This window comes from Parasteatoda tepidariorum, chromosome 7, assembly GCF_982258835.1.
Source record: "Parasteatoda tepidariorum strain Cologne lab strain chromosome 7, Ptep-v5.0, whole genome shotgun sequence".
In the NCBI taxonomy this organism is placed as follows: Eukaryota; Metazoa; Arthropoda; class Arachnida; order Araneae; family Theridiidae; genus Parasteatoda; species Parasteatoda tepidariorum.
The window spans coordinates 37,390,638-37,462,726 of record NC_141761.1 but is presented as its reverse complement, the minus strand read 5'-3'; positions in this window follow the sequence as shown (position 1 = coordinate 37,462,726).

Here is a 72,089-nt window from a genome sequence, read left to right as displayed (position 1 = left end):
AGCTTTGAGCTTTAGTTTTTTTCGCTGCGCTCTTTTTATTCAGTTTTTTAGTTTTTATCGTAAACAATATTAGAGATGTTTTAAAAATGATCCTCGGCGATTTTCTCACATATATTTGTTTGCTTCTAAAAAATATAAAGAAATTTTGGATGCTTTAATAATCTGCTAAGCCCGCAGCTGTAATGAATGGTTTTTGTTAACAAGATTTAAATTATTGATATAAAAATATCACTTGTGAAAATTTTAGTATATTTTAATAAAGATTTGAAAAAAAAAGTAAAGATATGTTGTTTTTATTTTTAAAAGTGGAGTGTCTTTAATAATATGATTATAATATGATGATAATACATAAAAAATACGACAGCAATATTTTACGTGTTGAATTATTAAACGATATTTTCTTATAAACTTTGTCTGTACCAGAAATAAGTTATTTTAATTTTATTTATTTTACAATTCTAGTTTGAATGAGCATCAACATTTTTTTAAAAAAACAGGCTCCTCACTGTTAAAGACGTAATTAACAATACGTAATAAGAAACTGCTATAGTAAAGACTTAATAACTATCTTTAATTCGTTATTTGCCAGCCGAGTGCATGTAGTTATACTATAACTATCATTGACGAGTGGCAATCTATAAAGATAAAATCTAAGTTTAACTTTCGTATTTTATCAAAAATTTTAACTTTTTAATTTTATAATAAGTTTGTTTTGTGTTGTTGTTTCCAATGCCACTTGCCAATACCAACAAGCCTGCTTAGTGAATCCAAGCGAATTTAAAGCTAAAGGTGCGTTCTTGTTTTTCGGCGGCACCATATATGGTCAAGAATATGATTTCAGCTACACACATGTCACAGCCCGTTTATAAGGCGGATGCATTCATATATCCATTCATACATCCACAGATACTAATTTTGACCTAAACCAGACAACTATCAATCTCCAATTCAGTACCCCCAGAGGTATGATTTAAAAGACATGGAGGACCATATGACCCAACTGATTTAATGTGTACCTGCTATCATTTACTACACGGGGAGTCTTTGAACTCACGACCTCTTGACAATGGGTCCAACGCCCTACCAACCAGGCTATCCCAGCCATAAGTTTTTTTTTAAATAAATATTATGTTATCGTCATGAGAGAAAATCATATTCATCGAAAATAGTTAGATTATAATAAGCATCTTGTTACCACTTGATCTGTTTTATTGACACAAACAGCAGGGAAGGTGTTAATCACGCAGTATCGTGTGATCAGCGATGAGCATGTTAACAAATATGTAATTATGCAAATACCCAATTAAATTAAAACAAGTAGTCTTTTTTTCCGTAATGGTAGGATTTTTATGCACATTAAATTTTAATATTCGTATTTAAACAGATTTAATATGGTGTATAAGATATATTAAATTTTGCTTTTTAACTCTGCTGCACTAAGAAGAGAATTCACGTTGTTTAATTTTTACTCTTTCACGGCAAAACATGGAACATGGATTAATGCTGATTTAGGACATAAATAAAATTTATCTGATAATACTGCATGAGCAATTAAGAATGGTATTTTAGATAAAATAAAAAATAATTTTATATTTTAAGAGAAACATAGATTATTCATAGAGATTTGAACCACTATTTACAAAAATATTTTTTTTACTTACTTTTCTCTGTATTTATAAAAGAGAAATGTCAGGATGTATGTAATAAGAGCAGGGATATAAGAGCTGGAGCACCTATTTGTATCATTTTTTTTATTGACAAAAAGAAGACCATAATATCCTGAAATTACCTCTTTCCGGTGCTATTGTGATTCTGGCACGGTATCGACAAAACGAAATTTCATTGGTGTAAAAAGTGAAGTCATAAAAAATTCATTGAAGAAAAAAATTACAACTAAAACATAGATGAAAACGTGTAATTTCATGATAATAGCAATTTTACAAAATATTTAAAAAAAGAAGGTGAAGCTACTAGAAAAAAAATTAAATATCCCTAAACTTATAGTTCAAATGCAGAATTAAAACGAATTAGAAACAAATATGCAGGCTAATATAAGCTATCGAAAATTGGCAAAATATTTTACTTCACCATCAATGGTTGGTAGGAAGGTGCTTTATTTGCATCGCACTAGAGCTGCACAGTGGGCTATTGGCGACAGTCTGGGAAACATCCCTGAGGATAATCCGATGACATGCCATCGCAATTTTGATCAACTGCAGTGGGGATGGCTCCTAGTCTCTTGTAGCCCGAAGACATGGGCGTGAAGTCGCGCAGTTTGCGGTTGAACAGCTTAATGAGGACAGATACCGTGCACCCTCTGTCCCTACGCAGACTGATCAATGTGGTCACCCATCCACTTACTTGACTTCGATATTCTACTGGGAACCGTGTCTTTACGATCAGTTCACTGCGGGACCAATGGTAATGTTAAACTATCACGACGCATTTCTTTTAAAGTTTCTCTTGGCCCAACTGCCTACAGCGCTCTTTAACAATGAAAACAGTTGATTCAGTAGATGTGCATAGTTGACGCTCTAAGGTATATTATATAGTGTCTTGGACATATTTTTTTTTTTACTTCTGGAAGATTATATTCATCCCGAGAACTGATAATTAATTGTGGTTTATTGCTTAAAAATTGATCTTTTATACTTTTTTTAATCAAAATTATTGAAATTAGATTGGGTGAATTTATGTTTTTTTTTTTAAATATTTTCGCATTGTGCATTTTTGTAGAAATGAAAAAATTTCTAATCAACTCCAAATTTTTTATTTTACATATTGGACTGATAACACGCAAAAATTATTTAATTTATATTTTTATTTACTGTCTATTTCCATTCTTTCATATCATAAATTCTACTATAAACAGAGAAAAAAAGAAAAAAAAGATTATTAACGCTTTACCGTATCTATTATTCCATTAATTTAAAGGGATTAACGCTGCATTTTATTGATACACTTTTAAGAAATCGCGTCTCAAAAACAACGTTGTCATTAAAATTTTTAATGATGATTATTGTAAAGCGTAAAATACTTTTTTAATGGCAATAGCAATGTGATTTTTGACAATTATAGCCATTACTGTGTTTTAAATTAAAATAAAATTTATGTTTCCAGAATTCGGCATTTTATATCGCTATGTCAACACAAAAGCTTATCAAATAACGCAAATGTGTTATTATGCACATTTAGCAATTTTTTACTTTTATTGCGAGTTCAGAGCACAGATTAAAGTATTTATTGTTAAAAAAATATTAGTATTCATTGTTAAAAAAATATTAATATTCATTGTTAAAAAAATATTGGTATTCATTGTTAAAAAAATATTAGTATTCATTGTTAAAAAAATATTAGTATTCATTGTTAAAAAAATGCTTTATTTCTTATATTTTGCTATGTTAGTGCTCAACATAAGCAAGCATAAAAATGTAATTATTTTATATTTAAATTTTCAACAACTTTAAATATTTAACTATATTTCACTAAAAAAGTTAATTATTTATTATCCATTGTTATATTTTATTCTTATCGCATAGAGTTATTTATTATCTATAGAATCTAAGTTGATGGTAAGAGCTTGTTGCGATTTTAATAATTAGAGTCAACACTAAAACAATGAGACACTCACTGTTGTCGCAAAAACCAAAAAGTTGCTTTATGTCTTCTGCAAAAAATAATAGTATTCAAAACAAAAGCGAGTATTCTGACAAGGAAAATAATTTTTAATCGTGTGTAAAGTATTATTATTTAAATGACAACAAGCTTTATTGTTATTATAGTATTTGATTACAAATTATTTGTATTACAATTATTTGAATTCAACCCTACTGGAAGTAAAATGACCAATAATAGAAAAAGTGAGCTTTTTCGCCTCAAATGTTCCAAAATATGTCCTGCGCCATCAACCAAAGCGTTCCTATCAGTTAAAACGAGTTATGAGCCATGTTGGTAAACTTTTTGCATTCAAATCCCTTGATGATCCGAATCCGAACTAAGATCCTTTAATTTTTCACATCAGTGAGTGTTTTGTTAATGAAATTAATAAAATTGATAAAATTGACATGTAATTAAAATGACTTTAAAATATTTCTTTTACATTTTTTGGCGCTATATATAAGCCTTAATATCACTTTATTTCCTTTAATAAAAAAATCAAAATAAGAACAATTATAATTTTTTTTCTCCTTTTCCTTTCTATTTAAAGGTTGATCTAAAATTATCTTTTCAATTTTGGCACGAATAAGGGTCAAAAAAATAAGATTTACTTGAGTTACAAAAATTAAGATTAGACTCTAATCGTTGCGTACACCATCACCCTGAATTACTTTTGTAGTTCTTTTCAAATTCCTTCCTTCGCGGTTCCGCTAGTTTATTTAATGCAAACATATTTAACAATAGTTTTGTATGAATAGTGGTTCATTTTTAAAAACCAAGTTGTTTTAAAAATATAAATCTTGTACATCCTGTGAAACCTTTGATTCATATGCATTTCGGTTAGCCGAAAAAAAGATCTATTGCCTAAATAAGTATATTACTTTTCTATGACCTTAATTAGTTAAACATCCCTAGCCTCAATAATAGTTTTTTAGCTTACAATAGAAAAGAATTTAGCACTTTGAATCACGGTGACTAAAGGAACAGAGCACTGGCCTCCTAATGAGGTGTCCCAAGTTCGAATCCTAGCTTTGGCTAGTCGATGCAAATTCTGCGCCCAAATAGCACCGACAACATAGCTGAAATAAAATATGCTCAGTGGTGGGCTAGAATCCCCTTGTGTCAGGCAGTAAAGATGTTTACGTGGTTTTCCTTTCCATCTAACGCAAGTGCAGGTAGTTTGTCCCAGGTACTTGATCCAGGAGTTAACTTGTCTTCTAAATTTGGTTCAAAATTACAAGGACTTGAACATTGATAGACCTAAACTCAGCATTGGGTCGGCTGCTCAACGCTAGTTATAAAATGATTGAAAATTTAAACAGCTTAGTAGTTAGAGCATTCACTTCCCAATGAAATGACCCAAAGAGATTTTCGTCGTTTTCTTCGCCATGCAATGCAAATGCCCATAACCATACTGCCATAATAATGCCATTAGTCGCCAAAATGTTGAAAAATATCCTTCATGATCATCACTGAACAGAATCAGGGGATTTAAATCACTATTCGTATCAAGTGATTCTTTTCAGTGATTCTAATCAAGCAATTCAGATCATTCGATTCGAATCACTATTCGAATCAAGCCATTCTGCTCTCTGATTTGAATCACGTGATTCAGATCATTGTATAAAATCTTTGGATTCGTATCATAGGTGCGATTGAAGTGATTCAAATCACTATTTGAATCAACTAATTCAGATCAGTTGTCCAAATCAAGCAATTCAGATCAGTTATTGGAATCAAGAGATTTGAATCACTTATTTGAGATTTAAATCACTTATAATAACGCGCGATTCAAAACATTATACGAATCAAGGGAATTGGGCTTGTGATTTGAATGAAGTTATTCAGATTCCAGATCGAAATCATTATTTGAATCAACTGATACGAATCAAATTATTTAGATCACAGATTCAATGCACGGGATTCGGATCAGTGATTCAAATCACTTCGAATCAGGCGCTTCGAATCAAGTTCAAGTTGGTGATTCGAATCACGGAATCAGTTCCCAACTCTGGTTATGTTATCCACTTAGCTTTAGTTCTTATTTCTCGTCAACTAGGATTCAACCTTTATTATCATCTGAATTTGTAGAAAATTTATTGTAAAATTATGAAAAAAACAGTCAGGTATAGACAAAAAAAATTGTGTATTTGAAATAAAGTTCGTCGATTTACAATAATGGTAAAAAGGAAAAATAATAAAAAGTTCAACTGAAACAAATTTGAAGTTTCTATGTTAAATATAATTTACTTTCACTGTAGAAATAAGTCTTTATATGCTGAAAATCCTTTTTCAAAATTTATATTTATTGTGATCTAAACTACAATCACACTTTTAAAGATTTTATTAACTATATGATATATAGTTATGATTTTATTTGATTTCATCATTTTTATCTCATTTCATCAAACTATGCATAACTTATTTAAAGATTTTACATTTTTTTTTTCAATCGAAAAATTCATCGAACATGGGCGATTGCCTGAATTATTAAATTGTGTTTTTTTTCCTGCACTTTTGGTATGGAAATGTATTTTTTTATAAAGTTGTGAGTTTACATACATAAAAGGTAGTCAAAAAAATCTTGTGCTTCTTCTTTTTCGTTGACTGATATGATGTGCACATACTCTAGTCTAGACGTACCAAAATAGATGTCATTCGCATCTTTTTAAGAGATTGTAATAGTTAGCCTAATTTCAAAGAATCAATTTAACGATTACCATTTTTTCGTCACAGTAATTTCTATATGGCAGCAATGCATTGTATACGTTTTATTAAAAGAGATAGTTTGTAGCATTAGTTTTAGTTTAGTTTAGTTTGTAGCACTCTAGACTAAAATTGACTCTAGGATTTTGAGTCTGTGTTATCAGAAAAGTCTACCCGAATTCTATTAAGAGTTTTATGCTATTGTTAGGCTTTTTGGCATAATTTAAAAAACTCAGCGAAATTTGTAAGTCTGAAAAATAGATATAATTTAGAAAAATTTACTTGTAATTTAAGGATTTTATATAACACTAGCTGAATACCCGTTTTTCGCGTGGGGTGAACAGAAAACAATAAGACCTTGATGGTAGAACCAGGTAAGTGAAATTTTAGCATGATGCTACTGCTCGTGGTGAACTCATAATAGTCAAAATTTACCACTATCAAGTAAGAACTGAAAAGCATATATCGACGCAATTAAAGAGCTTGATGGAAGAACCAGGTAAGTGAAATTTTGGCGTGATGCTACTGATCGTGGCGAACTCATAATAGTCAAAATTTACCACTATCAAGTAAGAACTGAAAAGCATATATCGACGCAATTAAAGAGCTTGATGGAAGAACCAGGTAAGTGAAATTTTGGCGTGATGCTACTGATCGTGGCGAACTCATAATAGTCAAAATTTACCACTATCAAGTACGAACTGAAAAGCATATATCGACGCAATTAAAGAGCTTGATGGAAGAACCAGATAAGTGAAATTTTGGCGTGATGCTACTGATCGTGGCGAACTCATAATAGTCAAAATTTACCACTATCAAGTACGAACTGAAAAGCATATATCGATGCAATTAAAGAGCTTGATGGATGAACCAGGTAAGTGAAATTTTGGCGTGATGCTACTGATCGTGGCGAACTCATAATAGTCAAAATTTACCACTATCAAGTACGAACTGAAAAGCATATATCGATGCAATTAAAGAGCTTGATGGAAGAACCAGGTAAGTGAAATTTTGGCGTGATGCTACTGCTCGTGGCGAACTCATAATAGTCAAAATTTACCACTATCAAGTAAGAACTGAAAAGCATATATCGAAGCAATTAAAGAGCTTGTTGGAAGAATCAGGTAAGTGCAATTTTGGCGTGATGCTACTGATCGTGGCGAACTCATAATAGTCAAAATTTACCACTATCAAGTAAGAACTGAAAAGCATATATCGACGCAATTAAAGAGCTTGATTTTAGAACCAGGTAAGTGAAAGTTTAGCATGATGCTACTGCTCGTGGCGAACTCATAATAGTCAAAATTTACCACTATCAAGTAAGAACTGAAAAGCATATATCGACGCAATTAAAGAGCTTGATGGAAGAATCAGGTAAGTGAAATTTTGGCGTGATGCTACTGATCGTGGTGAACTCATAATAGTTAAAATTTACCACTATCAAGTAAGAACTGAAAAGCATATATCGACGCAATTAAAGAGCTTGATGGAAGAACCAGGTAAGTGAAATTTTTGCGTGATGCTACTGATCGTGGTGAACTCATAATAGTTAAAATTTACCACTATCAAGTAAGAACTGAAAAGCATATATCGACGCAATTAAAGAGCTTGATGGAAGAATCAGGTAAGTGAAATTTTGGCGTGATGCTACTGATCGTGGTGAACTCATAATAGTTAAAATTTACCACTATCAAGTAAGAACTGAAAAGCATATATCGACGCAATTAAAGAGCTTGATGGAAGAACCAGGTAAGTGAAATTTTTGCGTGATGCTACTGATCGTGGTGAACTCATAATAGTTAAAATTTACCACTATCAAGTAAGAACTGAAAAGCATATATCGACGCAATTAAAGAGCTTGATGGAAGAATCAGGTAAGTGAAATTTTTGCGTGATGCTACTGATCGTGGTGAACTCATAATAGTTAAAATTTACCACTATCAAGTAAGAACTGAAAAGCATATATCGACGCAATTAAAGAGCTTGATGGAAGAACCAGGTAAGTGAAATTTTGGCGTGATGCTACTGATCGTGGTGAACTCATAATAGTTAAAATTTACCACTATCAAGTAAGAACTGAAAAGCATATATCGACGCAATTAAAGAGCTTGATGGAAGAATCAGGTAAGTGAAATTTTGGCGTGATGCTACTGATCGTGGTGAACTCATAATAGTTAAAATTTACCACTATCAAGTAAGAACTGAAAAGCATATATCGACGCAATTAAAGAGCTTGATGGAAGAACCAGGTAAGTGAAATTTTTGCGTGATGCTACTGATCGTGGCGAACTCATAATAGTCAAAATTTACCACTATCAAGTAAGAACTGAAAAGCATATATCGACGCAATTAAAGAGCTTGATGGAAGAACCAGGTAAGTGAAATTTTGGCGTGATGCTACTGATCGTGGTGAACTCATAATAGTTAAAATTTACCACTATCAAGTAAGAACTGAAAAGCATATATCGACGCAATTAAAGAGCTTGATGGAAGAATCAGGTAAGTGAAATGTTGGCGTGATGCTACTGATCGTGGTGAACTCATAATAGTTAAAATTTACCACTATCAAGTAAGAACTGAAAAGCATATATCGACGCAATTAAAGAGCTTGATGGAAGAATCAGGTAAGTGAAATTTTGGCGTGATGCTACTGATCGTGGTGAACTCATAATAGTTAAAATTTACCACTATCAAGTAAGAACTGAAAAGCATATATCGACGCAATTAAAGAGCTTGATGGAAGAACCAGGTAAGTGAAATTTTTGCGTGATGCTACTGATCGTGGCGAACTCATAATAGTCAAAATTTAATAGTATCAAGTAGTTTTCTCCGGTACATATCCCTTTCGAGGGCAGTAATATACTTATTTCCGAAGTATCGGTATTAAAACTTAGTATTGAATAATACTTAGTCTTAATATCCAATATACTAATATACAAAATTTACCAATACTAAGTTTTAATAATTCAATATACTAATATACAAAATTTACCAATACTAAGTTTTAATAATTCAATATACTAATATCGGTATATTGCATACCTATATTTTATACAAATATTCTGATACAAGTATATTTTATACTTATATTAGAATATTTGTACATATTACATTTACCCTTCAGCATTCGAGTTTTGTGAATAATAAATTTGTGTGTAACATCTAACTAAACCGACATTTTTTTGAAAAAATATAATTCTTATTAGTACTTGATAAGGATTTTGATCATTATTCTATCTGACCTATGTGAGTTATCCGATCACTCAAAAATGTCAGATATTTAGAATTCGATTTGTCTGGAACTATTCAGCCTATTTTGCTCAAATTTTGTATTTTGTCATGTAAAATTATATTCTTTAAAATTATGCCAGAAATTGTTGACCTAACAATTCAAAATTGTTTGACTATTATTGAATAAAATAATTAATATTCAACAAAAGTTATTATTTGCATAGCATTATTTTTGGACAAACGAATTTTATAATTGCCTACAAAAGGTTTCTAATTCGCTTAAAAAGTTCTCGAGATATAGCGAAATACGCAAAAAGTAAAATTAACATTAAGGGTTCCAAATTTTGGGGCACTCTCCTGACCAAACTATAGGGACCATATTTCCCAGATTACGTCTACCCCCTATATTTTGGGGGTCAGAAATCTGAATCCGTCAAAAAAAGGTAGACTTATTCAAAGAATATACGTTTTTGCGTCTGATTTTGTAACTTCAAAAAATATCGTCTGCACTTATTAATTAGCATATTTGAAGTCACCCCCTCGAGCCATTAAAATGTCCTAGAACGTGAAGATCCGATCATTAGATAAAAAGTAATTCGGAGAGATTCTTATTTTTTTGACTCACGACTGTAGGGGAGAGTGGGGTCAATTGTAACAGGGTACGATTGTAACAGAGCAAAAATTTCGAGTGTCGGATTCCAGATTTGGTTCCTAGGAGGCGCACAAGGTGTATTTAATAAATCTACATGTACACCCCTGCTGGCAACCATTTTTATGTACTTTTGAAAGAGTTACATCACAAAAGACATCAGAGAAAAAGAGTTACATCACGCTACGTAAGTACTTTTTTTGGTATTAGAATATTATATTGTAACAAATTAATTTTGTTTAACCAAATAAAAATTATTAACCGAATGTGTAAGTGGACACTTTAATTAACATTTCAAAAAAAAGATTAGTTTTGTTAATTAACTAGCATTGTTTTTAATAAATGAGGCTGAAATGGCGTCTTGAGGACGATTGTAAGAATAAGTAAAGGGACGAATGTAACAGCTGAAAATAAATAATCTTATGTTTACAAACCATTACTTAACTCTTTAAGAACCACCAATAGTTTCCTATACCATTTATATTATGTTGCATGTGCATTATTTTATTTGTTACCTTTCACAGCATAAATTAAAATTTTTAACCCCTTTAAGTTAAAAGTTTAACCCTTTAGGTCTCTGCTCATTATTATTTTTACGCCTAAAATATCACTACTATTTTGATTAATAAAAAAGTATATCACAACTATGATAATATGTATAATTAACTATGTTTCAGTTGAATTTATGAACTGTTACAACTGACCCCGTAAGTGGGGACAATTGTAACAAGTGCACGACTGTCAAAAATTGTTAATAATTAATATAATAACATTTAAAATAAGGTAGTTATTTTTTTTTCTAGTAGAGGATAGTCTACTTTACTCGTCTGTCAATTAATACTAATAATATATTTTATTTTTTGTTAGTTAAAAATTGTTAAGCAAAAATTGTTGCAATTGACCCCACTCTCCCCTACATATTATCGTCAGTAGCAGTAGTACACCAATAATTAAGCGTAATCTGTGAATGGCGATTTTCTACAGCTTCCCTAAACGAAATTCCTTTTTACCTTTTCTCCTTTGACCTCTCTTTTTAGCACATAGCTTATTTTATTTTATTTCAATTTATACGTATTATCAATATTAATAAAGCATTCGTGTCAATATGGTGATTTTTATATATGGTGATTAGTTATACTATGTTGATTTTCACGGCTCTCTTAAATGAAAATGTATCTTCTTTCCATTATTTTTGCTTTTCAGTACATAAGTTTTAACGAAATAGTACAACATTCACATTAATTTTGCCTTGAAATTTATATTTTTTTTCTATTCAATTCGCGAGAGCAACGACCTATAGGTGGCGTTGTTTTTTGAGACGAATAACTGCTAGCAGAACAACAGGGTCATCAGTTGCACTGGAGATTTCTTCAGTGTGGCATGGTAATGTTCCTTCTTTAATGTTGCTTATTAAGTTTTTTAAAAAAAATATATGATATTCTTTCATATGCAAGTGAAAGTAAAATGAAATATCTTTCTTTTTTATAGAAGGAACATCCAAAACACATCAGAAATATTTGTAAAAAATCTTGTAATTAAAGCTAAAACCTAGTGCCTGAGAAATCGTTCTACTAAATTGATAAATGATGTAGAGTGAAAGGTTTACTTAAGTTTGACATTCCGTACTTTTATGCATCACTTCAAACTTTAAAATCATGCAAAAAGTATACAGAAACACATAATAATATACCATTTAATTTTGCAAAAAAAGTTTTTTGACAACAATTTTTTATCAAAAAATTAAAAGTTTCAATAAAAAAGTATTATTTATGAACTTAAAAACGCAAAATAAAGACTGCTTACTATAAAAAATATGATTCTAAATATTCCTCAAAAATTTTCTTTTTTCTAATCTTAAAGTTCTTAGTCAGACGTAGAAAACCATTCTGCAGATCTTCAAATTAGAAGAAAAAAAAAATTATTTACAAGTAAATTTTTCATGATAAAAATCATAACACTTACTTGCTTTATAAATCCAGAGAGTTCCAAATGAAATATTCTTCGTTTGAAAATTTCATTTTCAAATAATATATACATAGATTATCCCTTCATTACTTTCAGATAACTTACCACAGAACATAATTTTATAATTGTGAGATCTCGTTATAAACTTCAATATGTAACTTCAAAACAGAATAGCTGAATTACTTCTAGTTGAAATTATTCATTCAAAATTAAAAAAAATACTTACCAAGAAAACGATAAAAAAAATTATGAACAATCAACACAAATTATACTATTTCAAGTAATTTGGGTGTCTAAAATTAATATTGTTGTTTTCCGAATTAGGGTAAACCAACCAGTGAAGGAACATTTCATATATATTGATTAAAAATAAGAATTTGAAAGTTTTTCGTTAGATTGATTGGTAACAATAGCTTCCTCCCAAACAATAAGAAGTCATCTAACAATGTTTTGGATTTCCTGGTCAAATAGACTTCTCTGAAAAAGCGTTTGAATTTGTTATTATCTCTGCAACACCTTGTTTCTTTGAAAAAATTATAAAGTGAGTTTTTGTATTTATATGTTTGAAGTGGAATTAAATGCATGTAATAGTTTCATTTTTCTCACTGTTAAAAGGATAATTCAAAATATAGTTATTGAAGTTACGTTTTATTTTTTTAAGCATCATAAAGTACTGAGAGAAGGGGGTGTTTATTCACTGGATCACCAAGCGATGAAAAACCAGTGAAGGAACAAGTGTTCCTTTGCATGGTTTTTTTCTAAGTTAATGAAAATAAAAGATGAACTTTATTTTTCTTGTACCTTTAGTGATGTTCCGCCTCAAAAGTATGCTAAAAATACGAAAAACAACTTCTAACCAGTGACGAAACAGGCATATTCCTTTACTGGGCATAGATTTCCCAGTGAATGAACAGAATGTGTTAATATATTGACACTTTAATTTTAATTCATGATTACAAAAAAAAGTTAACATTATCCAAGTATTTATATGTTATAATTTCAGGAATAAGCTAGTTTTTAAATATTTGTATGGCTTAAAAATTCATAAAGAGCATTAAAAAATAACCAAAATTAAGTGTTCCTTTACTGGGTGTTCATTCACTGGTAAGAGCTGTTCCTTCACTTGGTCTTCTTACTACTTGTTATTTGAACCTACAAAACTTTAAAACAATATTATGTAAGTTCTCTACAATTTTTTTACATAATTTGCAATTAGTAACAAATATGTTGACACTGTCATTTAACTAAAATTACGAATTTTGAAATTGATATGATTTTTTAAAAGGCAAGCGAAGCTTAAATGTTCCTTCACTGGTTAGTTTACCCTATATAGATTCAGAAATATATACTGTTCTATAAAGAAGAATATTCTATAACTAGTACAGTTTTGCGAAAACTCCGTCGTAATATTAAATTATGCTTTTTTGAGAATAATATGCTACTTTTATAACTCCTGTGAGTTTACTGTTACACGTGACTGTTTGGTCAAGTTTAACCTATCTAAAGCCAACGCTGTCTAGACTTATTTTGAAAATGGCGCAAAACATCAATATGGATAAAAGTCATAGTTTTATGAAATTAAAAAGGGTTTGTGGTCCGGTTTTTTAATATTTGAAAACTTATTCCAATTCTGCATTACTTGGGCTTATAAATATTTGCAAAAACTGAAAATAAGGCACTGATTTTGATAATTTTCATAAAGGTGAAAAAATGTCGTTTTTTGTTTGCTTTAAAGAAACTACTGGAGGAATAGAAAAATATTTAATCATTGCAGACGATTTTTCGTCTACAATGAAATAATAATAAAAAGAAAAACTCATCGCGACAAATGTTTTGTTTAGATGGATCGACGAAAAACGCGCCAGTTTAACTGGTCCAATTAGATGCCTCAGAACGTTGACGTTATATTTTTGTTTCTTCTCTAAGGACAGGAAGTTGTTAGAGATGTGCCATTAAATAAAGATTCCAGAAAAATGAAAATTAATTACCACAATGTTTGACATAGTTTACTTTTAATAACTTAAGTTTTGCATAGAATGCTTAGTTTTTTTTTTTAGTTTTCTAGTGAAATAAAATAGAAGTAAATGAAGTCACTAACAATGGAATCCTACATCGCAACGGCCTTTTCTCAACTTGCAATAGAGCATAATAAATTTCCGTTTAAGCTAAATACTTCTTCTTTTTTTTAATGTTCATGTGTTTTTTATGGAAGTAAACTTGTTATTCGGCTGATTACTAACTATTTAACTTCGGTGGAATATCTGATGTCTGTCTAATTAATAAATTGAAAACAATTAATAGAAAATCAACTTAACTTATGGCTCGTTCTAGCTGAAGTACAGAAGCGTGTTTGATTTGTTAGTTACTATGGATTGGTCCAAATTTGGATGACCACTATATAATTTTATTATACTGGATAATTCAAAGTTTATAATTAATATGGTTGAATTTTTATTATAAATTTTAATATTAATAAGAAGTTTTAAATATAAAATTTCAGTATTAATAAGGTTGAATTTTATTTATACAACTTTTATATTGATCATTATGAGGAATTATTAACATTAATTGAAAAAGAAAATATTTTAAAAATATTTGTATTAAATAATAGAAGATTTTTATCCACTGATTTGCCTAAATTGGATTTGCACATGGTAAAAATATATATTTAGTTAACAAAGAAGTTTTTAATTATAACATACAATTAAATCAATGATTTTATAAAGATTTTAACTACATTAGTTGGACATTCATTGCTTTTTATCAAATTTGAAAGAGTTCGTGAATTTATTTTTTCGATAAATAAATATTACTTCAAATTCTTTTAATTTTATTCATTTTATTGAAAATGGTATTTAAATAAATGCTTTCAGGAACACAGGAATTCCAAGTAATTAGTTTATTTGTTATTCAATTTAAAATCATTTCTTTCATCTTACAAATCAACAATGCAGATATTTTCGTTTTTTCTAATACTTAAATCCAAAAAATCAAAATTAATACTATCGTCATGATTACGAACCAAGGTAATGTATTGTATTACGGCAAATTAAACATGTACTTATTATGTAATGGATGCATTGATTGATTGATTGAGGAATTGCATTGATTGATAAAAATAATGGTTTCCGAATTGTATTAGATGACACACCACAGTAATAATATTACACGTATTGTGATGGAACGAAATTGTACTTGGATATTGGATATTGTCATTGAATGGAAAACAAACAATAATTGATTTCAAAGTGCATAACAAATTAAAACCTAAAATTGAATAAAAAGGATATAAAAAATTAAGGGAACGTGATCGTTTACGAATAGTGGTAGTACAAAGCCATCAAGGAATAGAAATTACCCCAGGGGCCCCCATCAGGTCGGAAGGTAGGCGCACGATGCGCCCACTTAAAGCTTGGGGGGGGGGGATTTTTACACTAAATAAAACGAATAGTTTGGGGAGGGGGAATTTAGACGAGAGAATTTTTTTTAAGTACATAAATAAAAGAAGCAACAAAGCACTATTTCGAACAAGCTAACATGGAAAAGGGAAGTTAACAAATTTTTTTTTGGGGGGGATGAATGCGCCCAAGAGCTTGGGGGGGATGGGGGTCACTGAATTACCCAATTAGTTCAATAGTCACACAACACGAGGTTAACATTGAACAGACTGTTTTTGCCACATTTGGAATAAGGTGAGCGCTAAAAATAATTAAAAATGAATATTTAAGATAAGAAGACAGTGACTTGTCATACCCAAATATAAGCAAAGCGTTTGCCATAGTGAGTTAATGTTTAAAATCAAACATAAATCTAAGTACCAAAACAAAAAAATTTATTCACCGCATACAGGAGGAATCAACATATCAGAACAAAATTGCTAACAGTCAGAATATCGTTCAGAATTCCTTTAATCCTACTTTTAATTATGTAAATGAAACTGACAATTTCTAAAGCAAACATTTTTTCAGACATTAACGCGGAAAAGGTACATGAAGTTTGAAAGAATTTTACAAATGCTTACAATCTTTCAAGAAATAAATGACAAGAAGACTAGTTTCTTTCTTTCTTTTTTTTAATTTTATAAAGATTTTGCAATTTAAAGTAATACATTAAAAAAGAGATAGAGGAGAAAGATAAATTTAAATGGTAATAAGAAGATAAATATGAAAGAAACATTTAAATTGAAAAAATCTTCTAATCTTTTATTTTTTTTAAACATCACTTTAAAATTTCGGATAGAATAAACTCAAATTGTGATAAGATAAAAAGTTAATAAATATTTAAAAAAAATTAAAGGAAAATGTTTAAATAAAAGTGTAATTGACAACGGATAACTGTGACACTTCGAGGTAAATATTATTTAACAAAATTTTATAATTTTGAAAATGAAAGAAAATTATATCATCAATAAATCAAAAGACAAATTATAAGAAATATCAAGAGTATATTTTTTTCTTCATGAAAGTTTAAAAATAATCTAGCTAAGAGTGATGAATAATCATATCCTCGTGGTATTCCATCAATTTGAACAAAAATATGTTTTCCATTGTAAGGATAATTATTTAAAAGAAAAATAATAATTAGAATTTTCCAGTAATCAAAATCGCAATTAACGATAATTTTATAATCTTAGTAATAAGTCAAAAGAGCATCTTTTAGTTCAGAAAGGGGTATGCTATTAAAGAGATCTTGGAAATCAATAGTCGCAATTGAATTAATTTTATTTTGTTTATTAAATTCTAAAATAGGTTTATTGTTAGTGATTATGCACGAAAACTTTCTTTAATGCTAATATCATTATTTAGGTTAAAAAACTTAAAAATTTCACTATTATTTAACTCTTTTTTTTTAATTTCTACATCGATTTTTTTACAGAAGATTGCATAGATATTGTTAACTTTTCCTATCGGGAAATTACAAAATTCTTTTGAAGTTGCTTAATTTCTTGATCAATGTTAGAAAAATTTGCTGAATTGTTAAAATTATTTACATTTTTTTTATTAGAAAGGAAGTTTTTAAAGTAATAATAAACAGCCTATTTCCATTCTGTTAAAATGCCTAAAGGTAAAGAGAATCTATTTGATATCTTTAAACAAAATTTATTAAGATCATTAAGAAAGAATTTAAGAGATTTATTAATTGATATATGGTGAATTGATCTAAATTCTGCGCATTTAGCACTAATTTTAAATTCCCTACGTTTTCTGTAACATTTCAATTACCAGTAATAAAATTTTTATGATGTTTATCAAGAAACTCAAGATATTTATCATCTTCACATTGAGATTCATAATCGGATATATTAATTTCCCTTAAATCTTTGCTGATATCATTATAATTAAAAATAGTTCTACCAAGAGTTATTTTTACATTTATAGCGAAAGTATTCAAGTTTTAATTTAAGCAGTTGCCGGTAGATGGCAGTAACATGTACCACTGAAGCCAGTTGTAGTACAGAAAAATGGCGTTTACAGGCGGAGGGAATTATGAATAACCCTGTATATTATATATATATATATATATATATATATATAAATATATATATATATATATATATATATATATAAATATATATATAAATATATATATATATATATATATATATATATATATATATATATATATATATATATATATATATATATATATATATATATATATATATATATATATATATATATATATACAGAGAGAGAGAGAGAGAGAGAGATTTAAGGAACCTTTAAATTATTACTTGGCTTACTTTATTAAAATTATTACTTATTACTACAAAAAAAAGCACTTTGCTACTTACCAATGCATTTTACTACAGTAATTTCAATGCAGATGCAAAAATGAAGTATCTTATATTTCATTAATGTTTTCTTTAGCTTTATTTCATTATTCATGTAATGATTACTTTTTAAACTGTTGAAGTTTTCAGATTCCAAAAGGAAATAAACGTACAATTTAAACGGAAACAATTTCTTAAACCGAAAGGATGAAAATTCTTTCCTTGTGGTTTTCGTTCTATAGAAATGTATTGCAGCAGCATAGAAAATTTTTATTTCATTTAATATAACTATTTATTAATCACTGTTGATATACTAACGTTGCAATTTATACTCTTATTTATATGGAAACTACTCTTATTAAGAAATACTGAAATAGTAGTAATAAAAAATATCCTCGTCTTCAGGATTTGGTTTTAAAATTTTATGTTAAATTTCTTTATATTTATTATTTTAATTTTAGGACAAATTAATGCAGAAAGCAACACTCTATAAAATATTCGCAGAATCCAGTAAATTTAAACTTGTTAAAAAAAAATAAAGTATCCTACATCTCGCAGATTTAAAATCGATTTTAAATCATTACTTTTTTATTTATTAGTTGTCAAACTTGTCGGTTTTTTCCCTTTTTTATTATCCGCGAAGCTGTTTGTCATAGTCTTGGAAACCATTTATAATTCAGAAATGTTATGAGTAATGCCCGGATTTTGATGACATTTGCATTTTTTTGCATTTTTTGCATTTTTGGACATTTTTTGTCCTTTGGAGCATTTTTGAAGATTTATAGGGCATTTTTCTTTAAATTGTTTGGCGTAATTTGCATTTTAAAGCATTTTTTAAAATTTTTTGTTAATTTTTTCCAATTTTTATTATTTTTTTATCATTTTTTATTGTTACACTTGCTTCCAAAATATAAAAAAAATCTCTAGGATATTAGCAGGTGAAGCAACATCTTTTCAAATTGAAGAAGAATTGTCAGTGTGAGACCGTCTTTTTCAAGTAAGCACCAATAACATCAGTAGACGTTGAAAGAAGCTTTTCCAGGTATGAAAATTTAGTTTCAGACAAGAGACGCTCGTTTACATTTCAAAATATCAACAACAAAAATTTAATAATCCAATGTAATTCTGATATTTAGTAATATTATGAGATGGAAGTTGTTATATTCATTAAAGTTTCTTTACAAAATGAAAATGTTTTGGAGTCAATATATTTTCCTTTTTTTTTTGTTATTTTAGGATGTAAAACATATTTTTCAAGCTTTAATGAACGAAGAACCAGTATTGCATTGCTTTATATTTTTTGAAATGACTCATAATAATTTCAAAGAGTAAAACATTGTTTTAGTTTAATATTTTTATTTAATTCACGTCATAAGGCATTTTTAGCGCAATTTTCGCATTTTAAAGGGCATTTTTCGCCCTTTTTAAGGGCATTGCATTTTTTAAGGGCATTAATTGAGATTTTTTAGGTCATCAAAATCCGGGCTCTAGTTATGAGTAATAATTAACAAAACGGCTAAATGTCTTGCCACCTACCATTCCTTTTTTGCTTATTTTCCTTCAAGTGTAATTTTAGAAATCATTCACTAATATGTTTAAAATAATCGCCTCTGTTATTCAAGTTTAAGAATACTTAAACTTATTGGTTTTGTTTTATGATGCTATTAACGAATGCTATTATGAGTTTAAACGAGACCAGATAGTGTCCGCGCTAAAAGATTGGCTTGAAAGTATCTAATATTTCAAAACAACTTAAAATAACAATTAGAAGAGTGATAAAAATATAAGGAGCATTTTTAACGCAAAATCTTCCACATGGGACATGACCAAGAAAATAACAAAACGAGATGAGAGAAAATTGAAATGGTTTGTGAAGAAAAATATAAAAATCAAACTAATGACAATTCTACAATGGGTTCGTGTGGTTGGGTTCGTGTTAAATTTAATTTTTCTCCCAGAACAATTCAAGAAGAACCTAAATTTCTTGAATTTTTGAAAGAGAACGAAGCACCAAATGTTAAAATAAGTGACAATTCATTTCGTCAGTATGTTTATCATATTATAAGCAGTATCATAAACATTATAACAGTTTCAATGTCAGTCGCAATTTTTCAAGTCCATGAACGTTCATGAATGTTGTTCATGAACGGTCATGAATGTTGTTCATGAAGGTTGCTTCACGAATGCTTATGAATATATTCATGAATGCTTGATATATTTATCTGTATTACAATCAAAGTTGTTTAATTCGTAGTTTCAGAATAAAGTCATCAATGTTATTGGATTGCCTATCTAACGTAGCATAATAAGTCAAACATACCACATATTTTTGGTATTTTAGTTTAATTATTCATTTAAAATAAACTTGATAGGAACGCATTGCTCACACTTTATTTTACACTTAGACAATGAGCATATGATACATTACAATTAATGTGAAAAAAGCTTTGCGATTACAGTGGCTTTCATCATACTATTTGCAAACAGATAATTTAATAGCAAATCTTGATTGTTGAAAATTGAAGGTAAGCTGTTCAATTTGAGAAGCTTTGAAATTATTTTAATTGTAAAAACGATACCTAACTCAATGAAAAACGGTATATATGTTAAAAACACACAAAAAAAACTTTATTTTCCACCTACTTTACAATGAGACAAAATAAAATGTGAATCACCATTTCATTTAGTCTCACATTTCCAAATTTTAACTTTTGATCTAATGATCTGATTTTTACTTATGATAAGTCACTCCAAATAGTTAATACCTGCCCTTAAAAATGCTAATTAACTAGGGTAGACTCCATTTTTATATACGATATTAGACAGAAAAATAACTTTTCTGTGTAAACATAACATTTTTGAACGGATTCCAGTTTTTAACCCAGAAATAGGGGGGGGGGTATAGCAGCAATTAACAAAACAGGGCTTCAATAGTTCAGGTACAAAATCAGTGGAAAGTTTTGATCGCCGTTTTATTGGTAAATCATGGTCAAAATAAAACGAGTTAAAGAAGGATAATGAATTAAAATGAAAATGGATCAAGCAGTGAAAAATAATTTTAATTTGTAAGACAAAATCCAATTTTCGGGTGCATCAATTTCACAATATATTTCTATCAACACGAAAGATTTCCTCCACATTTATCAAAGTGTTGCGTCCCACGTTTTTCGTTCTATTTTGAAAAAAATTTATCGTTTTCCTTTTAATTATTTCTTTGTCTAACTGAGAAAAGTACTAACTCATAAAATAAGTTAAAAAATATAGAGAAAACATGGAAAATATCAAAAATTAATGAAAAGAGAAGGAGAAAAATAATTAAAATAAAATATGCAAGAAAATTAAACACATACATGTTAAAACCCCGAAAACAAAAAAAAATGAAATGATCTTAAGCTCAGACGATCATACCGGCAAAAAGGAGTAGTTTTTAACATTGTATCAATATAGCCAAAAGCATAATATTTCAATGCAACAGTTTGAGCAATCATAAAAAGTTTTTAAAAAAATAGAATAAAAATATATCACGTTGAAAAACAAAAAATAAAATGTAACGAAAAAAACAGAAAAAAACACAAAACGAAATCTATAAAGCGAGTTGCGAATTCAAATGTACTTACATGTACATACCACAAGACCCCACTGTATTGAGCTTTGTATCAGATAATGGAGCTGGCCAAATTTCTTCCAGTCTTATTTCTTTATTTTCTACTACTCTATAAATCTTTCGCAGAACGTGGAGCTTTGGTTAGCTGGAATTCATACGTGATCAGATATTCCATATTTTTAAATTTTTATGTCCTTAAAAAAATAAATACAACCGTTTCTTATACTGTGCCGGCAGACACTATTTTTCGCTAATAGTTTCCCAATAATCCATTCCTTTCCATATCAGCTTGATGGTAGAAGGAAAATTCAATCCGACCTATACCTTTTTTTTTTTTTTTCTTTTTTGGAAAAAAAACTCTTTCCTTTGCTGAGGCTCTTTCTTTTTCCTTTTTGTAATTCATTTCATCCAGAGTGAATGTATTAAATAAGTAAAAAAAGCTTTATACCCTTTTCTTCATATTCTCTCAGAAATTTCAATGAAATTCAAAATTTTATACCACCATCTCCCTTCTTTAGGCAAAAGAGCAAAAATATCCGTTATTGCATTGAACAACAATTCGTTATCGTATTGTAACGTTATTGTATTGAATTTCTACAAATTTAGCTGAGTATAATCGTTAAATTATGCAACAATCTCTCTTCTTTGTGAAAAATACACCTGCGGTCGTAATTGCAAAGAACTTAAACAAAATTATTGGACCTTTAAAAAAAGTTGTACTAGCTTCCTAACTTACTTAAGAGTCCCGCAGTGAACTGATCGTTAAGACACGGTGCCCAGCACATCACCGAAGTCAAGCATCACTGACTGCGGTCATTGTGCAGGTGGGTGACCACTTGGATTAGTCTGCGTAGGGACCGAGGTTGTGCAGTATTGGTCCTCGTTAAGCTGTTCTACCGTAAAATGCTCGAATTCGCGTGCAGATCGTCGGGCTGCCAAAGCAGGGGTGCCATCCCCTCTACAGAAGATCAAAATTGTGATGGCATGTCTTCGGATCATCTTCAGGGATGTTTCCTAGACCGTCGCCAATAGCCCGTTGTGCAGCTCTAGTGCGACGTAAATTAACTACAGCAACAACTTACTTAGAAAATATGCGTTCTTTCCTCCATGATGTATACAGCATCAGTCTGCGGATTCAAAGGTCATGGGTTCGGTCTCAACTGTTGGTAAATAACATCTCTCTCTACTTTTGTTGACATGCCTGGGCAGATGGCAGGACTAAGCTATTTCTCCTTGTTCTACGATTTGCCTTGATTTGACAAACAAATCTCGTAACACTCGAACATCGTCAATGTCTGAACTAAAGGATAACTTTTGCGAACACAGCGTTAATATGAGTCAGTAATAATATTTTTTTTCCAATGCCCACCTGTGTTAACATTTTTTCGTCAATTCAGGCATTAACATGGCAATTTTTTGGGCCTCTCTCTCAGAGACACCATATTAGGTGGGCCAACGTTGCTCCCACAGTACGGACAGACAGTACAGAGGAGAAAAGAACATCCATGCCTTGCCCGGGATTCGAACCCAGAACCTTTCTGATGCAATTGCAGTTCCCTCACCACTACACAAGCCGGTCGGTGTCAGTAGTAATATAATTTGATAGAAAAATTTAAGAGCAGACCCATATTTTTTTTCTTTTTATCTTCCGGGCATAAATTTATTTTTACTTTCAGTGGGTGAAACATGCTTTGCCGGTCACTTGTCTTACTTTAGCGGTGAAATTTTTTAATATATACTGCAACTGTAATTTGCTAATTGCTAGGCCCTCGGTTTTACTACTTGAGCCATCATATCTATACCAAAAGATTTTATAGGAAAAATTGTGCGACAGTCTCTCTTCGAACACAGTTAAACATTTTTTTTACCATAAGTTATCTACATAAAAGTTTTGAGTTTTAGAAAATCTTAAGGTCGAAATGCTTCCCGCTGGTGGCTGTTATAGTATATTACAAGAAAAAGTAAAAAATAAACAGGTTTTTCAGGTCCGCCACTATGTTCATATAACATAGGAAACTCGAACAGGGTGTCTCTAGTGCTAACAGAAAACGCCATTATATTAAATATATATCGAATGTACTGATGGCAAAGTGACAAATTATGTAACTTTTAACGAGACTAGCAGTAACAATAATATACACCAAAATGAAATGAGGCAACAATATTTTAATTTAAGTTAACAAAAACCTGATACTTATATGATACTTTAACTTGGTTGATATTCAATTTGAAATGTTCGTTTTTAATTCAATAAGAAAAAAAACATTTAACGTAACGAATACGTTTAACGTGAACACCTTAAGAATAAAATTTTTGCCCCTTTCACTTCCTGATAAAAAATATTCTCTTAAAATAGTATATTAAAGGAAAAAAACCGCGGATTAAGTAAATGATTCGAAACTAATGAGTTTCTGCATAAATTGGGTACACTTGTTTTTGTTATATTTTGGTAAGCTTATTTTAATGACAAAGAAAAGTTATAAAAATTCATAGTTACAAAAATCGATTTCCAGGAATGTTTGTTTCAAAACATCTAGGATCATTTTTTTTTCTTTTAATGAAAATTTTCTGCTTCAGTTGAAAAATGTAGTTTTTTTCTTTCTTTTTTAATGAAAGTTCTTCGCGTTACTTATCTATTTTCTTTTTAAATATTTCATAAAAGGTTTTCTTTACGAAACTCTGAAGTTAATCAGTTGTTAAATTTTAGAGGCGAATCTAGTTTAATATCTTTTTTGTTTTTAGGGCTTGAAGGCATGCTTAAAAAATGAATTCAAGCAAAATATTTATCTGGAAATTTCAATGAATGAACAAATAATTCTACAGGACCAATCATCATTTTTTCCGTTTAATCTAATTCCTTAATAATCTCTATGTTTCTTGTAGAATAATGTCCATAAAACCATGCAAAATCTTCTATAATAATATTGTTAGTAATTTTGTTCAAGTCGAAAAATAAAATAGTGCCAGATTTAGTTAAGTATGTATTAGACCCACAGTTGATAGTTCTAATTTTGATAGATAAAGGCTGGCACTATTTTTTCTAACGACTTAAATTAAAATTATTAATAATATCAGAAGGTATTTCATGGATTATAAATAGATTTTCATCAATAATTAACATATTTTGGATTTTATTAAACACAACAAAGCTATATTTATTGCGACCACTCTTTTCCGAATCTTTCTCGACAAAAGCATTCCACTTTCTTCACAAAAAGTTGTTCTTTTGAGTTATTAGTAATAACTTATTATTATGATTATCCTATCCCTTTCCACCTACCCTGAGTTTTATAATTTAAATATAGGACACTTTGTGTATGGAATTAACATTTCACCTGTACTTACTTTCGCATTTAAACTTGTTTGATACATGGATTGGATCAGCTTTCCATCTGTTAAAATTAACAACTTTGTACACCGAGTTAACTTTTCATCTGTTCAAATATCTGCTTTTTACATATCTTGCATTTTTACATTCTTCGTTACTGTGTTGATGGAGTCATCTTTTCATCTGTTTTGCTATCTATATTTTGAATTCAAGTCACCCCTTCTATTCCTCATAGTAAATACTCATCTTCCCTTTGTTTTTCAAACTGGGAATTGTTTTTGTATTTTTAGTTGATTAATAACCCGGATGCCCCCGGAACTCCCCGGATGCCCCCGACAGGGGGCGGGACGGGGTTAAGCGTTTCTGATTACTATGATTATAAAAATGTCTCAGATTGTGAATTTTATTACTGGGAAATTCTAATTAACTTGCGCCTTTTAAATAATTATCTTTTTAATGGAATACATTTTTTATTCAAATAGATGGAATATCACAACGATCTCATCAACTCCATGCTAACTAATTTTTGAATAGGGCAAACCAACCAGTGAAGGAACATTTCATATATATTGATTAAAAATAAGAATTCGAAAGTTTTTCTTTAGATTGATTGGTAGCAATAGCTTACTGCCAAACAATAGGAAATCTAGCAATGTTTTGGATTGCCCGGTCAAATAGACTTCTCTGGAAAAAATTTTGAATTTGTTATTATCTCTGCAAGACCTTGTGTCTTTGAAAAAATTATAAGGTGAGTGTTTGTATTTATATGTTTGAAGTGGAATTAATTGCATGTAATGGTTTTATTTTTCAGAATTCAAATTATAGTTATATAGTTTTAAAATTACGTTTTTTTTTTTTTTTTTTTTTGCGTATCAAAGCATAATAAAGTGCTGAGATAAGGCTGTGTTTATTCACTAAATCACCAAACGATGAAAAATCAGTGAAGGAACAAGTGTTCCTTTACTGGGTTTTTTTTCTAAGTTAATGAAAATAAAAGATAAACTTTAATTTTCTTGGACTTTTAGCGATGTTCCGCATCAAAAGTATGTTAAAAATACGAAAAACAACTTCTAACCAGTGAGGGAACAGGCATGTTCCTTTACTGGGCATTTATTTCCCAGTGAATGAACAGTATGTGTTGATATATTGACACTTTAATTTTAATTCATGATTATAAAAAAAAAGTTAACATTATCCAAGTATTTATATGTTATAATTTCAGGAATAAGCTTGTTTTTAAATATTTGTATGGCTTATAAATTCATAAAGAGCATTAAAAAATTACCAAAATTAAGTGTTCCTTTACTGGGTGTTCATTCACTGGTAAGAGCTGTTCCTTCACTTGGTCTTCTTACTACTTGTTATTTGAACCTACAAAACTTTAAAACAATATTATGTAAGTTCTCTACAATTTTTTTACATAATTTGCAATTAGTAACAAATATGTTGACACTTTCATTTAATTAAAATTACGAATTTTGAAATTAATATGATTTTTTAAAAGCAAGCGAAGCTTAAGTGTTCCTTTACTGGTTTGTTTACCCCAATTATGAAAAAAATTAGCCTTAATCCTAATGTACATTACACCGTTGATTTGGTGATATTGTCGATGTTTGAGAGGGCAAATAAAGTTTGCAATCTGTTTTTCTAGATTTATAAGCATTAATTTTTTTAATAGTATCAAGGCGGTGTAAATGGAATTAAAGGAGAATTGTATGAAATGAATGACGTAGGGCTAGACTGTATTGGAGGGGAATATTTGACATTATGGTGATGTATAAGACAATTTAGTATTTACGAATAAGAAGATTATTTTGGAGTTAGATATTTGACGCTGCGATGATTTTATTTGAGCAGATGGGAGGGAGAAGAGTATTGACGTAATGATTTTTTTATTGGAGTTTCGTTTTTCTACACAACATTTTCTGCGGAAGATTAATTGTGAAATTTTGGTTTCAGAATATAATTTTGCAGAACATTTTTTTTTCTGTGTTATGAATATTATGGTAGAAGTTATTTTGAATAGAATGTTAAATGTGCTTTAAGAAGTAGTTTTGTTGTGCATATTAAGAGTTAATATGATCGTGGAGTTGATTTTTTTTATTACTCTGCGTTTGCTAAAACGATGATAAGTTCTAGATATTTAAAGAAAAAGGAATAGGACACGCGTTTTAAAGGTAACTTCAAAGTGTGTATTATTGTATCTTTTTTATATGTCTGTTTAGGGTCATTAAATAATATTTTTTATGCTTACATGTTACTAAATGTCGAATTTTTTAAGTTTTGCATTTTTTTTGCAAACTGCATGGTTTACATTTGCCCAGTATACCCTACACTGCTTTTTTAAGGTTAAGTGCCATTGCCCGGTATGTATTTGCCCTTTTCAGATTACAATCTTCTATGTATTCTTGCGTATTCTTCTAAAAACGTTATTTTGACGTTGGCAAGAGTTTGGCGATTATCGTCAGCGTTTCATTCAGTGATGGCTACATTTCTCAAAATCGCGCCAAGCGCTTAACGTATACTACGATTTTACCAAAAATTATGCACTAAATATCACATTTGTTTGTTTTTATGATTTATTGATGATTTTATTTTTTATTTTTAATTTTCAAAATTATACAATTTTGCTAAATAATATTTACCCCAAGGAATGAATCATGATGATAATATTAATTTCAATTTTTCGAATTTAAGTTTTTTTTATTTTTTTTAAATATCTGCAGTATTAACATATACAATAAAAGGAATTATTTTCGGCTTAATGTAATGGAACTAACTACATGGAATTCTAATGTTTCTAAAATCATTCATTTAAATACTATTCTTAGTCAAATAAATATAATTAAAATTGTTTGTAGTAAGATTTATTTATCCGAAAAACATACCGAATAGGCAGCAAATTTGATTAAAAACAACTGTTATCGAACAAATGCATTTAAATTCTATACAAAATCATTGAGTTAATTGGTTATTGAATTTATTAATGGAATTAGCCGGGGGAGAACAAATAGTGGAAACTATTCTATACTAATACATGTTTTCATAATTCTCGAACTATTGGAGGTTTGAGGGACTGAGAGTAAATTGCACAACGAAAATAGTTTTTTTAACCCTATGCCAAAAAATGTAGCAATAAATTTTTAACTTGTAGCAATTATTTCAGTCATCATATGCAATAATTGATTGCAAAAAATTTAGTAAGTCTAGCTTAAAAACTTACGGAGATATTGGACAGTTTTATAACAAACTAATTTTTTGTCTAATTTTTTTTCGCTTAAAACTGCGCAAGATCTGAGTAATTAAAGTAGTTCTTTTATACTGTTAAAATGTAGAAAAAAATTTTCTTAATTTTGTAGAGAATCGTCTTTGGCAACTAATAAAAAAGTCCGATTTTAATATTTTAAAAGTTTCTGACGATTTTCTAGGTAGTTTTGACATTTTTTAAAAGAAACTCAAAATAATAAGAATTTTAAACAAATATCATTTTGCACCATAAGACAAATTTAAATAACAAATGATAATGCCTCACAATTAGCTTTCATACACTGAAATAAAGATTGTATAAGGAAACAAAACATGCGAAAGAAAAGATAATTTTATGGGAATAGTCCACAACTAAGACGGTGTCATTTTTAATAAATCTTATTTATTAGTAGAAAATGAAATATGTAGAAAACCCCTTATCATTTTGAGTTTCCTCAAAATTGCACAAAAGCAACTTAGAAAATTGCTTGAAACTTTTAAAATTTTTAGATATTTAAATAAAAAATTTTATTAGTTGCCAAATACGATTCCCTACAAAATTAAGGAAAAATAATTATTCCCGCGCATGCGCAGTAAAGAAGGTGTTTTTTTGATTTTATTGAATAGTTTTAAAGTTATAGCAAATAAAGCGTAAGACAATTTTTTTATAAAAATTGCCTTATCTATAAATGTTTAAGATGGGCTTGCGAAATTCTGTGCAGTTATTGCAGATAATGACCAAAATGCAAATTTATTGCTGCATTTTTCGGTATAGGATGTTCAAAAATACTATTTTCCGGTTGTAATTTATCGTCGGTCCACCATACCTCTATAAGTCTCTCTGATAAGTATGAGAAATCACGTGATCTAAGCACTTTTAAAGTCATAAAATGATTCTTTAAGAGTTTTTCGAGAAATATGAAAAGTGTATTATGAAGTGTTTCCATTATTTTGTCTATCCCCTGTACTAACATAAAAAGCTTTTAGTTGTCTAAATTAATATTTTTGCTGCCATGTTTAAATCCAATTCAAGCAAATCCCTGGCAAACAGAAATTAAAATTAGATCCACACTTTATTGTAAATAGTTTAAAATTTTATAATTAACCTATAAGAGGAAATGAAAAAAAAGTTTGCCATGAGTGAAAAGCACTTCCTCAAAAAATTGTATATAGACTAGCATATCTCTTGTGATTTTTTCAGAATTTTAGCAACTGCATAAGTCTTACAATTTTGAATAAACTTTTTTTCAAAGAACATCGAATTTTTGCACTTTTTTTGTGAAATGGCAAGGGTTGGGAAGTACTGTTAACATGGATGATTTTGTCAGCAACGCATTTCTCTTTTTGTCAAACGGTAGGTAACGCTAGTGCAAGTATTATGTCTTCTCTTTTTGAATGAGACCGCTCGTGACGTCAGCCACTGTCGTGCAGTTTAGCAGGTCAATTCATTGCTTGACTTCCTGCTTAACGCACGTCAATTAAGAGATTAAAAACTCGAGATAAAATAAAGTTTCCTTTAACTAACTGTCCAAGAGAATTGATCGGTAGTTCACTGAGGAACGAGAAAATGTATTATGATGCTTCGATTAGATTCGACAAATCACAGAGGAGCAACAGCATAGAAGTTGATTTTAAAACGCAAGCAAATTCTTTGTAGTATTCAAAAGTACGGAAAACTCATCCGAAATAGTGAGGTTTTTTCATGACCAGCAAACTGTAATACGAATGGGACTTGGTTTTATTAATTTGTGAATCTCTGACCAGCTAATTATAAAGATTAATTAATAAAAAACGAATCTAGCTGTAGTCGAAACTCAAGTCTCTAAATTTCAAGAAAACAAGCTGACTCAAAACATTTTAATTACAAAAGAAGACAATGAAGCGGATTCTGAAAACTTCAAATTCAATGTCATAGAAGTAATCGAAGCCTCAGTCTTTCCATTGCTTTTTACCTCTGATCGAGTTTATTTTTACATCCTTATTTGCTTACAATAATAATTAAATAATTTGCTTAAAATAAATTATTCAAGCTATATGATTTAATGTATTTATAGTGCAATAGTAAACAGTGCTCCCATCGTATATCCTTAACCTTGATAACGCTATGATTAAATAAATAGAATAAGCTTAGATTAATAATAATGGTTAATTTTTTTCTCGTTTTAGCTTTCAAAGAATAATACATTTCGTCCAAGCAGATTTCAATTCTAGAAATAACGGAATCCTTGGAGCAATATCATTCTTTTCCACTTAAGAAGAAATATAGGAAAAATTGGTTTTCAAAGTTTCCGTAAAAGTATCTTAACCTTCCCTCCGCGTTTTTTTTTTTTTTAATCAAGATAAGTCCGAAAATTGGGTACTTTTCATTGCATTTATTTTTTAAATATGATGATTGTAAAATTAGCACGGTTGCGGAATCTTTTTATAAATTTTAATTTTCAGTATTTGCTGTTTAACAAAATATTGCATTTTCTTATAACAAATTAGGTAATAATAATATCTTGGGAATCGTGTAAAAGTTGAAAAATAATTTTAACAAAATTAAACTTTTTCAACATTTTTTTTTTAAATAAAAAGCAACTTTCTTAAAATGATACATAAGTTTAAGCGTCAAAATGAAATTGCAGTTCAAATTTGTTCATTTAAAAAACGAAGCACACAGTTATAGTTTTTTGAATTGCACTAATATGTATTTAATTTTCATTAACCAAACAAATAAGAAACAAATAAGTAAATAAATTAATCATTTTTTGTTCAATCTTAAGGAAAAGGGTGCACTTATTTACTACCATCAGTCAGACGTTTTGCACTGAGTAATTTTAACATGAAAGTTGTTTTCAAAATCTTATCAGCTAGCTGGTCATTGTTCTGATACTTGAAAAAAAAACTTAGCGATTCCTTACGACGAGTGTTAATTTAAAGAAAACCTATAAGTACCAATAAAAATTAAACAAAATAGTTTAGTATATTATCAGGAAAAAAATCGACGTAGTAGCATAATGAAAGAGTAAAAGATATGATGAAATAATTAGTTGGATAGTTCTGTGAATCACACGTGGTCAGATAATTAAAAATTTAATTTCGCAACTAAGATGTTAGGACGACATTTAAGATAATGAGATATTTTAAGACGCTTAAAAATTTTGGCTGCGTATTCGACAGCTTTTTGTGTTCGGTATCTTTATACTCTTCGTAGTGACTTATAAAACATCAACACTATTTTAGATAATCTATGTTGAAACAAAACAACAACAACAACAAAAAGGACAATCAATAATTTATCTTCATTTTTCGAAAATATAGTATGCTTAGTAAATAGTCAGTTGTTTTGCATCAAATAATTTTGAACAGCAGAATGCTTTTAGTTTCTTAACAAGATTTTATTCTTAGCTAGCGGGCAATAATTCTAAGTTTTCTTTTGATAAGAACTTGGCAACAATTTGAAAAGGAAATTTACTTTAAAGGTAAACCTAAATTAAAGTACTAAAATTGATTTGAATATTAATGAAAAAATAATATACGTGGTAACGTAAAGAATAAAATTTTTAAAAAAGTTTTTGGAAAAATAGTTCTGCGAAACATGCGTGGACAGGTAATTAAAACATTTATTTTAAGATTAAGACAATATATAAGATGTTGAGAAATTTTAAGATGCTTAAAAATGTTTACTACTTGTTCGTATTAATAATTATTAAATATATATTGAAGAAATTGATAAATATATTATTCCAAATCTATGTATACGTTAGTATAATATTGAAATTGCATCAATTATTGAAAGAACAAACTAAAAAATAAAATTAAAAAATTATGATGTATAATCACATTCTAACAGAAACATGCTTTTATAAAACTCGACATTCGTTGAATAAAATGTTTATATTCAATAAAATGCTTTAGTCAATTCTCTTTACTTAATTACGAATAAATTTTTGGACGAGTAAAAGAGAAACATCGTATTCTAATTACTAAAAAGCAATAAAATAAAAGGATTAGGAATTGGTTATTAACGAAAAAAATATGAATAAAATTTTACGCTACGCGCGAAGTCAAGTTCCTCGTAAATGAACCACATTTAAATATTAATCGCCCTATTAAAAAATTTCCTCTTTGTTGCCCAATTATTTTCTAAAAAAATAATCAATTTTATTTTTTCTCGGCTTCTACTAAATAAAAACGTTGAAACTCCCGGTTTTTTTAAAAAAAAAAAATGTAGACTAATATGGTATAAAAAATTTCATACCTCATAATTCAACATTCTTGTATCCTCAATTGAAATCAATAAAGAAAATAATAAACAATTATTTAAAAAAATTTATATGAAATTATCTTTGGGTAAATGAGTTTAATGAGCGGGTGTATTTTTTTTCTTGGATTGCTTTATTAGCTCTAAAAATATGGCTAAAAACGCAAGAAGTGAAACATTAAGGGGTCTAAACTTTGAATCGCTCTCCTGACCAAACTATGGGGACCATATTTTCAGATCGCGGTATTTTGAAGATTAAGAATCCAAAGATGTATATAGAATCAATGTTTATTCAGAGAAAGTACGCTATTCTGTTTGATTTCGTAACTTAATTAATAGTTAGCACTGAATAATTAGCATATTTGAGGTCACCCCGAAGAACCATTAAGATTGACATTTAGTACGTGAAAATCCGATCTTTAAGAACGTAAGTTATTCAGGGTGATATCTTTTTTTTTGTTTGTTTTTTTTTTTGGCCCAATGTACTATATTTTTTCTATCACCCTAATAATCGACAAGTACAAATGCGTTTACTAGATTACTACTAGAACTCAAGATAAAACTAAACTCAGTGACGCGACAGCCCATAGAGGGTCAGGGCCTACTGTGCCCATCTCAGTTTTCTTGACTTTGGGCTCTGGGTGCAGGAGCAGATGTTTCGGTCAGGTGGTCAGCCGAACGCGGAACCCCCTGTGTTTAGTTCCCAAGCATGCTTGGTACTCATTTATCGACCCACTGAAGGGATGAAAGGCTGAGTCAACCTTGTCCGGCCAGAACTCAAGCTAGGGAATATTTTATTCTAATTTTCGCAATGAAACCGCCCTTTGCTGTTCTAGGAAAAATCTTTATTTAAGTGTTTCTGCATCTTCAAGGTAAGTTATTTTACCATTTGTAATTAATGTGACTTTAAAATAAAATAAAATGAAAAGGCGTCATTTATGTTTTAAACATGTATAATTATTCTTATATGTCATAGTTTTTGACAGTAAACAAATCTTTAGGTAATGTTTGTTGCTAACACAACTTTTGTCAATCACATGCCCTTTTTCTCAATAGCCAATACCCCACATGCGTCAATAAAAGACATTTCGATAATTTTTATGCTATATGAATGATGAATATAGCTAAAAATAGTGAATTTTATCATTAGTATTATAATTATTCCCAGATACGAAGATCGGTGCAATAAGAGTGCTGATAAACGTAAAATTTGCCTTGAAACTCACATGTTCTTAAATGCCTTCTTTGCCATTAAAATGTAGTATATTTCAGTACAAATGCAAATCTGAGTAAAATCTCAACTTTTAAGCTAAGTTGCTAATATATTAACTAACATTTGAATTACTTTAATGATTTTTTTTTTAATTTTTCAGAGAATTCCATGCTTTAAATATTCTTATATTTGTAAAATCGACCTCATACGATTATACAGGATAATTATTGCTGTAAATTATGCTGGTTAAGTAGCCTGGATGGAGTTAATAGAATATCCTAAAAATCATTAGGCTCCAAGAGCCTGATTAGAGACTGGTGCTTCTTTCATCTTCCATCTTTCCTTTAAATACATCGTAATTCCAGTTTCACGTATACATCACTCTATCTAATCTCGATCCAAATTTCACTTCGGTTTTAACATAAAGCATCTTTTACGATCGTTTGATCATGGACAGATTTCATCAAAATAATAAATAATATTTTGAAAAAATCTAGCTGAGTCAATAATAAAGAAAAATCAGAAGATTTTTATAAACGTTTTTTTATTGTCTGAGGTATTAATTTGTTTGTTTTTTTTTACTTATGATTGTCTTACATAAATGTGCAACAAAGGATTCTTTGTACATAAAATCTTCTCATTAAGATACCTAGAATTCTAATAATAATATTTCTAATTCTTAATACGATGAAAAAACACATAGTTTTATTTATTTTGAACTTAACTCAGAAACCAAATAAATTCAATGGAGAAGCTAAATTTGTATCGACACTGCATTTACAGTCCATTTACTTCCACTACATTTAAAGTTTCAAAGATCTACATTTTTGTTTCTTATAAATTGTGTTAAAAACCTTTGAACTGACAAAACAGAGAGAAAAATCTGTATAAAACTAGTAGCTTGCTTCTTATTTCGAAGTTCAAATAATATTAAACTTCTGTCACCACATTCCACGAACTTACTGATATTTAATCAATAATGTTTTAGATAGAAGTTTAGAACATGTTTAAGGGGCAACAATTACACTTAAAAACAAGTGTATAATTTGCCTGTAAAAACATCTATATACTGCCTACCTTTTTTATTTATTTTATTTATTTATTTTAAAAAATTAATTCTAGTACACTAATCCTTAATCAGTGAAACACTGTCTGGATCTGCGTTAAACTTTAACAATTTATTTTGTAAATTTATGCAAATTTATGTTTTACTTGTTTATCATACAGCAAGTATCTGCAATAATATTTAGTCACGAGATTCGAAAACACTTTATAGAACAAATAGAAACTAAATAAATAAGCATATTTCCATTTACTTTGAAAGATGTGACATGACACGCTAATCCTCCAACAACTTAACTTTTAAGCTAAAAAAAGTGCCTCGTGGAATTTTCACGTTTGGGCACGTGGAATCTGTCGATGTTTCTGGAATATTTTAGAAAGGGTGTCTTAAGAGAGTGTTTAAACTGCAAACATTACATTAATTTATAAGCAATCTACATTTTATGATTTTTACGAGTTTTCATTTTGAGAAGAGTGAAGAAATTTTGTACATTTTTGACACGTGGAATATATCGATGTTTCTAGAATATTTTAAAGAGGGCCTCTCAAGAGAGCTCCTAAACTGCAAGAATTATATTAATTTATAAGCAACATACATTTATGATGTTTACGAGTTTTTTTTTCTCTAGCAGTCAAACTAAACATCTTCGGAATATAAATATTTATTAAATATAATAAAGGATTTGAAAGAAAGGCATGTCTCATAAGAATACTCAAATTTACTTTTGCTTATTCCTCGAAAAGTAACTTATATTATTCATTTTATTATGCGCGTTGATTGGTATAACTTGGAATTAATATCAATAAGTCCCGAAGTTATACTTAAGTCAAATCGGAACTGAAAAAAATTTAATTAACACAAAACGTAAACGCTTAATCCGCCAAAAAAGTAGACAGATCTATGTAAATTAAAATATCCTTAAATATGGTTAAAATTCTGCTCATTAACTTTAAAAGTGTTTTAACTTTAAAAGTTTTATTTATTGCTTATAAAAATAAATTGCTAATATTTGATTAATGGTCTTCTTATACAAGGTAATTGCAATTATATTACCTTATTACAGTTCTTGATACAAACTTACGTTTTTAGATCTGATTAGATTATTTAATCGCCAACGAAGGTGGCCGAGTGGTTAGCGTGTCTGACTGCTGCGCCATAGGCCGCGGGTTCGAATCTTGCTCAGGGCATGGATGTTTCTTTCTCTCTTTCTCTCTCTGTGTTCTGTGTCCTTTCTCCTTTGTGTGAATGTGACCTGCCCTACAACCGGGTTTGTGGTTGTGTGACGTGGGCGACGCTGCTCCAACGCCGTGACTTCGCCACAGGTGCCCATTGGGTAACGAGAAAAGAGTAGCAGATCTGGTATTCCTGTGGCCAATGGGAAAATCCCCAAGTGCCGCCATTAAAAAAAATTTTAAAAAAGATTATTTAATCTGATTAGAATGCAAGTTTTTGATTGGAATCCTCAGGGAAATAGAAAAAGAGGAAGATCTGATAATACTTGACGCAGGATGGTTCCGCGTGAATTGAAACCAATAAGAAAATCATATATATAGAGAGAGGGGGGAAAAATATCAGTCCACAAATAGAGTGAAACGGAGAGCTGGTCTGAAAGAAATATGCGTGTATGTAAGTAATGTTTCAGATGATTACAGACATATAAAAAGATAAAATCGAAGCTTAGTGAGCAAACCCTGATTCGAAAGTCACAGTTAAAAAAAAATTCTTCCAACTCATAGATGAGAAAAAGCGTATGAATTTTTGTTTTTAACGGAGAAAGAATATAGCTCATGAGACCTTCCAAAAGAGATAAGTCTCTTCGATCGAACAACGATCGAACGGGTTCGAAGAAATCGAATCGAAGAAGCTCGTTCGAGTTTCATGAGGGTAAAAGCAGAGAGGAAAAAAAAATTCGAAAAAAAGCAGCCAAGAAGGAAAAACAGTTACAGCGCCAAAGATGGAATGAGAGGCAATAAAAATTTACATTATTATCTTTTGATAATGTATCATTCAATATGTTTCTTTAAAAATAATCAGCTTTGTAAATATTTGCGTAGATCATTATTTCATTGGCCATGGACGTCCACACCCACAACGAGAATTTTGAATATTTCCTGCACAATCAATAATTGAGAAAATAATTTTTTTATAGATAACTTATTTAAATATCATTGTCTAACATAGAAAAAAGCACAGTCCAGTTGTTACAGTTATTTGAACTCACAATTGCTATAATTGACAGAATTTTGAGTTTTTGTTCAGAAATATGAAAATTGGTCCCAAACCTGAACGATCCTGACGAATTGGATTAATAAACTAAGTACAGCAACCGTCTAAAATAGTAGATGGAATTTACACGCCTTTTTCAAGTCGATTTAGAGGGAAATATCACTATAGACGTGAAACAGAAACTAAAAGAAAAGATGCACTGGAAGTTTGAGACCGTAATTGTCTCTCTTAGAAGCTGTTTATTTTTTACCCTAGGTATCCAAATCTTTTATAAATGGATAATGTAGTCATAATAAATGGCCATGGAAAATGTTTTTGCGTTGTAATAATAGTGACATGCATTATGAATAATTTAACTGATGCTTGTGTTTTAGCGAGGGAAGAGTAATTTTTTAAGGCTCTCTTGAACTCAGGTTTGAAAAAAGTAATTGGTATAATGTATTACGCGTTCTCAATTTTATTATTAATTGGAACTCTCTTCGTTATTTTCGCACAAATTTATGCATAAAATTGTTAGCAACTTAGAAACGATTCAGCATTTTAATTTTAATTAGTTAAGTTATTCGTTAAGTTAATTTTAATTAATTAGAATTAGTTCAGATATGATCTGAATAATTACGAAAATATAAAATGATTTCAGTGGAGCAAAATCCTTTTAAAAATGCCAGCATTATTTAATTCAAAACTTTATGAATGCTCTCTTGCAAAAAAATATATATATATATTTCCGCAAACAGCCTGAATATTGCCATTAATACTTATTGGAATATGATATGAAATGTTGGACCTAATTATTGTATTTCAGATGTACAGTCCGCAAAAAAAAAACGAATCACCCTGAATAACTTTCGTTCTAATGATCGGATTTTCACGAACTAAGTGTCAATCTTAATGGTTCCTGGGGGTGACCTCAAATATGCTAATTAATTAGTGCTAACTATTAATTAATATACGAAATCACACACAAAAACGTACTTTCTCTGAATAAACATATAATTTTTTTTACGTATTTGGAATCTAGACACTTGAATTAGACAAAATTTTAAAAAAATTGGATCGTAAATTGGGTCGCAATAAAGGTTTATATATTTGGCGATAGTTCAGAAAACCGCCAAAAAAAGTCGCCAGCGCAAATGAATATTTTAAGATAACCCATTGACTAATTCAAAAGAGGAGTGCTTAATTTTACTAGGCTGCTAGGCAACCATGCTATGACTGTAAAAATATTGAAATAATGTTTTGTGATTGCTCAGAGAGGTTTAATTCATTGTTAATAGAATATATCTCGAAGTTTCTAGGCAATAGACAATTTTTAAGCTGATTTCTGCCTAAAAAGCAAAGAAAAAAATTTATTTTAATGTCCTTTGAAAAGAAAATTTTAATTGATTTATAAATTATTTATGATTTTCGAAGTTTTTAGAATTTAAATACGTAAACTTTTTATCTGATATTGTTTAGATTATGCTGTTTTTGCTAAATTTATTCGAGGATTTCATACTAAAATCAAATTAACATAACTTATCACAGCTATATACAAAATTTAAGGGATAATCATTTTTACAGCTTTAACCCCTTGGGAACGGGTGATTCATGAAAGTATTCGTACAAAATCAGAATCACGATGTAAATAAATAAAAAACGGTAGCTTAAATGCAGGCGCTGCTAATTTCACAGACTTAATTTGCCTTGAATTCAATTATTGTTAGTTTAATCATATATATAATCAATGTTAGTTCAAAGTATAACTAAATAATTTTATTTTGAACTAAGTAATGGTGAATTAAATAAATCAAACAATTATAACCCCGCCCACAAATAAACTGCTAAAGAATTAATTTGATTACCAATTTTGTCTTTTTACCCTGGTTGATACTGTTTTATGCTGTCACGTATTTGTTGACAGTCGGCGCGAAAGGGTTAATCGAGTCTTCTAGGCAAGAAAGTTTGAAGAAAAAATAGTGCTTGAAAAATAAAATTTAGATTGTATAGTAATTCTAATGCACATTCACAAGGTTTTCTGTAATTTACGATATTTCTTTTTTCTGTAACTCAAGGAATTGCTGATATGTTATGTTTAAGAATAAGATATTGAAATAATATGCTGCATATTGTATGATTCGTTGTTTATAAAATCGCTTCATTCTGCTAGATATTTAGGTTACATGGTTTTCTTTGGAAAGAGATGATTAGCAAATAGCATCCTCGTGCTTCGATGCATTCTGAAACTTACGTTCGCAAATTCACCATACAGTGTCGCACAGAATATTCTCAATTACGATAAGCTACATTTACCACCAAATACTGCTACTATGATTATTTATGTTTTCTTATATATATCTGATACTCTCCTTTTAAACAGAGCTAGTAAGATCCTTAAGATACTGAAATGGGGCCTAAAAACTTAAAAGATAAAATATTTACTTTCATTAACTCAAAATATCCGGTCTCAAAATTTTAATTTTTAAGTTAAATATAACTTTTACAATATTGATGCTCTTACGTTTTTAAAGACCACACGAATCCTGTTAAATTATTAAAATACATATGTTTACTTTAACGAATGTAAAATCCTTATCAAAATAATGATCAAGACCCAAATGTAAAACAGTATAATTGACGATAAAAACTCAACTGGCTTCAAAACATATGAAGAGGGAAGTAAAAGTCGACATGCTTCGAGCGTTCAAATATAATCGCCCTTTCTCAAGACTTGTCAGGCTTGAATAACTTGTGACTTTCATTATTGGACGCTCAAAACATGTCTACTTTTATTATCATCTATTATTTTTTTTAAATCAATGAAGTTTTTATATTTTCGATTCAGTTTCTTGGGATTATCCATTTAGTTACACAACATATTAAATTATTTCACTCGATAGTAAAATAAGTTTTGAAAAGGTATTTTTTATGTATCGATGCCAAAGTTTATTCTACATATATTTTAGGGTATGCTTTCGGAGTATTTTGATCGAGTTCATTTTTACACCCTTATTTGCTTAAAATTACAATGCATTACAATTACATTAATTGCTTCAAGCTACATGATTTAATGCATTTATAGTATAATAGTAAACGGGGCTTCCTTCGCATATTTTTAACCTTAATACCGCTATCATTAAATAAATGGAATAAGCTTAGATAAATAATAAAAGCTAATTTTTTCCTCGTTTTAATTTTCAAGGAATAATATGTTTCGATCAAACAGATTTCATTCTGGAAATGGCGAAATTATTGAGTAGGTCCCTTGGAGCAATGTCATTCTTATCCTCTTTTGACGAAATATAGGAAAAATTAGTTATCACAGTTTCTGTAAAAAGTATGTTAGCCTTCTTGCAAGTTTTTTTTTTTTTTTTAATTAAAATAAGTTCGAAAATTGCGTATTTTTTATAGCATTTTTTTAAAATCAGATGACTCTAAAATTGGCACGGTTTCGGAATCTTCTTACAAATTTCAATTTTTAGTATTTCCTACTTAACAAAATAAAGCATTTTCCTGATAACAAATTGTACTACAATAATATCTTGGGAATCGTGCTAAAGTAAAAAATTAAGCAAAATGGTTTAGTATATTATCAGGAAGGAAATCTACTTGGTATCATAAAGAAAGAGTAAAAGATGTAATGAAATGATTAGTGAATCACACGTGATCAGATAATTAAAAATTTAATTTCACAACTAAGATGTTAGGACGACATTTAAGATACTGAGATATATTAAGACGCTTAAAAATTTGGCTACGTATTCGACAGCTTTTTATGCTCTGTATCTTTTTACTCTTTGCAGTGACTTATAAAACATCAAAACTATTTTGGATAATCTATGTTGAAGTCACGAGGAACAAAAGAAAGACAATCAATAATTTATACTCTTTTTTTAAAAAAAAAATAGTATGCTTAGTAAATAATCAGCTGTTTTGCATTAAATAATTTTAAACAGCGGAATGTTTTTAATTTCTTAATAAGGTTTAATTCTTAGCTAGCAGACAATAATTCTTTTTTAAAAAAAACTTGACTATAATTTAAAAAGGAATTTTACTTTAAAGAAAATCTAAATTAAAGAACTAAAAAAAAATTGATTAGTATATTAATGAAGAAATAATAGACGTAAAAGGGTAGAGAATAAGATTCTTAAAAATGCCAAAATTTACTTAAATAATTGGTAAAATAGTTCTGCGAAACACTTGTGAAACACTTCCGGAAATTTCGTTTAAGATTAAGACGATATGGGGTAAACCAACCAGAGATGGAACTCACCCCAGTGAAGGAACATTTCATAGATATTTTTTAAAAATAAGATTTTAAACGTTTTAATTTAGATTGATTGGTAACAGTAGCTTACTATCTAACAATAAGAAGTCATCTGACAATGCATTGAGTTACCTGGTCTTAGAGTCTTCTCTGGAAACAGTTTTGAATTTGTTAGTATCTGTTCAACGCCTTGTTTCTTTGACACAATTATAAGGTCAGTGGTGGTAGTTATCCGTTTAAAGTACAATTAATTGTATATAATAATGCTTTTTTTCTCATTGTGAAAAAGAGAATTCAAAATATGGTTATTGAAGTTACGTTTTATTTATTTCAAGCATCATAACATAAGCAAGTACTGAGATTAGGGGGTGCTTATTAACTGGATAACCAAACGATGAAAAACCAATGAATAAGCAAGTGTTCTTTTATTGGGATTTTTTCAAGTTAATGAAAATAGAAGAAAATTTTTAATTTTTCTGTACTTTTAGTCATATTATACATCAAAATTATGTTAAAAGTACAAAAAACAACTTCTAACCAGTGAAGGAACAGGCATGTTTCTTCAGTGGGAATAGATTTCCCAGTGAATGAACAGTATGTGTGAAATATGATTTTACATGGATAGTTAGTAGTTCTGCGATATAGAGGATACCTAAAATTCAGTTAAATGTTGTATGAGTAGTTCCTATAACAATTTCATTTCAAAATACAAATTTAATTGCTAAATTTATTTAAAGAATTATAATAATAATTTATTAATTATTTATCGTTATAAATGTAGTGATTAGTTATTACATCAAACCTTAGACACCTTAATAAGCTATGTTTACTGACTAAATATAATAATAAAAGCTTGAATAGAAAATTTCTTTGCAGGCCTTTGTGCTAATAATTAGATAAGTTATTATCTTATTGCGGTCTTTAACGTCCAGACGGGAACTGGTAGGAAAAATTCATTTAAAAACCATCATCCAGGTGAAAAATGGGTGAAGTTTTTTTTAAGGCGACATCCACCGATAACTCAGTGCAATGCGAAAATAATTTCAAAAGGCAAAATTTCCCTTAGAGAATAATATTCGAAATACTGGTTTTAAGAACTTTAGATGAATGTTTCGGAGGGAAGTAGCCCTGGCATCCTTTTTAGAAAGTGATTGCATTTACAATGCGAACGAAACAAGAGTTGATTCTGTATTAAATTAAAATTTATTATAGGTTAAACGGGAAAAATCCTTGGCCCTAAAAATTATAAGGATTTATATTCTAAAGTACCTAGGAAAGAAAAAGTACCTCCATTGGTAGTTTTTCCTTACTGTAGAATTCTTTGAGATATTACAGAATCAGTCCCTGCTATATATTTCATTGGAATGAAATGAAACAATGACCGCAGCAACATTTTACAAATATATTGCAAATGCTTCTACCCATGGCTAATTAAAAATGCTATCAAATTCCCTTTGCTTGTTTTGGATAGGTATAAATCTCATATCAATTTGAAACTGAGCAAGTTATGTTCATCAAAACAAATTTTCTGGTCTAGTTTTCTACCTAATTCAGGGAAATCTCCCGTTAGATCTTAAAAGAGTTATAAAGCAATATGTCGAGAAAATTTTACATTCATTTTTAAATAAGATTTTGAGGCATCAACTGAGGAAGTTAAAATACTTTTATGAAATGCGATATTTTTTCATGCGATGTAAAAAACGTTGACTTTAACAAATGCATGCAAAACAGACACCAAGAGTTAATGAGCAAGACAACTTATCAACAAAATACATGCTTCGAGAGTAACGATGCACTATTTCTTCAGAAGCTTGCGAAAGAAATCTCACAAGTTATGTTGCAAATTTTTAAAGGAACATTGACGACAGAAAATTTTAATCTCCCAAATATCCAATAGCCTGTGCTTTTCTCAATATTGAAGAATTTATTTCAAAAAGAACATTTGGTTAATCAAATTTTGGCACTGAAGCTGATACAACTAACATTGATAATGAAAGTATCTTGAAAACTGATTTTGATATAAGCTCTCTTGAGGCATTGTTAGTTGCAAAAACATTTGGTTCCATAAGTAAATGGTAAGTACGGCTGAAGACCCACTAGATATAAGTCAATGAGAGATGGATTTTACTCAGACTTCGAAACTCCTTGTTCTCATTTATTACCCAGTGAGGAATTCTATAAATGGTACTGGAAAATCAAACGAAATTTCGAAGATACATTTACATTGGCCAAAAAATTTGGAAAAAAGAGGAAGGTTAAATCAAAAGGAAAAAATTACTTTATTTGCATTAACTTCAGAAAAAGAACAAAAGTTTAAAGAGATTGAAAGAGCTGAAAAAAAAGTTAAAGCAGAAAACATGACGAAGAGAAATAAATATTTAAAAAGATTCAAAAATATGGGGAAAAGAGTAAACAAAAAAGTGGTCTAATTATAATAATAATAAAACCATCATCGGATTACGCAATGATAAACATTCATAATTTAGAACGGACTATTAAACTGTGAGGGAAAAAAATGAAAAACATTTTTTTTTTAAAATTATGTATTCAAACATATTTTACTTTCCATTCCATGACTGAAAAAAAAGTAACATTTTCCACGTTAACTGTGATTATATGTTGTAATTCCTGAAAAAATCTTGTTTTTACACATTCGTGTGGCCTATGGATTCCTAACGAGCATCAAACATTCTCTAAATTAAGTGATCATTCACTGGAAAATTTAGTGTTTTTTTCACTGGTAAGAACTGTTCCTTCACTTGGTTATCTTACTACTTATTATTTAAACCACCAAAAGCTTAAAACAATATTATATAAGTTATCTAAATTTTTTTTACATAATTTGTATTTAATAACAAATATGTCGACACCATCATTTAGCTAAAATTACAAATTCTGAAATTTTTAGGATTTTTTCTTAAAGGCAAGCTAAGCTTAAGTGTTCCTTCATTCGTTAATTTACCCTATAAGATGTTGAGAAATTTGCGATGTTGTGAGAGATGCTTAAAAATGTTGACTACGTATTTTTATTAATATTTATAAAATATATATTCATGAAATTGATAAATATATTATTCCAAATCTATGCATACGTATGTATATTATTGAAATTGTATCAGTTATTGAAAAACAAAATAAAAAAGTAAAAAATAATCACATTAAATTAGCACAATCTGGTGTATATTCATATTATATCAGAAGATAATATCATATCCTATTTTATAACTAGATATTCCTCGAATAAAGTGTTTTTTATTCAAAATGTTTTATTCAAATTTCTTTACTAAATTACAAATAAATTATTAAGCGACTAAAAAGGAAACATTAATTTTATAAGTAGAAAGAAAAAAAATTCGAAATAAAAAGTAGTTTTTTTAAAAACCACGTTTTTGTAGTGGAGAATAATAATTAAAAAAATTTGAAAAACGAAAAACGTGGGTCGCATGAAATACATAACAGTAATGTTATATTAGTGTGTGTATGTGTGCTCATGAGAATATGTGTATGTATATCTGTAATTGTAATTGCATCTGAATGTGGATGTGGAATATGTTTGTGTATATGCGTATGTATGCGTATATGCGCATGTATGTGGATGTATATGTGACTGTGCATGTGTATGAGTAAGAAAATGTGTATATGTACAGTCCGCAAAAAAAAAAACGAATCACCCTGAATAACTTTCGTTCTAATGATCGGATTTTCACGAACTAAGTGTCAATCTTAATGGTTCCCGGGGGTGACCTCAAATATGTTAATTAATTAGTGCTAACTATTAATTAAGTTACGAAATCAGACACAAAAACGTACTTTCTCTGAATAAACATATAATTTTTTTTACATATTTGGAATCTAGACCCTTGAATTAGTGGAGGTAGACAAAATTTTAAAAATATTGGGTGGTAAATTGGGCCGCAATAAAATTTTATATATTTGGCGATAGTCCAGAAAACCGCCAAAAAAAGTCGCCTGCGCAAATAAATATTTTAAGATAACCCATTGACTAATTCAAAAGAGGAGTGCTTAATTTTACTAGGTTGCTACGCAACCAAACTCTGATAGTAAAAAAATTGAAATAATGTTCAGTGATTGCTCGGAGGGGCTTAATTTATTGTTAATAGAAAATATCTCGAAGTTTCCAGGCCATAAACAATTTTTTTAGGGGATTTATGTCCAAAAAGCAAAAAAAATATTATTTTAATCTCCTTTGAAAAGTAAATTTGAATCGATTTATAAATTATTTATGATAGTTTTTAGAATTTAAATATATGAACTTTTTATCTGATATTATTTAGATTACATTGTTTTTACTATATTTATTCGAGGATTTTATACTATAATAAAATGAGCATAACTTATTATAGCTATATACAAAATTTTAGGGATAATCATTTTTACAGTTTTAATCGAGTCTTCTAGGCAAGAAAGTTTGAAGAAAAAAAAAGTGCTTGAAAAATAAAATGTAGATTGTATAATAATTCTAATGCACATTCACAAGGCTATCTATAATTTACGATATTTCTTTTTTCTATAACTCAAGGAATTGCTGAATGTTTAGTGGCATTTTAAAAAGATTGAAATATGTTATGTTTAAGAATAAGATATTGAAATAATATGTTGCAAATTGTAGGATTCATTGCTTAAAAAATCGCTTCATTCTACTAGATATTTAGGTTACATCGTTTCCTTTGGATAAAGATGATTAGCAAATAGCATCCTCATGTTTCGATACATTCTGAAACTTATACGTTCGCAAATTCACCATAAAATGTCGCACAGCATATTCTTCAATTACGATAAGCTACATTTACCACCAAATACTGCTACTATGGTTATTTTTGCTTTCTTATATATATCTGATGATCTCTTTTTAAACAGAGCTCGTAAGATCCTTAAGATACTGAAATGGGGTCACAAAAACTTAAAGGATAAAATACTTAATTTCATTAACTCAAAATATCTGGTGTCAAAATGTTAATTTTTAAGTTAAATATAACTTTTACAATATTGATGTTCTTACATTTTTAAAGACCATATGAATCCTGATAAAATATTAAAATGAATATGTTTACTTTAACTAGTGAAAAATCCTTATCAAAATAATGATCAAGACCCAAATGTAAAACAGTATAATTGACGATAAAAACTCAACTGGCTTCAAAACATATGAAGAGGGAACTAAAAGTCGACATGTTTCGAGTTTTCAAATATAATCGCCCATTCTCAAGACTTGTCAGGCTTGGATAACTTGTGACTTTTATTATTGGACGCTCAAAACATGTCTATTTTTATTATCATCTATTATTTTTTAAATCAATGAAGTTTTTATATTTTCGATTCAGTTTCTTGGGATTATCCATTTAGTTACACAACATATTAAATTATTTCACTCGATATTAAAATAAGTTTTACATATGTTATAGGCACAGGTTCTTAGATTGAAAAAATAATAATTCACTACTTTGTAAAAAAATTAATGCAGTAAAAAAAATGTCTTTTTTTTTTTTTTTTTTTTTTTTTTTTTTTGCTGCAAGCCTTAACATTTTAGTTTAAGGTCATAAAAAAATTCCGTTTACAATTGAAATTTCAAAAGTCGAATGTGAAAATGGAATGTCCCCTAGTACCAGGAATCGAAATTAAATAGTAACAAAGACAACTTTTTTAAACAAGTTAGCGTTTCCGTCCTACTCGAAGTTGTTTGAAAAGGTATTTTTTATATATCGATTCCAAAGTTTATTCTACATATATTTCAGGGTATACTTTCGGAGTATTTCGATCGAGTTTATTTTTACACCCTTATTTGCTTAAAATTATTAAATAATTTACTTAAAATAAATTATTCAAGCTACATGATTTAATGCATTTATAGTATAATAATAAACGGAGCTTCCGGCGCATATCCTTAATCTTAATACCGCTATCATTAAATAAATGGAATAATCTTAGATAAATAATAAAAGTTAATTTTTCCCTCGTGTAATTTTTAAGGAATAATATGTTTCGATCAAGCAGATTTCATTCTGGAAATAGCGAAATTATTGAGTAGGTCCCTTGGAGCAATATCATTCTTATCCTCTTTTGACGAAATATAGGAAAAATTAGTTTTCACAGTTTCTGTAAAAAGTATGTTAGCCTACTTGCCACGTTTTTTTTTTTAAATTTTTTTTTTATTAAAATAAGGTCGTAAATTGTGTATTGTCTGCACAGCTTCGGAATCCTTACAAATTTCAATTTTTAGTATTTCCTGATTAACAAAATAAGGAATTTTCCTGATTACAAATTATACTACAATAATATCTTGGAAATCATGCTAAAGTAAAAAATTAAACTAAATAGTTCAGTATATTATCAGAAAAAAAATCTACTTGGTATCATAAAGAGTAAAAGATATAATGAAATAATTAGTGAATCACACGTGGTCAGATAATTAAAAATTTAATTTCACAACTAAGATAGTAGGACGACATTTAAGATACTGAGATATTTTAAGACACTAAAAAAATTGGCTACGTATTCCACAGCTTTTAATGTTCGGTATCTTTATCCTCTTTGTAGTGACTTATAAAACATCAACACTATTTTAGATAATCTAAGTTGAAGTCACAAGAAACAAAAAAAAAGACAATCAATAATTTATATTCTTTTTTCAAAAAAAATAGTATGCTAAGTAAATAATCACCTGTTTTGCATTAAATAATTTTAAACAGCTGAATGTTTTTAATTTCTTAACAAGGTTTTATTCTTAGCTAGCAGACAATAATTCTTTAAAAAAAACTTGGCTATAATTTGAAAAGGAAACCTAAATTAAAGAAAATCCAAATTAAAGTTCTAAAAAAATTATTAGTATATTAATGAAGAAATAATAAACGTAAAATGGAAAAGAATAAGAATTTTAAAATGTTAAAATTTTATTAAATAGTTGGTAAAATAGTTCTGCGATACACTTCCGGAAATTTCTTTTAAGATTAGGATGATATAGGGTAAACCAACAAATGAAGGAGCATTTCATAGATATTTCTTAGAAATAAGATTTTAAACGTTTTAATTTAGATTGATTGGTAAGAGTAGCTTACTACCTAACAATAGGAAGTCCTCTAACAATGCATTTAGTTATCTGGTCTTTGAGTCTTCTCTGGAAAAAGTTTTGAATTTGTTAGTATCTGTTCAACGCCTTGTTTCTTTGACAAAATTATAAGGTCAGTGTTTGTTGTTATCCGTTTAAACTACAATTAATTGCATATAATAATGCTTTTTCTTTTCATTGTGAAAAAAAGAATTCAATATATGGTCATTGAAGTTACGTTTTATTTATTTTAAGCATCATAACATAAGCAAGTACTGAGATTAGGGGGTGTTTATTAACTGGATTACAGAACGATGAAAAACCAATGTATAAACAAGTGTTCCTTTACTGGGATTTTTTCAAGTTAATGAAAATAAAAGAAAATTTTTAATTTTCTTGTACCTTTTGTCATATTATAAATCAAAATTATGTTAAAAATAGAAAAAAACAACTTCTAACCAGTGAAGGAACAGACATGTTCCTTCACTGAGAATAGATTTCCCAGTGAATGAATAGTATGTGTGAAATATGATTTTACTTGGATAATTAGTAGTTCAGCGACATAGAGGACTCCTAAAATTCAGTTAAATGTTGTATGAATAGTTCCTATAACTATTTCATTTAAATATGCAAATTTAATTGCTAAATTTATTTAAAGAATTATAATAATAATTAATTTATTATTTATCTTTATAAATGTAGTGATTAGTTATTACATCATACCTTAGACTCCTTAATAAACTATGTTTATTAACTAAATATAACAACTAAATATAACAACTAAATATAATAATAAAAGCTTAAATGGAATCTTTGCAGGATTTTGTGCCAATAATTAGCTAAATTATTATCCTATTGCCGTCTTTAATGTCCTAACGGGAACTGGAAGGAAAAATCCATTTAAAGACAATTATCTAGGTGAAAAATGGGTGAAGTTTTTTTAAGGTGACATCCACCGATAACTCAGTGCAATGCGAAGATAATTTCAAAAGGCAAAACTTCCCTTAGAGAATAATATTCGAAATACTGGTTTTAAGAACTTCAGAGAATCTTTAGGAGGGAAGTAGCCCTGGCATCATTTTATAAAGTGATTGCATTTACAATGCGAATGAAACAGGAGTTGAATACTGCCCTTAAACGGGAAAAATCTGCGGCCTTAAAAATTATAAGGATTTATATTCTAAAGTACCTAGGAAAGAAAAAGTACCTCCATTGGTAGTTTTTCCTTACAGAAGAATTCGTAGAGATATTACAGAATCAGTCCCTGCTGCATATTTCATTGGAAAAAGCTATTCATGAAATGAAACGATGACCGCAGCAACATTTTGCAAATGTTTCTACCCATGGCTAATTAAAAATGCAATCAAATTCCTAATTTTGCTTCTTCCGGATAGGTATAAATCTCATATCAATTTGAAACTGAGCAAGTTTTGTTCCTCAAAACAAATTTTCTGGTTTTACGTAATTCTCGGAAATCTCGTTAGATCTTGAAAGCAAAAGAATTGTAAAACAATATGTCTAGAAAATTTTACATCCATTTTTAAATAAGATTTGAGGCATCAACTGATGAAGTTAAAATGCTTTTATGAAATGCGATATTTTTTCATTCGATGTAGAAAACGTTGACTGTAACAAATGCATGCAAAACAGACACCAAGAGTTAATGAGCAAGACAACTTATCAACAAAACACATGCTTCGAGAGTAACGATGCGCTATTTCTTCAGAAGCTTGAGAAGGAAATCTCACAAGTTATGTTGCAAATTTTTAAAGGAACATTGACAGAAAAGTTTAATCTCCCAAATATCCAATAGTCTGTGCTTTTCTCAATATTGAAGAATTTATTTCAAAAAGAACAATTGTATAATCAAATTTTGGCTCTGAAGCTGAGACAACTAACATTAATAATGAAAGTATCTTGAAAACTGATTTTGAGATAAGTCCTCTTGAGGCATTGTTAGTTGCAAAAACGATTGGTTTCATAAGTAACTACTAGATATAAGTCAATGAGAGATGGGTTTTACTCAAACTTCGAAACTCCTTTTTCTCATTTATTATCCAGTGAGGAATTCTGGAAATGGAACTGGAAAATCAAAAGAAATTTCGAAGATACATTTACATTGGCCAAAAATTTGGAAAAAAGAGGAAGGTTAAATCAAAAGAAAAAGAAATAAATTACTCACGACGAGGAGAAAAAAAATACTTAAAAAGATTTAAAAAAAAGCTTAAAAAATATGAGGAAAAGATAAAACAAAAAAATGATCGAATTATAATAATAATAAAAACATCATCAGATTACACAATGATAAACATTCATAATTTAGAACGGACTATTAAACTGTGAGAAAAAAATGAAAAACATTTTTTTAAAATTATGTATTCAAACATATTTTACTTTCCATTCCATGACTGAAAAAAAAGTAACATTTTCCACATTAATTATGGTTATATGTCCTAATTCCAAGAAAAATCTTGTTTTTAGACATTTGTGTGGCCTATGGATTCCTAACGAGCATCAAACATTATCAAAATTAAGTGTTCATTCTCTGGAAAATTTAGTGTTTATTCACTGGTAAGAACTGTTCCTTCACTTGGTCATCTTACTAATTATTTAAACCACCAAAAACTTAAAACAATATTATGTAAGTTATCTAACTTTTTTTACATAATTTGCATTTAATAACAAATATGTCGACACCATCATTTAGCTAAAATTACAAATTTTGAAATTTTTAGGAATTTTTTTTAAAGGCAAGCTTAGCTTAAGTGTTCCTTCATTGTTTAGTTTACCCTATAAGATGTTGAGAAATTTGCGATGTTGTGAGAGATGTTTAAAAATGTTGACTACGTATTTTTATTAATATTTATAAAATATATATTCAAGAAATTGATAAATATATTATTCCAAATCTATGCATACGTATGTATATTATTGAAATTGTATCAGTTATTGAAAAACAAAATAAAAAAAATAAAAAATAATCACATTAAATAAGCACAATCTGGTGTATTCTATCAGAAGCACGCTTTTTTAAAACTAGACATTTGTTGAATAAAGTGTTTTTTATTCAAAATTCTTTACTAAATTGCAAATAAATTATTAAATGACTAAAAAAGAAACATCGTATTTTATAGTGTGAAAGAAATAAAAATAAAAAGATTAGCAAACGATTATTAGCGAAAAAAATATGAATGAAATTTTACGCTACGCGCGCGAAGTCAAGTTCCTCCCAAGTTTATCACATTTTAATATTAATCGCCCCAATTAGTTATTTCTTTATTGTCGCCAAATTATTTTTTTTAAAATAATTAATTTTAATTTTTCTCAGCTTCTAATAAATAAAAACAGTTGAAACTTTAGATTTTTCAATTGAAAAATATGTAGATTAATATGGTATAAAAAAATTCATACCTTATAATTCAATATTTTTTCATCCTCACTTAATTTAAATAATAAAAAATAATAAATAATTATTAAAAATTATTTTTTGCATGAAATTATCTTTGGGTAAATGAGTTTTATGAGTGGGTGCAATTTTTTTTGAATTGCTTCATTAGTTTTGAAAATATGACTGAAAACGCAAAAAGCGAAATTAACATTAAGGGGTACGAACTTAGAATCGCTCTCCTGACCAAACTATGGGGACCACATTTCCCAGATTGCGGCTACCCCCTATATTTTGAAGATAAGAAATCCAAATATGTAAAAAAAAAATGCATGTTTATTCAGAGAAAGTACGTTTTTGTGTCTGATTTCGTAACTTAATTAATAGTTAGCACTAAGTAATTAGCATATTTGAGGTCACCCCCAGGAACCATTAAGATTGACACTTAGTTCGTGAAAATCCGATCATTAGAACGAAAGTTATTCAGGGTGATTCGTTTTTTTTTTTGCGGACTGTACTCGTATATGTACTGTTATGTATTTCATTCACCCCACGTTTTTCGTTTTTCAATTTTTTTTAATTATTATTCTCCACTACAAAAACGTGGTTTTTAAAAATATTACTTTTTATTTCGAATTTTTTTATTTTAAATTATAATTTTCTTGATTTTTAATTTTTATTTTATATTTTTTAAAAATTATTACTTTTTAATTATTATTCTTCACTACAAAAAACGCGATTTTTAAAAAATATGTGGTGAACCACCTTCTCACCAGATGGCGATGAACTTTGCTCGCCAGGTGGCAGTACAAAACTTTCCCCTCAAGGAAATGACTTTTCTATAAGATGGCAACATCTCTGAGTTAAAACCTCAGTTTCAAGAAATGGCAACAGGTCAACATTCTAACATTCATTCCATCTTGCTGACTGATGAACTTACACCATTTTTGAAATGCTGCTGTCGCTAATCCCATTCGTCTTTCTACTTGTAACTTAATATAATTTCTTTTATGTTTTATTATTATTAAACTGTGTTGATAGTTAATTTTTATTGAATTAATTTATTTAATATATTTAACCTAATCACCACAAATATATATTTTTATTTAGATTATTTTTCTTACTCAAGACTACTACAAGACCACTACTAAAATAATAGAACTTTCATTTGAAATTAGGGATACAAAAATCTTTATAGAAAAACAATACCTTTACGACTTTCATTAGTTTTATGCTGATGACTACCAAAACGATCTGGAAATGAATGAGGAAAAACTGGATCCGACCACGTGATTTTTCAGCCAATAAAAATACTATAAAAATCTTTTCACCTGACATGTAATTCTAATTTGAAATAATGGAATCGACAACAAAAGACAATCTCGAAAATAATTTGTTTTTCAAATTTTAATTTTATTTTACTTTGTATGTCTTTTTTCTCTTCATTTTCATGCATTGTCATCCAATTCTGAACTATGTGCCAAATTTGAAGTTTGTAGCCAGTCAGGAAGTTAGTTTAAAATCGATTACAAAATTCCACCCGGACAGACATACACGGAGGCAAGTTTATATAAACGTGGTAATAAAAATAAAAAGATTAGCAAACGATTGTTATCAAAAAAAATATGAATGAAATTTTACACTACACGCGCGAAGTCAAGTTCCTCGCAAGTTTATCACATTTTAATATTAATCGCCCCATTTAATCATTTCTTTATTGTCGCCAAATTATTTTTTTTTAAATAATGAATTTTAATTTTTCTCAGCTTCTAATAAATAAAAGCAGTTGAAACTTTAGAATTTCAATCGAAAAATATGTAGATTCATATGGTTTAAAAAAATTCATACCTTATAATTCAAAATTTTTTCATCCTCATTTTAATTAAATAATAAAAAATAATTAATAATTATTAAAAATTATTTTTTGCATGAAATTATCTTTGGATAAATGAGTTTTATGAGTGGGTGCAATTTTCTTTAAATTGCTTTATTAGTTTTGAAAATATGACTAAAAACGTAAAAAGTGAAATTAACATTAAGGTGTACGAAATTTGGATCGCTCTCCTGACCAAACTATGGGGACCATATTTCCCAGATTGCGGCTACCCTCTATATTTTGAAGGGTAAGAATCCAAATATGTAAAAAAAAATATATGTTTATTCAGAGAAAGTACGTTTTTGTGTCCGATTTCGTAACTTAATTAATAGTTAGCACTAATTATTTAGCATATTTGAGGTCACCCCCAGGAACCATTAAGATTGACACTTAGTTAGTGAAAATCCGATCATTAGAACGAAAGTTATTCAGGGTGATTCGTTTTTTTTTTTTTTTTGCGGACTGTACAAAAGTTCATGAAACTTTTATTAGTATAAAATCTGATTCCCAAAAGGTTATCATAGACAACAGAAACTATATATATTAAAATTCTATTTAAGCATGAAATTTACTCAATTACAATAACTTACTTAACAATTATCTTGCTAATCAACTATGAATTGCTAGGATTTATCCATATTGTCGCATCTAATCTGTATGTTAAATGAAAAATGATACATAAATGTGCAGCATTAATTCTACTAGAGCATTCGGAAAATGGGGATATTGTCATTGATAGCATCAGTTTTAAAAATAATTTCACTTAAATCAGGAACATCTCTTGCGGCGTAAAAGCTAATTAAATTCTATTTCATGAGACATCCAAACAGGGATTAGTTATTGTAATTGCTAATAAGTTGCAAATTAAAATATTTCTAAAATGTGCCAATTGTGTTTTAGCTGAAATTACCAAAACTAAGCAGAAATTTTGAATAGTTTAATGCACTTCTCTTCTTTCAATAAAATATACGAAATATAAATGTTTGTTCATACTTACTAAATACTTCGATAAAATGTAGGATACGAGTTCTTTTAAAAGACCTATGGAACCCCCAACGTAAGATAGGAAATTGAGATTTTTAATATCACTTTAATTTCAAACTTTTATTTAAAGCTCTAATTTTAAGGTTCACAACGAAAGCGCTACCACCCCCCATGGGGCGTTGCAGACTTTTAGAGAGGAAGTTGGGACTTTCGAGAGAATGCGTACAACTCAACAATTATTTTAAATATTGAGTGTATGTTTAAAAGAATTATTTCTTTTGTTTTGTATCGAGAACTAATTCATATTTAACTGAGCATACATTGAATTTTATTAAAGCAGGAATTAAGAATATTATTAATTCAGCAACTGACAAAGATTTTTAACCAACTATAGTGGGAAAAAAACACTTCGCTTACTGTTCTATGTATTAAAATTATACCACAAAGCTCGATGATTTTTTTTGATTTCTTATCTTTGAATTTTAATTTATTTTTAATTTTTAACAAATTACTCGGATTTTTTTCATTCCTCATTAGCGCAATGTTATAATAGTTTTGGATTTTTAAAATGACCTGTTTGAAAATGATTTTACTCTCTACATAGAAGAAGAGGCTAAAAAAATTTTCTTTTGTATAATACCTTTGTATGGAATTTTTTTCTAGTTGTAATGTATGGATGAGTGTTATTCATCCTTACATCATTATTTATATCATTAAAAAAGTATTTGAGACAAGCTCAGTACAAAAAAAAAATTTAGATGTCTTATAAAAAAATTAAGACAGCTTAAAAAGTTTTAAATGCAAAAGCCCGCACCTCATATCTCCGGTCGTCAGATTTCAGTGAAGTTTTCTGAAAGCGTTGTTTGTAAATGCTCATATTTATAACTAGGCAACAAAAAAAAGCATGATGGTCAAATTTATAACTAGGCAAAAATTGTCCGTATTTGAATAATTTTCAACATAAGATGATGGACGTAGACATATTTGCATAGTTTCAGTCTGCGTTGCTAATAAATTGGACAATGCCAACTCAGCAAGGTGGTATATTGAATACATTTCTTACTTAAATAAAAAATTGGCTAAATAAAAGTTAAAATATAAATTCATTGGTCAGTAGGAATTTTCAAAAAATTACAATAAAAGTGATTAAAAATGTCTCATATTAAAAATTTTACGGAATTTGAAGACAGTTTTTTTTTTTAATGTTAAATAAACTTTTTTCAAAGAAATATTAAAAAGAGGGCGTTTAAAACTTTTTGTGTATCAAAATAGACTGTGAACTAAAAATTGTTGGAGACCTATGATCTAATCCTTTTCTCAGTAAATACATCTATGAAATAGTTTTTCTCAGGAAAATGTTTAGAAATAAAATTATATTTTAAGACTGATTCAAACCTCATTATAAACGGTAATTTTGTTGATGTAAATAATTCCATTGTCTGTTAAACTTAAACAGTATTATTATATACTTGTGTTTAAAACTATTCCTCTAAGTTTTATCTTTCACCAAACAGTTTTAATTTATTTTTCATCCTGGCACATTTTTTGCAAAGCTAATGGTGGATACTAGTTGACCGTCGATTACAGTAATCGATTACAACAGTAATTGATTACAGATAATTTCAGCTATGTAGTCAATTACTTGTAATCACGATTAAAAGTAATCTCGATTAATCAAAATTAATTACAGTAATCAATTACAGTAATCAATTTCTTGTAATCATGATTATAAACATTCATAATTTTAATTACAACTGTAATCTTGATTACATAACCACTTACTGTAATTAATTACATACAAAACATTGCATTTTCGTACAAACTAACAGACACGCGTACATGTATCATAAATGCATAATTATATGTACTAAGCATATACGTATTGTATTAAGTATATTGCAACATAATTATGTATATTGTACGTACAAACAACGTTTGTGCGTACATTGTATATGTATATATAGGAATCACAAATTGTAAAATCATGCGTGCTTACATTCTATGTTCATAAAGATATGTAAACCCATACATACTTACATAATGAATTTGCATATAGTATACAATAACAATAACTTATAATCGTATAGTTTAATTACAAGTAATCACAAATGCTTGTAATCACGATTACATGTAATCATGATTACATGTAATCATATATATTTTGATTACTTGTAATCATAATTACTTGGAATCATGATTACAGTTGTAATCAAAGTTTTGATTACAGCTGTAATCAAGATTACAAGTAATTGATTACTGTAATCAATATTGTAATCATGATTACAGCTGTAATCAAAATTTTTGAAAGTTGTAATCACGATTACAAGTACTTGCTTACTGTAATCGACTATGTAATCATGATTACAGCTGTAATCAAAGTTGTAATCACGATTACAAGTAATTGATTACTGTAATTGTTTGTCGTAATCACGATTACAGCTGTAATCAAAATTATGTTAAATTGTAATCATGATTACAAGTAATTAATTACTGTAATCGAAAAATGTAATCAATTACATTTTTGGCCAACTATGGTGGATACTACCATATGCTTAAAGGTGAATATTTTAAACACACTTTCTAATTAAATGCGATTATCGGAATTTTTGTTTCTTTACGTTAATCTTCGCGTAATTCATATCTTATAAGACAACTAGAAAAATCTATTGTAGCACAGAAGTATCAAAATATTACAGTTTGCATTCTTTTGTACTAATCTATAAAAATATGCTAAACAAAATGTGTTTTTCAATTAACTTGATTCTTCAGTTATCCAAATTGTGCTCCATAACAGATTCACATTAATACGTGGTTTCCAATGTGTTAGCTACTTTATCCGATATTTGAGTGGTCACTGAATAAAAATAATTAATGCAATCATGTTTAGAATTTTCTAAGGAGCCTTTTGAGTTTCATAATCCATTTTGTTTCTTTAATACCAATACCATTAAAAAAAAATCTTAATTATAGTTTTTCACAAAAAATAAAACAAACATTGAGAGATTTTCATTTTATCAATCATTTTTCTTTTCAAGAAACAGATTAACGGTATTCTTTTTACTCGGCAACAAATAAAGAACTTGGTGATAGAAAGTTTCGAGTTACATTCTTACAAATTAAGAAAAAAATTTGATTTTTTGTTAAAGGTCTTATTTTTATCTTTGTCAGCCATGCAACATTGAGTTATTTCGCCAGCTCTCAGATAAGAAATAAAGTTGAGACTAGCGTTTTTATTTTCGCAAACGTGCTTAAAAAAACGTCTTGATTTTAATCAAATTTATTATTATGTCATTGAGAACTTGCTCCCTCTCAGCTTCTCAATTTTATCTGTAAATTGAATTTTTTCTCGAATGAGCCTGCGGCATTCCACAATCTAATATGATCCCTTTTTCTTACAGTACAGATTATAAATTTCAACAAAACATTGAATTTATATTGACAACTCTCATTTTACCTTAGAGCTTCTTCTTGTCACAGAGTTTAATCTTAACGGATTTTTCTGTATGCTCAACAAATTGCCTTTCAGTTATTATAAAGTCAGGCTTACAATTTTTTATGTTCTATTTACGATTTTTATTGATTTTTTGAGAGGAAATAAAATAGATATAGCTTGTAGGATATAAGAGAACATTTTTAACTTATGAAAGAGCTTAATGGGAAAACCAGGTAAGTGGAATTTTCAGAGAGGCTATAATTTTTTCTTTTCCTTAATTTTACCCGGCTTTATGCCGAATTTAACACTGGAGATCCATTTGACTTTACGTGAATGTATATCGTTTCTATCTTGTAGGATATCTATCTTGCAGGATATAAGAGAGCATTTTTAACATATGAAGAGCTTAATGAGGAAACCAGGTAAGTGGAATTTTCAGAGAAGCTGTAATTTTTTCTTTTCCCTAATTTCACCCGGATTTATGCCGAATTTAACACTGGAGATCCATTTGACTTTACGTGAATGTATATCGTTTCTATCTTGTAGGATATCTATCTTGCAGGATATAAGAGAGCATTTTTAACATATGAAGAGCTTAATGAGGAAACCAGGTAAGTGGAATTTTCAGAGAAGCTGTAATTTTTTCTTTTCCCTAATTTCACCCGGATTTATGCCGAATTTAACACTGGAGATCCATTTGACTTTACGTGAATGTATATCGTTTCTATCTTGTAGGATATAAGCATATCGTTTCTATCTTGTAGGATATCTATCTTGTAGGATAGAAGAGAACATTTTTAACATATGAAGAGCTTAATGAGAAAACCAGGTAAGTGGAATTTTCAGAGAAGCTGTAATTTTTTCTTTTCCCTAATTTTACCAGGATTTATGCCGAATTTAACACTGGAGATCCATTTGACTTTACGTGAATGTATATCGTTTCTATCTTGTAGGATATAAGTATATCGTTTCCATCTTGTAGGATATCTATCTTGTAGGATATAAGAGAACATTTTTAACTTATGAAGAGCTTAATGAGAAAACCAGGTAAGTGGAATTTTCAGAGAGGCTATAATTTTTTCTTTTCCTTAATTTTACCCGGATTTATGCCGAATTTAACACTGGAGATCCATTTGACTTTACGTGAATGTATATCGTTTCTATCTTGTAGAATATAAGTACATCGTTTCTATCTTTTAGGATATCTATCTTGTAGGATATAAGAGAACATTTTTAACTTATGAAGAGCTTAATGAGAAAACCAGGTAAGTGGAATTTTCAGAGAAGCTATAATTTTTTCTTTTCCCTAATTTTACCCGGATTTATGCCGAATTTAACACTGAAGACCCATTTGACTTTACGTGAATGTATATCTTTTTATAAGAAAGAAAACTACGCAAATACAAATGACTAGTAGATGGAGTAAGTTACAAATAATTTATTTTAAATCATATTGTATATGTTACCAGCAAAGTTTGAAATCCGGCATTCTATAGAATGCCTAGGCATTGTATATAATGCCTAAAACTAGCCGGCAATGTATGAAACGATTTATATTTCACACATTTCCTAGGCATTCTATAGAATGCCAAATGAGAAACCGTCAAAGTATAAAATCTTCTGTGGCCATGCTAGTAAAGGTGATGAAATGGGTATTTTGTGCAATATTTGTTTCTAAACTGAAAATAATTGTGACTTAAATGTGAATTTTTTATACGAAAATTTTGTTTCCCTTAATAAGAAATGCATAAATTATGTTTTGTACAACTTTCATTTTTCTTTACACATTTTGAATAAATTTTTTTTAATGGCACTCTCATTATTTTTTCAGAATAGCATCTTTATTTTTGAGAAATGCGCATCATTTACATAATTACCTCATCAGGCCGTTTTTTCATACTTTGTCTAAATAGCATTTGTCATTCTATAGAATGCCCAGGTATTGCATACAGTGCCTAGGAAAAGTATCTAATACTTCTCATATTTCATACCTTGCCTAAAAACATCCGGCATTGTATACAATGCCTAGGAATTTTATAGAATGCCGGCGCTTCATACTTTGCCGATAACATATATAAGGCAAAGGCAGAGGGTGATACTACACAAAAATGTGTATGTATTTACTCATCGCCGCAAACATTTCCGATGACGGTTACAATTCAATTTAGTATTAGTAAGTGCGAAGTTGTGTTTCAATTGGCATAGAACAATGACGCCCTCTTGTGTGGGTTTTGCTAATCTTTTTCCCCAATAATCAGGATAAGAATGAAATAGGTATCCGAACAACTTTATTACCGATTTGTTAGAAGTCGGAGCTTAAAAGTCTTTCTGTCATTTTATTTACTTCTACCCATTTTAAGATAAAAACCATGTAAGCATACTCAAGGATTAGTTACGTTAAGATTAAAGTGAAAACAAAAACAACTCTGTTAAATTTAATATCCCATATTGGTACTAGAACTTTATGTTGTTTGCTCTGATTAATAAATATCTCTAAAATGTCACCTGGTTCTTCCACTAAGCTCTTCAAATATGTCATACAAAGATTACTTATCATAGGAACTAAGGATGGTATATTTTAGATTATTGTCACATTGCTTTATTTGACACAAATACTTGTGACCTTGAACTTGAATTCAATTATTATTTTTTTAATTGGAACAACGTAGTAGAAGCCTGTAAAAAAGAAGGAATTTTTAATGAATTTTGAAATGATCGTTATAAATTTGATACATATATCTTAATCTTCATTTTATCATGTTGCAAACACTAAAATATAAAAGATTAGAGCTTTTATAATACAATATGTATAACCATTTTATTTTAATTATGCATGATTTGCAGTTCTCATAAGTAGAAAAAAAATCACTAAATTCCGTTTTGACTTCTTTTAATCACATGAATATGGTTTCTGTTGCTTGTAATATTTTTAAAAAATATTTTTTTTTATAAAATGTTTTTGTTTTGAAAAAAACATTTAAACAAATTAATAAAATAAGTTGCATTTTCGTGAACCAGTTAACCCAATTAAAAAATCTTTTACGTGCAACAAAAACTATATTTTGAACATTGCGTCAAATTTTGAAGTAAATCAGTTGAAAATTGTTAAATTCAAAGATACAACAAGAAAGAGAAACAGACTTTTTATAAAACTGCGTTCAAAGTTTAACCGTAAATAATACATATAAATTTTTGCATCTGACTATAGTACATCAATACCAGATCCGTAAGATGCTTCTTCACCATCATTTTCAGCAGTCTCAAGTACTAGTTCAGCACTTTTTCTTGTCGATCTACCCTCATGTGACGCCTCTTATGTTTTTAGAGTAGCAGCAGAACTTGAGAATAATCTTCGGCTGCTGGATCTACGTTTATTTCTAATCGTTCCAAAACTGTCATGACCTTTTGCAGCTTTCATTAAAAATTATTACGGCTAAATAAGTTGCAATTTCAACTATTTATATTGAAAGTACCATTAATTATTTTTCTTACATAATTCAAACAAATTATTTAGATAAAATAGTCGACATAATAGTATTTTACTGAAATGTTCGACAGGAGAGAGCAGAACAATTAATCAACTGCGGACACAAGTTTACTTTTTCATACGTGCCATATCGAGTTCTGTGTCGCTCTTGACATATTATGCTGTAAATTTTACATTTTTACGAAAATCAGATCAACATTTTGGTAGAACTTAAAAAGATAAGCTATCGAAAAATGCAAAAAAAAAATTTCATTTTCTGAAAATTTCACTATTGTTTCCCCTTTTATTCTGCATAATGAAACTTGCAGCCTCCTGGAACTTTTTGTTTAATTTTTTTATAATTACCTAACATTACTACTCTTGTTAAAATTTTGCATCATACATTATTTTTGGATATCCTTACTGCACAGCAGCAATTTAGTTATTTAGCAATTTAGTTATTTAGCACAGCAGTAATTATATTGATGAATTTTAAGCATTCAACATACTTTCGTCGATTTATTGAAATAAAATTATCTAAATTCACTCATATCTCTTTTGTCATTTCAGTCAATGTACGCTAAGTATTACATAATGTTTCCTGCGACTAGGCTTTTTATTTTTGGAGATATCTGCTATAATAACTTTTAGTGTATAGTAATATTTTTAAAAATTAAATAGTGCTCAACCTTACAAATTTAGCAATATTTTTAATTTTTATTGAAGTAAAAAAAACTGAAATTTGCATATTTCTTTTACCATTTCAGTCTATTCACGAACTTAGTAATTTTACTGCCAGTTTTTGTAATCCAAATTGCTAGATATTACAATTATAGTCTTAAAATAAAATTCATTAGCTTAAAGACTTTTAAGTGAAATTAAATATTTTTTCTTTTAAAAAAAGTATATAATTTTACTTTTTTGTACCACCTGTAGTTCTATAACTGGGGTTATCACGCCTTGGAGTATATAACATACCTAGATCCCATTAGTCTGCCATATAACTGAAACGAAATCTGTATACCACGAAACTATATACGTCATTTTCCTTCCTCTGATGCACAATGATTATGCCATGTGGGATACAACAGGAGATAAGAACAAGCGAGGGTTTCTAATATTCTATAGTTATTCCTAACTATTTCCTAGAACGAGTTACATACAGATGACCAATGATGATATTTTATTAAACTTTGAACATTGCAGCCATAAATGCAACTAAATGTGCTGTCAAATAGATTTTCCTGCCTCGGAACATCTTACGAGATTTAGCAGGATGAAGATTAAAATATAACTCTCAATACAACAGCAAACTTTAGTTAGGCAAGCATTAGCAAGCGCGACAGTACATTTTAAGTATGGCAACTTAATTTAGCTTTTTGTATTCAAATAATAATCGTTGCTGAACATTTAAAAGCAATTAGTTTAGCATTTCTAGGAGTTTGCGAAATTTTCAGACAGCTGAACTGTATCGGAAAGGCTTCGAAAAGTTGTGATACATCTAAATTCTTCGTACGCGTTCGTTTTATAGTCCTAGTATAGCTTAAATATTTTTTAAAAAATTATCAGCTGGTCAGGAATGGACATTGATGCAAAGTTCATAAGGATTCAAATCAATGAATAGCTTGCAGTACACTAATCTTTTTTCAGTATTTGGTTTACCTGTTCAATTCATCTGAAATGATTTTTAAATTAATCCCGATTTCATTTTCTCACACAAGAAGAAATTTATTTGAAATTTTACATTTACCATATGAATAAATATATAAGGTGTGTTTCTATAAGTTTGCCATCTATAACTGTTTGGTATTTTAAAATGAGATTGACATAAAAGTAAGGTGTGTTCCAATACATTTGCCATATTTTTATGGTACATTTCTTTAAGGTATAGCCTTGCCATATAAATGCTATACAAATCTTTATGGTTACCATAGGCCTATGGTGTAATGCCATACAAATTTCCATTGTTGCCATAAGGCTATGGTGTCGTGCCATATAAATGCCGTTCAAATCTCTATGGTTACCATAGGCGAATGGTATCTTGAAATACAAATTTCTATGGTAGCCATATTTTGCCATAGATTACCATAGGTTCCTCTATGGCAAATTTTCCTATGCGCAACACAAAAAACACTCCTCCCTGAATAACTTTGAATCCATGCTCCTCAGCTGCAAATTTCTTTAAATTAAAGAAGTAAATCAAAAGTTCCCACAAATGACAGTTTATTTTTCACAAAACTTGAAATTTTTGCACTAAACAAATATGTAAAGCTAATGCAGAATCACTAATACTTTAAGGTATGTTATTATCAGATGAACAAACTTACAATAAGACGTTTAACACCAGTCAATTTCTACATAACTTTTTTTGGTGGTGCCATCTGGTGACGAATGGCGGAAACTTATTTGTACACCCAATAATTTTGTGAATCGAAGTGTTTTGACACCAATCAGAGAATTAGCTATTTAAAAGACAGTTCATTAAAAAAAAACTTATTCTCATTATTAAACTATTATTTCTTACAATTAGTGTTCAAATTTTATTGGATTGTCGTAACTGATCAATATTTAAGTATTGATTAATCTATAAATATTGATCAAAACCTTTTATCAATGGCAAAGTGGAAAATAAATATTTATAGTAATTAAACTACGCACCAAGTCTTAGCTCAAAAAAAGTTTACAAATAAAAGGAATAACCTATTTCTATATTAAAAGTATAATATTCAAAATAAATTTATTGTATTGAGTAATATTACTTTAACTATTACAATAAGTATTTTAAAATAGAAAAAAATATTTATTTCATTGCTTCAAAAATTGTTAGATTATTGTAAGAAAAGTGTTGAAATTGTTTTCTTTTTTATTAATCTTTCGAAAGTGAAGGCGATTAAGTTATAACTTAACAATGGCAGCTGAAAACTGTGATTCGAGGAAAATTTTATTGTCCACCCTCTTAGACTTATCTGAACTAATTGCGCCTACAGAGATTAATTTGTATCTATTTTTTAATCAGGTATATCAGGTAATCAGGTACAGTATGATATTTCTATAAAAAGTTTTGATGTGCCTCTTTGATATCTTTCAACTTATTCATGATGTGGAAAATACCTACCTTCAATCTTGCAACTTCTTCAATTGGTTCAAACTTCTGCAATCATCTGATTCAGTAGTTTTTAATTGTGAAAATTACACAAAAAAGATTTTTTGTGGTTTCAATTTTTAATTTTTCAGATTTATGCTATCTACGAAGATTATAAAACTTACATTAAGGGTGATCGTTACGAAACACCTATGTATTCAGGCATTCAAAATAATTACTAACAAAAGATCTAGTTCAAGGCTTTTTCTTAAGATCATTTTTTTTCATTAAACAAAATAATAGTCTGTAATAAATAATCTATAATCGTTTCAACGAAAAAAAAACTCGATGTAGGTTATGGAACAAAGCTACGGCATTTTGCATCAAGGGAGATCTACAAAATCATTCATGATACGCTAAAATGCAAAAATGATGTAAAATCGAAAACCGTAATCCGTCTACTGTTCTAAAAATAAAGTCTTAAAAACACATTTAAAAAATATTAATGCTTGGCTAAAGGAAAAAAAAATTTTTTTTAACCGTCGCCAATTCACGGTTCATTAAACATCTACACATTTGTTACCCTTTTCTAAAAGACTTTTTTCCCAGTTTATTGAATTTCGATCATTCTAAAGGTTACTTAACACATCAGTACTTCAAATCGCGAAAAAAAAAAGAATTATAGAGGGTAATAAGTAGTAAGGTAAATGTAATTTTTTTTCAACAGTAAAATCATTTGTGTATATACAATGAACTCTTAGAAAAGAATTTCTTCATTGGTGTTGCAGTGTTGGAAAAGTTTAAAACGTTATTACTTGCATATACGAGATGATTTTTTTCGTATTAAACCAATAATGCATTTACCTTCCAGTTGGCCTTTTGTTTTCAAGTATCAAAATAGAAACACTTACTTCTTACCTAGTTTTTAGATGACGGTGAATAAAAAAATATTATAAACTATTTTATAAATCCACTTGTCTGCAAATGTCACCGGAGTTTTGCTACATGTTATGCTAACTAAAAAAGTGTTCATCATTTTCTAATTACCCTGTGTTTTAAGTTCATTCTTCTTCAGCACGACAGCCCCTTACAGGTCTTGGTTGACTCAACCACGCGTAGCCTCCAACGCCTCCTATCCATTGCGACTTTTTTTCCAATTGCTTATCTTTATTACTTTGAGATCTTTAGTAGTGTCATCCAACCATCTAGTTGGAGGTCTTCCTCTGGCCCGAGATCCCGAAGGATTTTTAAAGGTGGCAATTCATACTGCCTTGTTTTCTGGACCTCTCCAGATATGGCCAAGCCATTTTATTCTATTGCTTCAGATAACCTATATAATTCAAAGTTGTATCTGATTCGCAAACAGCCTCTTTCCTGTACTGGGCCAAGGATTTTCCTTTCAAAAACACCAAGAGTACGCTGAGTGTCTGCGTTTAGTGTCCATGTTTCACTTGCATAGAGCAGTACAGGTAGAATAAGAGTCTTATAAATTTTAATTTTGGTTTTTCGACTGATTAGGCTTGATCTTAATTGTTTCTTAGTTCAAAGAAACACTTGTTTGCCATTTTAATTCGGTTGTCTACATCTGTTTTTATGCTGTTTTGGTTTTTAATCATTGTTCCAAGGTATTTGAATTCATTAACATTTTCATTTAAGCTCATTTCAATCAGCATATAATGCATTGTTTATCAGCATTGTACGACTCATAAGGAATTGGCAAATGGCAGCAATAGCTCAAATACATTATTGCGTGAAAGATTTTGAGAGAAGTGCAATTTAGTATTTTGATGCATGCACAAAAAACGTACGTATAAAACATAGATTAAAGTAATAACTTATAACTTACTGATCCATCCTAAAAGTAATTTTACAAGTCTTTAAATACGTTTCTCATGCTTTTGTGGTATATTTCTGTAATATAATTTCATTTTTTCACACGGGAAATATTGGATTGTCAAATAAGGTAACTTAAGCAACGCCGCACAGTGGGGTATTTAGCCAATCAAAGCTGCCAAAAGTCGATTTTAAAAATTTTAACTACCCATGTAATAAATAGGATTTAATTACAGCAAACCGTCCAAGAAACTTTTTTTCTTTCAAGAATGAAATAAATCACTCTACATACAGTTGAAATTCGCTCATCTGATCGCATTGGGAATGTTTATTACTCATTGGCAAAATGGGTGTTGTTTTGGGTTGTGCGCCTATTTGGACGTCATCACACTTTTCAACAGTGTTCAAGAGTAATAGTAAACAGAGCGCATGCGTCTTCATTGCATGCGTTGCTATGGCGACTGCTGCTGTTTGATTTTTTTTTAATTCTTTTTTTCACTTTTAATTTTGTTATGCATTAAGTTGGCGAGTTTATTTTTGAGTTATGGGACCAGAGAGATCCCATAAATACTTTTTGAGTTGTGAATAAAAGAGAATTTCATAATTTGAACAATATTTTTGTTTTTATTGTTTTAATTAAAAATCAGAAATTCTAACATGCAGTTCAAACTGGATCGTTTTCAATAATAATTCAGGTGAATATCACAAATAGAAAGGGTAAAAAAAAATTAGACAACAATCATTTTACTAATGAGTAACCTGTGATCGCCCTTCAGCGATCAGAATTTTTTTATATATATAAATTTTTTAATTTATTGTTTTTTTTATTTAGAAGTTTGAGTGAAATATATAAACATGGTTAATAGACTGCCCCGCACAATGGGATATTTAACCAATATACACGGCCCAAAGTCGATTTTAAAAATTTCAGCAAGAGATGTAATAAATCGGATTTAAATACAGTAAACCACCTCAAAACGTTTTTTTTTTTTCAAGAATGAAATAAATCACTCTACATGTAAATAAAATTCACTCATCTTATTGCATTGTGAGTGTTTATTAGAATGAATTATAAGAAGTTTAAGCGAAGTATGTAAACATTGTTGATGGACATAAATTATTTTTTCCTCTAACAGTAAAAATTTCAGGTGAAAGAAAATCGAATAAGCCTGATATTTTCTTATTCTTTTCGTTAACAAATTCTAAACAAAAAAGCTTTTAGTTTTACTTCCGGGATTTTCTCGATCTTTATTGTGTTATTTAATGGAAAATGTGAATTTTGATCTTTATATTTTTTTAAAAAAACTATCTGGAACAATGTTCTATTTTGAGAATTAGCCATTTTCAAGCAGTTGAAGTAAGAAAAAGAAATATCAAGCAACTTCATAGATTTAGTTTTGTTTTCCAAAAACATTATTTTTATTGATTTTAATACTATTTCATAGTACAAAAGCGTTATGTAATGTGAATTTAATTTTTATTGTAACAGCTGCTATTGTAAGTTTGACAATATTTAAATAAAATAAAAATTATTTTTGTCTTGGCCAATTTTGTTTAAAAACTGAAAAAACTTCTCTTATTCAGGAAGAGCCAAATGTTAGTTTAATTTTCTTTAACACTATATCTTTAAAGCTTCATAATATTCTTATTTGAAGAGGAAGTTTAATCACGGAGTTCTATATTTGAAAAATCGAAAGTTTATTACTGATAGAAAGATTTATATTCCATTTTGTATACTATATTATTTTTGACTGCTCATAATATAATTGAAATTTAATATTGTACTTTTTTACATCTAATTAGAAAACATAAAATTTGGTAATGGAAAATTTTTACTTACTTCTATATCAAATAATGATTCAGCGCTTCTTTTAATTGACTGAATTGACTCAAAATGTACATGTTTAATAATCTGACATAATTAATAAAAATTAATTAAATATTAAAGAAAATGCAATAAATTCTTTTTTTATCAAATAGGTCTATAATCTAGTCAAACATCACTAATGTTATTTAAAAAATATTTGAAAAAAATACAATCATATTTAATTTAATTTAAAACAATGGCTAACGCTTATGTATTGAAAAAATTCCATTTTTATATGGCTCTACTGAGCAACTACTTAATCATTTCAAGCGTTACATTTTTGGTTCAGGGGCTAAATTTGTTTTTCGCAATCGCTGTCCAAATTTCAGGCAAATGGTTTTTAAATGAAAAGACATGTACACACAAGTGAAAACCCTTCATTTTATTATTATGCTAGCTGAATACCTGTTTTCCGTACAGGGTGGAAATAAATAAGCAGTCAATATAGTACTGAGCAAGACTACAAAATCCTGCACAAAATTGATAGGCACATATACCAACACAGTTAATAAAGCTAAAATAATTCCATTTTATTAAATTTATTTTACATTTTTTTCCCTCTTGGTGGCTTTTTATTATCAAATTAAGTACTTAGTACTTTCTTAGTACTACTTGATTAGAAATTTCATTCGATTCAAAAATATACAAACTGGAAGTAACAGTCGACATGCTTCAAGCGCTCAAAAATAGACGCCTATTTTCAAGACTTGCTCGGCGTGAATGAAAAGAAATAAAAGTGATTTGAAAGATAAAAGGTAAAGCCAACGAAAAAATAAAAAATAAAAATAAGAAACAAAACTTGAAAAACCAAAGAAGTCGAGAAAAAATTATTACTGTGGGCTATTGTCACTACTCTTGTTTTCCAAGTTTTTTTCTCACTTTTATTTTTTTCCTTTTCAGTTGACAATTTTACGTTTTATATTTTAAATGACTTTTGTTTCTTCTTATTCACGTCTGGCAAGTCTTGAAAATGGACGCCTATTTTCGAACACTCGAAACATGTCGTCTGTTATTTCCAATTAGTTATATTTTCGAAACGAATGTAGCTTTAAGTCAAGTAATATCTTAGCCTTCAGTTTCTTGGGATTATTTATTTAACGTTTTTAGTCAAAATAAAGATTAACCACCCCATCAAAATGAAGATTAACTGCATTCAAATTCATTTGGGATGGTGCTGTTGCTCATTATTGCTATTGGCATCATCGAGGCCAACTCATTATAATGAAAGTTTAACATGATTTTCTCCGGTATTTATCCCCTTTGAGGGACAGTAAAAAGTCTCCTTTAACAGTATCTATATTAAAGCTTCCCAGTATTTATGTATTTGGTGACGAATATACTTATATAATACATTTCGTAAATATTAAAACTGCTTCACTTCCATAATGCCAGTAGTGACTATTACCGAAATTAATTAAGCATCATTGGTGTCAATAAAAATATGACAATTTTTTTTCACTTCTCTTGAACAGATTTGTACCATTTCTACATTAATATTACTTTAACATAGCTTATTTTAATTTCAATTAGTAATTATTACTACATTTAAAAAGCTCAGTGGAAGAACCAGCTAAGGGACGTTTTTAAAAAAATTGAGATTTCTTGAAAAAGTTCTTATTTTTGTCTTAGTTAAATATATAACATGCTTTATATTGCTAAATCTATTGATTCCGAAGGCATTTAAAAGAAGAACCAGCTACGTGAGATTATTTTAGTAAGAACTGTATAAGCGACTTGGTGACAAAAAGTCAATACAGTATCCTAGAAAATGTCATGTTTGGCTTAGAACATTAAGGAGCGGGGGGGAAAACTTGAAACAGCAGTTTCCATACATTGAGGAAGAATTTATATCTTTTGGCGAATCAATAATTAAAAAAGGCAAGAAAAAATATCTCTTAAATAGCTTCAACATATTTTTCGTTTTATTGTTTTTGTTTCTGGCTCACATTAGTTTATGTTTCTAACACTCTGCCCTGGCAATAAATTTAAATTTTTTTCTAAGCTAAGTAACGTTGAAAATAAATATTGATTTGTGCTTAGGCAGCTTTTTCAGTTTATTATTGTTACTAGATGAATACTTGTTCTTCTTGTGGATTGAAATGAAACCAAATAATCAATAAATCGGTAATCATCAATATAACGAAATCATGCACAAAATTAAAGAGATACTCCGGACACAATTATTTAACTTTAAAAAAAAATGCTTTTTTTTTAATTTTATTTATTGTTGCTCTTACTGGCGGCTTTACGTTATTAAATTAAGCAATACATCTCTTTAGAAGTTCGTCCCCTCAATATGAAGATTATTAATGTCTAGTATCATTTGGTACAATTCTATTGCTCGAGATCAACTCCTGATAGTCAATAATTACCTTAATCAACAATTTTCTCGGGTACTTATGTCATTCGCTAAGCTGCAAAAAACCTATTTCCCCAGTACTTATAAAAGGCATTGTAATGCGTATATATTATATATAATACATATTATGCATAATATATATATATTATATAAAATATTTATTGTCGATAATATAATATAATATAATATAATATATATATATATATATATATATATATATATATATATATATATATGAAATGTGATAAAATGAAGATAAAACAAAGAAAAATTATAGACATATGAAAAAAGTGGGGGGGGGAAATAATAAGTAAAAAAATAACAAACAGTTTTTAAAAAAAAGATATAATCTTTTCATCAGCCCACACGATTATATCCGCAAAAAAGAGTGCTTTCTCATATTGTATCAATATGGCCAATGCAAAATATATTAATACAATAGTTTGAGGAGCATTCAAAAAAAATTTTTACGAAAATTACAACAAATAAAATCGAACACAATAAGTAAAAATAACATGTAAAAACAGAAAATGAAATAAAAGAAAAAGAAAAAACAGTATAAAACATAGACTATAAATCGAGTAGCGAAATCAGATGTACTTACATGGACGGAATATTTTTCAAGAATGATTTAAAAATGTTTTCGCAACATGATTGCCAGATTACAAAATATGAAAACAAAAGAGCAAATTGAGTGTAACTAGAGGGTTTTAAAGTGCCGTTCTTACTGCACTGCTGAAGTGATTTATTATTCTGTGCATTGGTTAGTTACCAAGGATGGGCCCGAAATGGATGTGCGCAAGGTAATATTATACTGGATAATTTAAAAAACTTGACAATAAATAGTTTTAGGAAATAGATGTTTATTTAAGAAAAAATATAAAATAGAAAAGAGAAACATAAATTGCCTGTTTTGCAAATAATTTTAGCCACCGATTTGCCCGAAATAGATTTGCACATGGAAAAATTATGTAAATTATCAAAGAAAAAAAAATTTTAATACATAATTTTAACACGGATTTGCCCGAAATGGATATTGTTTTATTGTTTTTCTTAACTTTCTTTACATTTTCTTGTATTTATTTATTTATTATATACATATATATATATATATATATATATATATATATATATATATATATATATATATATATATATATATATATATATATATATATATATATATATATATATATATATATATATATATATATTAAATATTATATATAATATATATTATATATAACATAATATATATAGTACATATTAAAACAGTACCAATTAACATAATATCATTAATACCTATTAGCAAAAAGTTTTCTATTTTTCGGATTAATATTTTTAAATTTAAAATAAAAAGGGGTTCGTCAACAATCTTTAAGATGTGTGCACGCACTTAAAATACTAAGTACATATATATGCAGTACTTAATAAAAGAGCGCCAATATAAACCAATTAACAATTAAGATCTGTGCACACACTTAAAATATTGATAATATTAAGCGTTAATTCGAATAGATAAGTGTTCTTATAAATTTAAAAAAAACTGAGGGCAACTTTCTCATAAAAATCAGCATGGCTGAACGGA